General features: G+C 46.4%; 1 long non-coding RNA gene across 2 annotated transcripts; it reads right to left on the bottom strand.

Moving 5' to 3' along the window:
- Positions 1-278: 278 nt before the first annotated feature.
- LOC142563150 (uncharacterized) lies at positions 279-60,643 on the bottom strand. 2 transcript variants are annotated; one of them, XR_012824310.1, is made up of 6 exons: positions 60,494-60,643; positions 51,555-51,670; positions 47,002-47,177; positions 18,169-18,266; positions 12,496-12,597; positions 279-668 (listed from the first exon to the last, which is right to left on the bottom strand). It is a non-coding gene; the product is annotated as an uncharacterized LOC142563150 (long non-coding RNA). The 2 variants fall into 2 exon arrangements; XR_012824309.1 differs by lacking the exon at positions 60,494-60,643 and having other exon boundaries at positions 51,555-51,786.
- Between the last annotated feature and the right edge of the window lie 11,446 nt (positions 60,644-72,089).

Genomic DNA, 72,089 nt, shown 5'->3' on the forward strand with positions numbered 1-72,089 from the left:
TTATTGCGCCTATTTTCTTTTAGTATCTACCGTTGCAGCCAGCCGCCGCTGAAAGCGACTGCACGTGACATCACCCTGCTAACCATTTAACGTTAAACCGCGAAAGGCCACCGTTGACATAGATAGGTTCACCTGTAGAAATGTTGCCCACCATTTCTAACGTGTTTGTATTTGTTTATCAAACTTCTATAATTCACTGTGCTACTCCATCTGTAAGTCACTTTCTCGATTTGAGATAAAATTGAAGCGACTTTGGAAGGAAGGTTGATGTTTCGAAGAGAAAATTTTTAATTCTCTGGAAACAAATGAGCAAAATTTATTTCAAATTTACACAAGTTCACTTTCATTGCTTTCGATATTACAATTTTCGACATCTTCAGCTTCTTCAGGATTATTTCAATATGAGATACAAGCATACAATTAAGGATGTCAGTTTCGAGGACTGAAGATTACAGCACTCCCTGGTCCGTCTTCTTTCAGTGGTCATTCTTTCAATGCATTTCTTTCTTACTGACTGACGATATTCTCGTTGCCTTTATTCTTACAGTGCGAATCATACGGTTGATATCTAGTGGCAGCACACATTCGTGTGAAGTAATTAAGACAACTTCCTGTGGGCCCACTCTCAACCCTACTGTCTCTTATGTGCATTTCGCAGTGTTGAAAATCTGGTAAAATATCATCAGAGATATCTTCAATTAGTACACAGCTTGTATTGTACGCATTTGTATTATATCTGCGAATGCTCTGACAATTGGCAAAATAAATTGCACTATTATATATATTATGTACAAGCAGCATGAAACTTTCCCGCCACGAAAAACTCAAATTCAAAGAGTGAAAATGATCAGTGGGAAGCACAGGAAAGCACAAATGAATGTTTATGTAAATTTGCATGATCTGTACTCTGTTTAAGTTATTTCTCAGCTTTTTCGATTCTCAGCATTTTCGATCCCAGCAAAGAATGTTATGAACTACATGGTAAAGTCAAAAGAGCATAATGTGTGCGCGCTCTGGCCATGTTCGAGCGTAAAAATTGAATTATTATAAGCACTATTTGATGCAAAGTGGTATCCACATCTAGTGATTATGAGCTTGGTAACAGAAATTGTGACCTTGTTTTTCTTTGCTACGAGAACACCAACCCGCCGCGCTCACTCTTGTGCAATGGCCTTCTGCTGCTGAGCCCAACGTTTGGCGCCGCGGTCAAGGCTGCCGATTAAAGTCGGCGGGAACTGCAATATTGCTTCTGTACTGAGACTTAGTGCAAGTAAGTCATGTGCTAAAAAGACGTTAAAAATTAGAAATGGAGCTTGACAGGTCATGTAATGTGTAAGCCAGATAACTGGCAGACCATTAGAGTTACAAAATGGGTCCCAAGAAAGGGGAAGCGCAGTCTAGTGCGTCATAAATTTAGTTGGTGATAACAGGGGGAAGGCGCGAGATGAAAATTCAAGACGATGAGCAACACAAGAACAATGTGAAAGCGGGAGCCAGCGTAGCGTTTCGACAAGTGCACTTGCCTTTTTCAAGGTGATATAGGCTTTCCTCGGCACACCATATATAGGTAGGTATAAAGGTTATAAACATGGATAAAGTGCCTTAGAAAGGCGGGCCAACGTTTCGATAGGAGGACCTATCTTCGTCAAAGGCAGCCTCGTCATACTTGGCATGTAGTTTTAAAGGCTTAGTACAGAGCCATCATGTGCGGTTGTTGTCGGTGGCGACTGCTTGTAAAGGGACAGATTTCAATGAGAACGAGCGCTGTCGCCTGACGTCTGTGCGCGTGGTTGCCAAGACGAGGGGCTCATGAATTTATAACATCGTCAGAATGCAACTTTCTTAAACCAAGCAACAAAACTGCCGGGCGCTTCTGCGTCCCTCCAAAAAGTCATAAAATTCCATCCACTCAACTATACACTGCCATTATCTGAGGTCGCCCGATAGTATTAAACAACACCCCGACAGAGAGCATCTCCACACTCCTTAACCACTTCTTTGGTGACCTGCCAAAAGGACTTCCGGTATTTGTACAAGACACGCCCCACCTGCTGAGAATTATGGAAGACATTAATACTAAAGCCATCTACCCCACAACATAGTTCTCGCAACACTAGACATCACGGCCCAGTAGGCTAACAATCCAATCCCCCGATGGTTTATCTTCGATAAAACAAACGCTGTCTAAACACAATGCGCAACACTTTACTGAAGTCTACTTGTCTCTCCTTGAATTAGTTCTAACGCATAAATACTTCGAATTTGAGGAGAGTTACCACCTACAGATACATGGGACAAGCACGGGTACTCCTTTTGCATCAACCTACGCAAACATATTTGTTAGGATTGTAGAAACGAATTTTCTATCGCGCTGCACTGACAAGCCCCACACATACCTGCGATACATCGTCGACATATTCATATTATGGGGACATGGTCAAGACAGTCTAGACAAATATGTAGCATTACTAAGCTCTTTTAATCCCCAACCGGGCCCTCAAAAACCTAAACGACTGCTTTATAGAATGGTTGACACAGGAGATCAATAGAATATGGGAACGAGGGGTTGTCCCGGAGTCCTGGAAGACCCCCGAGTCTCTCAAACCTCAGACCCATTTCCCTCACGTCCTGCGTGGGAAAAGTGGCGGGACATGTCATACACAATCGAGTTTCCATGCACATCGAGAAACAAGGATTGTTTCCATACAACACGATCGGCTTTCATCCGGCACTGTCAACGCAAGACGTGATGAAGCTTATCAAGTGTCAAATCATTGACAACACCACAAGAGATATAAGAGGCATCTTAGGCTTAGACCTGGAAAAGGCCTTTGACAATGTATCCCATGCTCTGATTCTGAACTCCATCTCGGAGCTCCATTTGGGAAACTCCATCCACACAGATAACAAGGCTGGTTCCTCAGGGATTGCAAAGGCACGCTCAAAATCAGTGACCTCAAGTCCGATGATTGCACTTTGCGCTCCAGATGCACGTCACAAGGAGCGGTAGTCTCACCACTGGTTTTTAATATCGCCATGAAGAAACTATCACAAAGGCTCTCCAACATAAAAAAGATCAATCATACGCTCTACGATGATGACATCACAATCTGGTGCACCGAATGAAGCGAAGGAGCTGCTGAATTAGGCTTACAGGAGGCTGTAGATCAAACGGAGGTGTACCTGGAAAATACGGGGCTTAGATGCTCCCCGAGCATGTCTGATCTCAAGCGAGGTCCGAAACCTAGAGGCTGGAAACCGTTATCTGAAATAAACATCAAACTCCACACTAAAAGCGGCTGTGCTATCCCCAGTGTAGACACCATTCGGGTCCTTGGCATGTTCATCGAATCCAATGGCAGTAACAATAAGACACTCAACTAGCTCACAGTGAAGACTGAGAATATGATCAGACTCGTCAACAGTCTCGAATAAGCTTGGAGGCTTAAAGGAAGACAACCTCCTCAGGTTGTTCCACGCCTTCCTCATGAGTCATATAGTTTATGTGGCAGCCATGCACGATTGGTAAGTCCGAGAAGAATCGATTAAACACGCTAATCAGAAAAAGTATCAAAAAGCTTTAGGCATTCCGTTACGGGCGAGCACAGACCTCCTCATGCAACTAGGAGTGCACAACCCATTGGACGAGACAGTCGTGGCCCAGAAGTCAGCCCAACCGGCCCGTCTATTCTGTACCCCGGCTGGAAAGACAATCCTGGTCGTTCTCGGAATCAACACTATCTTCATGAAAGAGCGGAAATATGAAATCGCAGAAGATCAAAGGAACAACATACGACCCGCACCGTTTCCCGGTAATGCTCATCCTCAACACAACGTAGGCTGACGCAGGGCAATAGCCCTTGCCCTCCTCAAGCATACCAAAATTGATCCCTACTCGGCATGTTTTGTCGACGCAGCTCAATATGGACAGTCGTATAACTTCGCCATTGCCCTCGTTGATGACAAAGGACAGATAGTGAATGCGGCTTCCCTGAAGTGCTCAACACCAACCAGAGCGGAGCAGGTCGCAGTTGCTGTAGCCCTCCTAGACAACAGCAGATCACAAATCTTCACTGATTCGAGATGGGCAGTCAGGGCTTTCGCTGCAGGATCCATCGCTGAGGAGGCTCACAAGATTCTCAAGAACAAGATAATCTCTCCGCACACCATCAAATGGTTTCCGGCGCACCTCGAGCCCCAGCTTGACTCTTTTCCCAATCTCAATGACATCGCCCACTTCCAAGCGCGCGCACTAACCCACCACGCGGGAGCAGGGTCGAGTTCAGACTCCGAGGTTCTCGAGTTTCAGGACACTTTCACTACTTTTAGCAAAATTGCTACGTAGTATAACATGGGTAGGAGCACTTATCTTCCCCCTCACTGCTAACTGCCTAGACCTCTGGCGTCCACTTTACGCATGCTTGACACTAAGTGCCATTCAAACCGGCTCTTTTCTATACAATCACTCCAAAGGCTTTATCTTTACTTGCGCCGACTGTGGGGCCGTAAGCAATCTCACACAGATGCTCTGGCAATGCCCCTCGCTACAGGGACCCAATCGCATCACGGAAGAAGAATGAAGTTCTGCCATCCAGAGCTCAGAACTTCCGCGTCAAACTTGGGCTGTCCAGAGAGTCCACGATGCAGCGGTTAGGCTCGGCCTACCAGTCGCCACGTGGGAGCGGCCTGCAGCTCCGCCTCAAGGAAAAGCTTCTGATGACCTTTTAAATAATGTTCCTTTTCTTTCTGTCTCACTTTCATCCAACAATGAAATTCACATCAGAATCTTCAACTGAGCGCATAAACCTCTTTGGCACAACAACACACATTGACATTGGGGCACTAAATACAGTGCTGTATATAGGAAACCTTTTGACAAACAACAGTACCTAGAATATACTAGCCGCCATCCGAGACATTACAAACAAGGCATCTTTAAAGGCCAAGTCACACGACTACGTCGCATTTGCGTTGAAAACAGAGACTACATAGATAGCCTCGATCACCTTAAGGAAACCTTATCAAAGAGCAACTACCCAAACAGTTACCTTCAAAAAGCCTACACCGCTGCAACTAAACTTGATTGAGCTGAGGTTTTCAAGCCCCGCCCGAGAATCACAAGGACAACAACGCCTCTTCTTACTACTAAATTCTCAAATGGACTAGCAAACGTGAACAAAATCCTCAGTAAGTACCACCCAATTTTCACCAGCAACCAAAAACTTAAAGAGATTTTTCCCGACGCGCCCAGAGCAGCTTACAAACACAACACTAATTTTGAAGATATTCTTGTCCATGCCAAACTAAGGACAAAGACGAAGTTGGTAACTGGTCCCTGTGGCCGCCCCAGGGGCTCTACGTGCAACCATGTTCAATCTACTACTATAGTAAAAAATTAATCGTCGAATTACTCACACAAGGTAACTTCGGATTTCACCTGCACATCAAGCAACCTAATCTACTGTATAGAATGTGCCGATTTTAGCAAAGAATAGATAGGTGAGACTGGACAACAAATTGATATAAGACTCAGTGGTCACCGCTCGGATACAAAACACAATTTACCTAAAGCAGTAGCAAGTCACTTCAATGAACATGGTCATATATTCAACAAAGCAAGGCTCCATATACTACAAACAAATTTCTGTTCACCTCGCGAAAGGAAATATACGGAATCATACCTCATACAAAAGTTTAATCGGCTACAGCCGACGGGAATTAAATTGGCACGTGGCAACTTAGAAGGTTTAAAAGCGGTAACTTAAATCTCAAATTCTCATATCATCAATCAAGGCACGAAACACATTATGCCACCAGCTAACCTTAATTCCTTGACCTCACCCTTTTCTCCATTTCGAGAACTTTTTTCCTGCCTATTACTCAATTCAATATACTCTTTCAATTTTTTACGTTTATATCAAATGTACGACCACATTTTCCGAAGTACACCTGCCCCCACCCGCTTCTACGGACGTCACCCTCCTATTTTTTATTGCGGTTTCGGTCCACCCTTCCATTTTGTTTTGTCTGTTTTAATTACACATATTTTTGAAACACCCTCCCCAACACATTCCAAAGTCCCAGAGAGCAGCATACCTTTTTCGGCTCCTCAGTCAGACAAGGTATCGCCATTTCTGTATACCGCCGTAACGACACCTACGTTGAGCTACCGGGGCTGACGTCCCTCGAAAGACCATGCGGCTGCCTTCCAGTTACCCCATGCATTTCACCCCAGGTCCTTGTCGCCATCCTAACTCTTTCAAAATTACTCGACGCATTTGCTGCTACGCTACAAAAGTCACTCTTTGAACTGATGTCCTTTTGGGTCTTTTTTGTTACTCGCGCACTGACCGCCTGATCGGCTCTTCCAAAGCCGCAGAAGCATTTCGCGAACGACACCTCTGAATGATCCATAGCCTCTCGCTTCCCCAATACCCTTCCATGCCCCTCTTTTTCTTTTCTTGTTCTTCTTTTTCCGCTTGGTGCCCCCCCCCCTTTTTTTTCGTTTTTTTTTTCTCCCTTGCTTTCGTTTCTCCCCGCCTTTCCAATAATCCGCTCTTGTGCCCTCGTCTTGGGAACCACGCTCACCGACGTCAGACGACAGCGCTCATTCTCTTTGAAGTCTCTCCCTTTGCAACCAGCCGCCGCCGACAATAACTGCACGTGACGTCACTGTACTGAGCCTTTAAAACTAACACGACAAGCATGACGAGGCCGCCTTTCACGAAGATAGGTCCTCCTAATGAAACGTTGGCCAGCCTTTCTGAGGCACTTTATCCCGGTTTATAACCTTTATACCACAGTATGCTATTCCATCTGTCAGCCCCTTTCTTTATTTCCGATATATAGGTAGGGTACTTCTAAAGGGGAGAGGGGGTAAGGCGGGTGGGTGGAGCAACGAGCGAAGGTGCCTTAGCGTCGAGGGTGTAGAATTCAGAATAAAGGAGTGATGTGCACAAGGCCAGTGACACGCCGTGTCAACGGTGTGCACAGCATCCCTTTATTACCTGCTTCGCTGGTGATCATGGGATATTGCGTCTCTGACAGAAATAACAGGAGCGGCAGACACCGGTTCTCGTGAAAAAAAATTACATATGTAAAACAAATACTGAAATGGAATAAATGAATCAATATATGAAAACGAAAAAAAAAACACTAAGCAAGGAAAGTGAGTGTTGTTGCCTATAGCTTGGGATTTAGCATAGCGAATATATTCTAAAGCACCCTTTGAAACGTTTATGCCGGTTGGTTGCAATGTCATGTACTTATTGATAAGGTATGCCCATCGACTGCTAAAGATCTAGCGCGTCTCACGCACTGCTGTGGATCACAAGAAGCGTAGTGACCACTCCTGTCGAAGGGCGACGCTATCCAATTTCATGGGTCGAGGTGGAGTGTTGAGCGGAGGAAAGATGTCGAATATGAGAGATAGTCCACTCATGCGCTCCCCAAAACCTCAGCGTAATGTCCAACATGTAATGCTAGGCAGGCTCACAGAGTTAAGAAATGTATAAATTTTCGCAAAGCCAGAACTCTTGCAAGCAGCCACTGCGGTCAAAAGTGAAGATTGTGAATACGATCAGAACTTTGACACCAACCCATGGAGATGTGAATGAGACCAAACCGAAAAAAGAAAGCCTGTCGAAAGAAAAAACAAACTCTTTCACTGCGTAGCACGGGCGCTGGAAAACCAAACTTTTTGTTTTAATGCGTTTTCATTCTTAGGGTACTTGACGCACTTTCAGGAGTCCAACTACCTATGTTTGTATCCAACCGCTTTCCCTTCTATCTGGGTCATTCGATAGTGCATAGCAGAATCGCATCGATCTGGCTGTGCTGGGGTAACAGGGTTCGAAACCTACCATCGGCAAACATTGATCATTTATTATGGTAATCTGTACACACGTGCCATTCTTCAGTGAACCTCGTCCACGCCGACATGTGAGACTATATGTGGGACTGGGCTGACTGGGACCGGGTTCATGCTGACTTTGAGCACTACGTGTGGGTAACTCGGTCTGCGCTGGCCTTCAATGAATGCCTTTGACGCTAACATTGATGCAAATACGTTAATAAAATTCTTTGACGCAAACAGTGGGCTGGCCGCTTCATGGTACGCGGGAAACGCCGAACTTTATCGATGCCTTTAATATCAGCTACTTTAGACCAAGTAGACCAAGCAGGCAACTACCGCCATCTGTAGTAGACGTAACTGAGGCGCAGCGCAAAGTGCCCGTAAAATCATGATCGGGCTGCAGCCGCGGTAAAGTTTCACCAATTTTGCTGCGGCGACATTGCATTCCGGCATAGTTTGCCACCGCATCTACACCATTGCCGCCATGTCGCTTTCTCCTTCATGAGGAATGCAGCCTTAGGTTCCTGCTCACAGCGTTTCTAGAGGTTTTTTCCTAAAGGCTTTCTGTTTCTCTACATCGACGCGTCCGATGAAGCGAAGCGCAAAACATCTCGAAAATGAAGCACCGGTGTAACTTATTGCTCGACAATATAGGCCCGGAATACACCTCACGTTTGCTTGTGGGTGTGCCATCGAGACCTGTAGTACCTGTAGTGATGTCGAAAAAGTGTTTGGCGAGCATCACAACTAAGTGAACGTGCTTACGAAATCCAGCTCGTGCCGCTTAGTCATGTGATGTTTACATGCTTTGCACGCGTTGGCTGGTCCTCATCGCGCTTGCTTGCTACGGCCCCATGCACGCTTGCGCCCTGTAAACTCGGACAGAAGGCATTTATTCTACTTTCCTCTCGGTAGCGTTGCGTGCTGCACAGTCATCGCTTACGTTCGAGCATGTGTTCCAGCATCCGACTACCACGCAGCGCTTCGAAATTAAAAAAAAAATCCTCCACTCACACGCACAACGAGAAAGTACTCCGAGAAACACACCCATGACCTTGCAAATGCTCAGCGAGGGATATGCTTGGGCGCCCAGGTGCAACTGAGAGATCACTGCTCGTGTAAGTGTCTGGTACTTTCGCAACATCCGCATCCCTATCAATAACCGCCATCTGTACGCGTCGTTTGATTAGGCACTTTTACAAGGCTGATTATAAGACATTTAAATAATTACCGGCCCTGCGTCTTTACCAAGATTACTATGGTAGTAAACGATACGTATTTATAGCCAGTTAACTCACGTGCTATTTTGTTGCATTGCTGTTATCAACCGCGCCATGAGGAATACAAAGAAAAATTGCAGGCATAACGTTAGGACACAGGAATAGAACGCTGTGGACTGGAGAGCGAACGCGCATAGCCTATATTTTACTCGACAATTACTGAAAAAAAAATGGAAGTGGCAAGGCCATCTAACGGCACTGGGCAGATCGGCGGTGGACCTTTAGAGTTATAGTATGGCTGCCAAGGGAATGAAAGCGCAGTTGAGGGGGGCAAAAAGCTAGGTGGGGTGATTGAACCGGAAAATGTTCAGACCCAATTTGCTACCAGCTACTACAAGAAAGCGCTAATTGTAGGTCGCTGGGACGGGAATTCGTCCTGCTGTGGCCTTATTATAGGCTAATGATGATGACGGTAATTAGGAGCCAGTTTTTCAAACTTGTCCCGTGAGCTCCGTGCGCTACAAGTTGGATTCATACAGAGCAGCCACGTGTGATGCAATCCTCGACTCAGGCCCATCAATAAACGGGCCCAGGACCTGCCCATGCCATAAAGAAAGATTTATCCGCCTGGTCAACTAGCTTAGGCCCATGCAGTTATCTAGTTGTAACGCGATTGTCTTCATACAGTCGTCCCGCCATCGCCTGCCTAGAGGCGCCTTATTATCCCCATGGCATCGTCGTTACACTGTCGTCATTAAACAGCTTGTTCCAGCTAAATTTAGCCAGAGTTTAAAAATATGCGAGTGCCACGTAGCTGGACAGAACAAAGGCAATGTTTGCCGTTGATTGGAAATACTCAAGTTATTTCGTTTCAATATAGTTATTTAAATTATTAGTCATAATTAATTATTCAGGTTCTCAACAACTCTAATCAAATTAAAAGTGTGAATGAGAACATTGTAGAGCGAGATGAAAAAAAAACACCCAATACAGCTTTTTGTTGCTCAACACGTGCTCCCTAACAGTGTTTTTCCAAGCATGAAAGAAGCCCCCAAATGCACTCAATATTGCCGCGCGACGAAGCAAATTTGAGGCTTCGTTTACGTTCGAAGACACTCTTATGTAGCACGTATTGAGCAACAGAAAGCTGTATCGGGAGTATTTCATGTCGCTGTAGAGTCAAGTTCGCAAAGCCAGTGGCTGACCACGTCAGAAGTACACACTTCGAATGAAAGTGATTGGCAAGATGGATGGAAGACACAACACAGGCACATCAGCACTCCAATTGAGTACGGCGAATGGCAGCGGTAAAGATCAGCAGTGGTGAACAGCCACGACGGCATAAAGACCGCTGCGCCGTGACGTACTGAATCACAGAAGATACCTACAAGAGCATAAGACCAAGCTGCAATAACGGTGTCATCGTAGACGGAGATTTTTCAGCCAGGGGCGATGTCCTCGAAAATGTCCAGTGAAAGTGGAAACGGCTCAACTCAGGCACAGACACAGTTTGTGATCGCATAATGTATCCTACGCATTGTGTGAATCGACGTAAGCCAAACTTTGCATTGTGTTTGCTTTGATTAACGATAATTAGCACTGATGTTCGCGGCTAACGTGTAATTTCTTCATCGTTTAGTCCAATACGAGAGTGGCGAGTTGATGTTAGACGTTAGCTTGCGTGTACCGCTGCTGTTTGTCAGCGTAGTCCACAGAACACACAGGGAGACATGTTTGCTTGAGGCGTTGTTGCGCGTCACATTTTATAACCTCTGAGAGGGTTGCGTGTTATCATTTCCTCACATGGCACATCGCCTCCTGGAAGAAGTGCTATACTTTAATTTAATGATGGGGATGTACATAATTGAAAACTTTATTATATTTGTATGCATAAATTGTGTACGTATACATTTATGGTTTACACCACGTTTCGATGCGTAGCGAAGACGCTCCAATTCCGCGTGCCGCTTCTTCCGGGCCTGAATGTCGTCGAAACTGAGTGCACACTTTGGAACCACTTTGCGGGCGCTTGTTTACCTGCTTCTTCGGCATACGTGACCAGCACGCTGTTTAGACGCCAGGTACGAGCGCTCACTTCAGGCTACGGGCTATTGTAATGTTCGCGCTATCACAGCCCAGCACTCCCCGTTCACAGCTGAGCATCTGCATTTTTCTCGCATACGAAAGCAAGCACAGCACCGGCCATGCGCAGAAACTGTGAAACGCTGCCGCGGCGGCACCGGCCGGGATGCATTGAGGCGAGCGCCATCTCTTAGCGTTGAAATAATCCCAGCGGCGCACGAGAACAATTCCACAGCAGCAGCGCCCCTAAAGTCGGGAGAAGAGGCAAAGAAAGCTTCATTTTGTCGTCCTGGGCTTTTGGAAAACCACTCCCGCTTTCGGGCTTCCTAGCGTACTACTTCCTTCCTTATAAGTTGCCTTATTCCGCGCTCAATGAATGTTCGCCTTGATTTTCCCCTATTGCAGTGACCCCTATTGCACACTTACCTGATGCAGAATCGCCTTAGTTCCATCGACTACGACTGCTTGCCACCTCACACGTCGACTTACGTCGACATTTTCTAAAATCAAGGAAGGGCCTGAGAGACGGAATAGCACACTGTGGTATGAAGTTTGCAAACAAGGATAAGGTGCCTCAGATAAGGTGCCACCGACGAGGAACGCACGTGACGTCACTGCACTGACCCTTTAAAACTAGCATGCCGAGGATGACGAGGCCGCCTTTGACGAAGATATATGTCCTCCTATCGAAACGTTGGCCAGCCTCCCTGAGGCACCCTATCCATCTTTACAAACTTTATACCACAGTTCGACATTTTCTAGTAATCGAACGCTTTATATTGCCTGCGAAGCTATTGAACGAACTGGCTGTTGACGGCGATATACAACGATAAAAAATAGGCCCATGATACTCAAGTTTCCGTCATTTATAAACAAGGAACGTGTGCTGAAAACCTCCAGAGTGCAAGAGGGCACTAAGTTTGGAATAAGCGAACACTATTCAGCAAACATCAGGCCAGAGATGCAAGAACTGGCAAATACGCCAAAGGGCGGTGACTTTAGGCTTTGTCTCAAGAAATTATTGATGAATGGACAATCCTTCTTGTACAACAGCACCGCAGATAGCGTTGTGCCTTACTCTAGATAGCCACAATCGCGGAATATCGTACCGTCTAAAAGAGAACCTAGAAAATGTGAACTACCATTCATTGTAGTTAATTGTCGCAATGTGAAAAAGAAGAAAATGGGGTTCATTTCGTTATTAAATATGACTGAACCACATATGTTTCCGGCACTTAATCTTGGCTCGGTAATAGTGTTCAATCAGTAGTGGCTCGATCAGTAGTGTTCAATCTCATTGTAAAAACATGTATAGTGATCAATTTGTTCACAGCATACCATCAGTTAGCTCTTGTCCAACGGAAGAAAGAGCAAACACACTGCAGAGGTGAGTATATGGATCCGTGTATGTGAGCGTCATCATTTCTTGGGGGGTTGTTTCTGCCAAAAAGTAGTAAAAGAGAAACGAACAAAACCTCAAGCAGCAGGAACAAAACACATGTGCGCGCAAACGCGAACACACGTATATAATAAACTGCTGCTCATATTGTTTATTATGGGTATGATACTCTTTCTTCGTGTAAAATGGCTGATATCAGTAACGAGTGACTGCGATAGTGAATATTATGATTATGTTCAGGGCTTAGGGTACATTTTTCTGTTTACAAGTTGTTTTTACGCCTCATCCACCCTTAGCTATTCGTAACATTATACAGTAAAGTCTCAGTATTACGAACGTCGGTTTATCGAATATTTCAGAATAACAAACTTTTTAAAGATCCCCGGCAGTTTTCTTATAGATCCTATGCAAAAATGTTTCACTTAGACAAATTTGGGAACAGTCAATATTTCAGTTTAACGAACTCGCTCAGAGGACGAAAACTTATTTTTACGTTATTTTTACGATCGGCAATGTAACGTCGCTGGCGCTACAGCACCCCTGGGGCAATGTGGCGGCGCTGAAACCGAACGGCAACGAGGCATAGGCCCCGAGATCACCCGCACAAAACGAGCAAGCATGTAATATCTGAGGCCATGAACAAAGTGACATCGCCGAGCCACTTTCAAGCCCTATAACTCCAGCTGAGGTTGTCGGGTACATAGGAAAGTTGAGAGACTTTGTGTCTCAGCTGCAAGCTGTGCCAGAAGAAGTTTACAAAAACATTGACTCTTTGGACAGTTTTGTTACTTCCTGCGCTTTAAAAGTAAAAGTGCAGAAGAAGATTACAGATTTTTTTTCTAAGTGAGAAAGGCAGCATTATAACTGTTGTGAACCTTGTACTTCTTGATATGTACAAATTCCATTTCACACATTTCTAACACTCTGAATGCCATGTCTTTTGCTCCATAAATTACACTTCAAACTTTTGTCTCTGTATGCCATGCCTTATGTTAGTCTAGTGAATATTCAGTTTAGTGAACTTTCAGTTAAGTGAACTATTCCTTCGGTCCCTTGAAGTTCACTCAAGTGAGAGCTCACTGTATAGTACTATTACTGAAGGAGGATTTTGGTGCCTACACGTATTTGTGCCCTAGGATGCCAGATTCGCGTGAGTACGATTTCAACTTTTTGTTGCAACTTCAAGTGTTTTTCGCATCTTAAAGACCAACGGCAATAAAATTATGAACCACGGAAAACCCCATTTCAGATAACGTAGATATACAGTGGCCTATGTGGAACATTTTACGCTTGAAATGCAAGTGCGCGCTTCACAGAACGCTCTCAAAATATATGTGTTTCATACGAAGACAGAAAAAAAAAACGCTGCCATTACCAGTCGTCGAAAGTGGTGTGCATTGGGGACGGTATTGAACCAGCGTCTGTGCCGTCCGCTCTTTTTTCATGTATACCGTCTCCACGTATCAGGGAAGATGTCCCGCATGTCTGCTATAGCCACAGAGTTAATGTTCTTTGCTAGCTGCTTCGTGTGATGTGCCAACGTCATTGCGGGCGGGCGATGTTCTTGTAATGCAATGTATTCTCGGTGTCCAGGCAGTTTTATTTAACTAGTTGTCTGCGCTCAACGGCAGAGCCTCGATCCGGTCTGCCTCCGTTCGAAGTAGAGCGCATTCACGTGGTCGAGCTTAACGCACAGATATAGTCCGGCTTAAACCGGACGCAATCACGCATGGCGCAGCTACGCTAAACCGGCGAAAACTGAATGCTTGATATTCTAGTGTGGCTGGAGGGGGAATCGAACGTGTCCTATCATGCGCCGGAGCCACTGCAACAGGGTGCATCGCGCCCTAGCTTGGTTGACCTGCAGCAGCCTGTATACAGTTCCGGTTCACTGAAGCGACCGTGTTGCGTCTAGGCCTTCGACAAAGCAAGAAGCACTTGCTCGCCGTGCAATTGTGCGCTTTCGCTGCGGCAACAGCTGGTCGTCACACTGCTGCAGGTAACGTTTAAAGCGCAGGGCAAAATTTTTGCGATATCAGCGTCTCTGGCGAGACGTATCCGTCTTCATCGGGCCGCTGCCTGGCACGCAGAAAACGATGGACTAGTCGACCGGTCACACAACTACCTCCATCTGTAGTAAAGTATGACAAGTAGCTGAGGCTCGGCACGGCTGGTCCAGATTAGGCGTGCGTAACTCTCAGCCGGGTAGGCCGGGTAGGCCGGGCCGCATTGCCTGGCCGCCACGTCGGGTTCACCTTCGTTAAAAATGCAGCATGCGGTTCCTGTTCGTTTCTAGTGCAGTGTGAGAAAGGCTTTCGTTCGTCTACTTCGACACGAGCGATGCAGAGACGCGCGAAATGTCTTGAATATGACGCACTGACGCAAACGATGGCATGACACTTCAACCCTGAATATAACTTTGGTTTTCGTGCGCCATCGCGGCTTATAGTACTAAAATGTCATCCCGAAAAAGCGTTTGCCAAGCAGATCTTGATGATTAAGTGCCTGATATGTTGAATTGTAGCGTGTGCGGCTTCGTCAACTGCAGTTACATGCTTTGTGCACGTTGGCTGGTCGGCGTCGGAATTGTCTACTGCGCCGCGGTGCATATTTGCGTTTGGAAATCTGGGACAGGAAAGATGTGTTCGGCTTTCCTCTACTCAGTGTTGTGTACTGCACGGTCATCACTCGTGTTCGAGTACGTATTCACGCACCCGACGGCCGCGCAACGCCTCGACATTCTTGCAACAGATCAAATCATGAGCGCAACCGCGAGAACGCGCGCCGAAAAAACGCCCGTCAACTCGCACATCATGAGCGAGGACTGCGCCTGGCTGCCTAGGCGTAACTGAAAGATGAACAGTAGCGTACGGCTCTTCAACAATTGCCATAACCGCATCACTACCACTTTGCCGCCAACAGCAAGCGTCGTCTGCATAGGCCCTGTTTAATGGCTGCTGATAACAAAATTAGGCGATTGCCAGCCATGCGACTTTTCCAACATTAATTTGAGACTATACAATAGGAATTCATCCTGAATTTAGCCCAACTGAAATTTCGTTGCCGTTGCCCTTAAAGGAGATTACTAGGATCGTGGTAAAAAACATTCATATTCGTGCGACGGGCGCTATATTCCCCGCACAGTCATCAACAGTACCAGCTGCTGCATCAACATGTGGAGCACAGGTAAGTGCTAACATAATATTACGTAGACATATAGCAGCGAGCGCCAACATGTGGTATTGTGCATGTAAGTTCTTTGTGCTATGCAGTTGAGAATCTTGGTGGGGCGTAATACCCGACCGCTAGTCTAGGGTAATCATCCCTTGAACTCGCAAGAACATCTTACTTTAGTCACACTGCATAGACTACCCACCGTTCACAAAATCTGTGTATTCAAGAATGTATAACTATAAAACCGTCATATACCAACCAGTATGGGAAAGTACATGTAAACTGATGAGATGTATTTAAATGAGGGGAGGTGGAAAGCTTAACCGGGCAAAAGGCATCACATGCTGCTACTAGATTCACGTGAAACAAGAGTCAGGGTAAAGAAAAAAGAAAAAAAAGCAACACACGTGCGCCCACTCAAAAGGTCAACACTGAGAAACATCAAATGTACTAAACGCAGTTTCATAACCGCGTCAGTAAGCAAAATGTAGTGCATCACGATGGTTCAGTCAAGGCTACGTTGTTCAGATTAAGGTGGCAACTGACGTTCATTCTTCGTTATTCTTGCCCCGTCCACTTCAGAGGCAGCGATAATTCAGAATTTATATGACTCAGATAATAGGAAACGCCTTGTATTGTGCGAGTGTCGTTGTTACGTGAAACAACGCTGGTTCAATTCAGCTGTAGGCAGGTACCGGTTTCCGTATTCAAAGTGCCTACCACGCAGTGGGCTCTTGTAGTAGTGATTCATCATTGGATCATTAGTGACATGCATGCAAAATTATGCCGATGTGGCATGTGTGAGCAGGCTACCAGCAGGCGTCAGTAGATGTCAGGCTTCACCTATCTGCCCACTCCTGACAATTCTTCTCCCTCTACGCGTTGCAATTAATCTTTATGGCAACAGCTCTCTCGAATGTATTCTGTGTCTTTGCATTACACCAGGTGGGTGCACCTTCAATTGGTGCACTAGAAATAAAATTAATAAAGACAGCTTCCTCGCTTGAACCGTCGACACACGTTCTCCCTTCTGTTAGGCTGTTTACATGAATGCCGCCGAAACAGGTCAGGCTAGTCGCGTTGATATTTGCTTATCTTTTATATGTGAACGGTAGATGATCCAGCTTAGCGAACACGAGTGCAGCCGAGTCACTGTCACTGCACGCAGTAGGTTGACACGTTCCTAACCATTTCAGGTGGGTACGTCAACGCTGACGGGTGGGGTCACAGTTCGCAACCAGCAACTTTAAGCAGAGGCGTCGACCTATGTGTTCTCTCAGCGGAAGCTGTCACCATAACTACAACTCGGTGGGTCGGTGTTCGAGTAAATGCTGGCGAGTGTGAGGTTGTTCAAGCCCTACTTATAACTAAACCAGCATGAGCTTGAACTGTATATTGTGCAGGACCCTAGAGTAAAATTCAAGATCAGTGCCCCAGCGTGGAGTGTCCTTCTTCTGCGACACCCACAAGAAATAAATTGAAGGGGAATTTTGCGCCAAGAAATTTATACAGCGTTGTTCAGAATTTGTTACCTTGGAATCGCCAGGCTCTTTTTAAATAAGGTGATTAATTAAAACAAAGAAGGCGAGTTGGCCAAGCTTCACACTGCCGTAGACGTACTACAGGATAAGGATGTATTGACTTAGAGGAAATATCAGTTCGATCTCTACAGCGAGGGAACGTGCTAGAAGGTTGGTGGCCGAGCATGACACAAATGAAAATTTGAGCATAGTTTAACCTTGGAAATTCGAACCCAATGTATTTGCTGAAATATTGCCGTTGGGGATGTCATTCCAAGACAAAAAAGATCAAAGACCCAGTACTTGTTTTGAAAACTGGGTCTATTCTAAAGCGCAAACATTTTTTGATCATGCACTCGTGTGTGCCTGTATATGCTATCGCGCAGTGCTGGACGACATACATGACGAGTGTTCCAACCGATACCTCACACTACGCCAGCTCCTGAGGTTGATATGCAGTGGTAAAGTTTGCCTAGTAGATTTTTTGTTCCGCGATGTAGGAAGTCGCATGCATAAGGAACAAGAAAAATATCAGGCGAGGCGATTTAGGCCTGTCAGGAAACTTTAGGAAACTCGTGGTGAATAAAATAGACCCTTTAAATTCCATCTAATTAGGCGCGGGGTAGCACTGCAAGTCCAGGCACCTTTCTTTAGAAAGCAAGTTTCCCAGGTGGATTTTTTCGCCTGGGGTTGAAGCCTGCTCGCGTACTGTTCCCGAGGAGGCGCGCTGTCACCTCATCTAACGGACACACAATCAGACGGAATGTTAATATCATGAAACAGGGAATTCAAAACGCGGGGCTGTTGGTCAACCACCCTGCTCTTCTTTAGAGAGATACATTGCTTACACATATGCAGCCCTTCTTTCATGAAACACGGTGTTAAATTTATGTGGTTGTAAAAGAAAATATTTCTTACCTCCTGCTTGGTAAATCAACATAGCTTTCGGTGGTCGATTGTTGGTATTTTCCCTCGGGGTATTATTTAGAAATTCTCCAGTATAATTTACTCGTGTACTGTGGGCAGCAAAATTAGTATAACAATCTTGCGCAGGTAAATGAAAGTTTGAAAACTAAGTGCAATAAGCTTTCATGAAACCTTTACTGCCTTTATCATGACAAGCATGGCAGTGCATCACTGAGAAAATTAGCCACTGTTTCTTTATTACTACAAGTATTCTGACAACCTAGAGTGCTAAGCTCGAAAATATTCCGGCAGAACAATTAACATGGACATTTATGCAATTAATATTGAATCAATGTAGTGACACACAGTATTGTGCCCAGCGAAACACGTCATCTTTGAGTCTCGTTCTTCCTTGTTGAAGCGCCGCCTGCTGCTTGTATTAGTGGACATTTTCCCCAATGTATACATGAACAGCATGAACAGAATATAGTAATTTATTTCTTGGACCCCGAGCTGAATGCGATGGTGTTTAACGCTAATCCCATTACCACACGAAGTAACCTGTTTCTCTTTGAGCTCCTTAAGCTCCCCTCAAAGAGGAAGGCGATGACTCACAACGTGGAGCCCGCGTCGAGGAAGCTGAGATCTGAGGTGAAGGAGATGCTGTGGAGTGTTGTAGATAGTGTTAAGCAGGTCAACGATGGTCTGGCGCAGCTGAATACGTGTCTCACAGTGTCGCTAGGCTCGATCGATGGGAGGTTCAAGGAGCTGCAATGTAGGATAGAGATGTTCGAAAACAAATCCAGTCTGAGTACCTCTCTCCTTCTTAGGTCGGGATCTCAGTCGGCTGGTTCCTCGACAGGCAAGTCTCAGGTTCAGCAAGATGGCTCGCAGCAACTGCTTCAACATGGTGCGACAAAATGAGGCTTTTTGTGTGTGGCAATAGAACTGTCGGGGGTATGCTCGTAAAGGGGCGCCTCTACAGCAGTATATTCGCGCGTGTAAGGGTAGGTCACAGGCTATGCTACTGCAGGAGACAATGACGGAAGAAGTTTCTCTGACGGGCTACCGAACCGTCTTCGGCGGATCCAAAGCTCGGGGGACCTGCTTTCTGTTGGATAGCAAACGGGCTCAGCTGGTCCATGATCTCAAGATACCTTTCAGTTCCCTGGAATATGTCATGATTGAGATGATTCCTAACGGGGTGAACAAGAAAAGCGTGTTTATTCTGAACGTGTATAGCACCCAGAGGGACAGGGTGCAGAGATTCAAGCTGCTTCTGCAGAAGGCTTCTAAGCTTGCCGGGTGCCATCCGCTGATCGTGGCTGGGGATTTCAATGCTCCGTATCACGTGTGGGGTTACAAGCATGACACAGTTAAAGGGAGAGACCTTTGGCAGAACGTTGCGGAGTTTGACCTTACGCTGGTCACTGACCCTGCCTTTCCGACACGTATAGGGACGTCGACGTGTAGGGATACTACCCTTGACCTCTACTTTGTAAAGAACGCGGCCAAGCCTAGTTGGTGCAATCTTGCCGAAGACCTAGGTAGTGATCATTATATTAACCACGTCGTTTTGAGGATGAGGGTAGGCGCCCTAGGGCGTTAACGTTTATAGTCTGGGATAAGTTTCGTATGATCCGGGAGGAGAGAGGAGAATGGGAAAAGGAATTCGAAGGCCTGTACCCGCCGTTCCTGGAGGATTGGGTCACCCAGGTGAAGGAGGATGTAAAGGAGGCTACGAAGGAAATCACTACGGATTTGGAGGTGGATAGTGTTGATAGCAGGCTGGCCCATCTGATTGAAGCCAAGCGGTCTATGCTGGCTAGGTGGAAGGGGCAGCGGCTTAAACGGAGGCTGCGCAAAAATATTTCCGAGCTGAATATGCTGATTGAGGAGCACTGTAAGCTTTTCTCTAGGCAACAGTGGGATGACGTATGCAACTCGGTGGAAGAGCAGGTGCGCAACGGGAGGTTGTGGGGCTTGCTTAAGCATTTGCTGAACGACTCCAATACGAGAATTAGTCAGGGGCACGTCCTTGCTCGAGCTGTACACGAAGCAGTGGGGTCTGCCTCGGAGGAAGAGCTGGTTGAAAAGCTGGCCGACAAATACCTTCCTGTTGCGAACAGGGATGCTCTTCTGACGGAGCAGGCCTACACGGGAGAGGACAACTTTTCCCTAGATGAGGACTATTCTGTGGAAGAGGTACGCACGGTTTTGCATAACCTTAAGAGCAAGTCGGCTCCCGGACCGGACGGGATTCAGAACGAGCTTTTGAAGAATCTCGACGATAGGTCAATCAAGTACCTTACTGGGGAGTTTAACGCTATGTGGAGAGACGGGGTGGTTCCGGAACAGTGGAAGACAGCTCTCACGGTGCTGATTTCCAAGGCTGGCAAAGCCCCAAGCATTGATAACTTAAGGCCTATTTCGCTCACTTCGTGTGTGGGCTAGGTAGCCGAGCATGTGGTACTTAATCGGCTTACAAGGTACCTTGAGGAGAACCAGGTCTACCCCCGCACTATGATTGGTCTTCGGGCCGGGCTGTCGACTCAAGACGCAATGAAGCTCATCAAGCATCAGGTCATTAATGGAGATGGAAGGGGCGTTAAGGCCATCCTAGGGCTGGACCTGGAGAAGGCTTTTGACAACATGGGGCACTCTTATATTCTTAAGTCCACCTCGGATCTTGACCTCGGCGCGCGCTTTCATGACTATGTCAGGTCCTTCCTGTGAGGCAGGAAGGCTACCTTGAGGCTAGCCTTCTTGAGGGTAGACGTTAAATCTCGGAGACAGGGGCCCTCGTCAGGGGGCCGTCATCTCGCTCACGTTGTTCAATCTGGCAATTGTCGGATTGGCCAAGAAGCTCTTGAAGATTGAGGGGATTGAGCGCACCATGTATGCAGATGACGTGACCACATGGTGTCCTGGCGGCAGTGAGGGCTATATCAAAAGTGTTATGCAGGAGGCAGTAGATGTAACTGACAATTATTTGGACCCGACGGGGTTAAGGTGCTCCCCTTCCAAGTCGGAGCTGTTGCTGTACAGTCCCACTAGAAGGGGTCCCAAACCAAGGGGATGGATCCCCGTGTACCAGCTGAGCATTCAGCTACGTACAAGAAATGGCGAACTCCTACCTAGGGTAGATAAGATGAGGGTTCTGGGGATGATGATTGAGTCGAACGGCGCCAAAGCGCTGACGATCCAGAAGATCATTGCCAAGACAGAAATGCGGTACGCCTAGTGAAGAGGGTGGCCAACAGACAGACGAGGTTCAAGGAGGATAGTCTGATTAGACTTATGCACGCATTTGTATTGTGTCACTATACTTATGTGGCGGCCATGCACAAGTGGAGACCATCGGAGAAGGAGAAGCTTGACACGCAGATTAGGAAGATCATGAAGAAAGTGTTGGGAGTGCCAATGTGCACCAGCACCGACCGACTTCTCCAGCTTGGAATTCATACTACCTTGGATGAGATAGCTGAGGCTCAGGAGAGGACGCAGATGGTGCGTCTCTCTACGACTAGCATGGGTCGGCAGATTCTGAGAGAGTTAGGTGATCCTCAGGAGAAGATTTCGCAGCTTCATGTCGGTATTCCCTTGAAGGTCCGTAATCGGTATCACGTCAAGCCTGTTCCCAGGAACATGCATCCGGAGCGAAATGTTGGTAGAAGAAAGGCCAGGGGGGCTTGCCTGCTGAGACTCATTCGTGATGAGAATCAGAAGGTTGGCTTCGTCGATGCTTCTTTTAACGAGGAGAGGAAGGTGTTCGCCATAGTTGTCGCGGACAGCGAGGGCAGTGTCGTTAACGCTGCTACCGTTCGGACTGGTAGGCCAGATGTCGCGGAGCAAGCGGCTGTTGCGCTCGCCCTGGTTGACAGGCGCAGGCCTTCTGTATATAGCGATTCAAAGTCGGCCGTTAGGGCCTTTGAGAAGGGCTCGGTGGCTAAGGTGGCTTTTAAAATTATGCATACATGTGAGATCTTTCAACACTACTTATGTTGGTTCACTGCTTACCTTGGGATGATTGAGGGAGCCTCTCCAAATCTCAATGAGTCCGCTCATGAGGCAGCGCGAGATCTTACCCTCCGCTCTGCCTCGCGCCACAGCGTGGCGGTACTCCCCGAGAACAGAGACTCCCCTTCCACATACAATGAAATCACGAAGTATTACCTTCTAAATCGCAGGGTTTACGGTTTGCCGCATCCTAAACTAAACAGGGCTCAGGCACTTAGACTACGCTTACTACAGACTGGTACTTATCCTAGCCCAGGGAGACTGAACATGTTTTATCCGGAGACGTATACAGAGCCTTATTGCCAAGATTGTGGTGCTTTAGCCAAGCTCGAACACATGCTCTGGTCCGGCGAAAGAATTGAAGACTCGGCGATCAAGGATGCGTACAGGTGGGAGGCTGCACTTCGCAGCCCGGACCAAAATGAAGAATTCTGGGCTGTCCAGTAGGCTCACGACGTGGCTGCGAGCTTTGGCCTTTCGGTCCCGACGTGGGAGCGGCCCGCTTAGTGGTTAATTATCACTAATTGCAGGACCAAATAAAGTTTTCCATCCATTCATCCATCATAAAGCTCCTTGTAGACGGAAGCAGCCATGACCCCCGTGACTCAAGATGGCATCAAGAAACGTCAATAGAAAGCAGAACCTACCAGGTGACCATAGGCAGGTACCATAGCTGGTTGAAAATACAGTCATTCAAGACAGGCACATTCCAAGTCTTATCTATCCAGCAACCCCAATTGGTACGACGGCTAGTTTTCAACCACGTTCCCCCAGCACTGTAGCCCCATGTTCTGTCCATTAAACCATGCACTAGCGAGTGACCCAAGATGGCGGAAGAATGATTAGCCGTTGACATACATACTAACCGCCAAGTGGGTGTTTTTTCCCTACGAACGTTAATTACATTAAGATATTCTACTCAACCTACTAACTCCCGACGGCAGGTTTTATCGGAGTTGTCCAGTACGCTCTCCCCAAGCAAGCTCAGTAAGCTTCATCCGGGATGCCGTTGAGTATGTTAATCATAGCCGTTTATATCGCTGTCAACTTTTAATGAAGTTTTAAATCGAACAGTACTTTGCTCTGATCAAACATTAAAAAAGAACAATGCATTGATTCCTTTGCCAAATACATGGCTTGGTGTGGTGAACACAGATGGTGTTTGTCCAAGTGTGCTATTGGGCAGCGGTGGCGAACGTACATGGATGCGGTCTGGGCACATCCGCATTTAATAATTTTCTACAGACTTCACGTCCTATTAATAAAAGTGAGATTCAAACAGCGAAATATCCCTTTCCGTCGGAGTTTCTGCCTGACAGTGTGACTCAGGAAAAATACTTCATTTCGTCAGGACATTGTGGTTCCTTGTTACCCACAAATTTCTTGCTACGTCAACTTCGCGTGGTAAATGATCCAAGGATTTAAAAGGACAATCATTGCTTACCCCCTCCTTTCCTTAAAGCAACAGTTGTACAATATCATTGATGAAACTCAGACGTAATATTGATTAAACTGCTTTCTACAGCTCTGTGCGGCACATTCGCAGTTTATTTCCCAACTATTTCATCTCCTACTGACAAATTTGGTATTCTAGCTTATATCAAAGTTTTACAATCGCAGTCGTTTGTGCAAAGTGTGATGCAGCTGCCACCTCTAAGGCTACAATTTTTCACACATAAAGCTTCTATTCTTACCAGGTTAGTGCCTGCTCTATACTGCAGGAAAATATTTTCGTGCCAGAGGAGATAAGATTTGTAAAACGTGCAAAAATACAGCCTCCTGGGCCTAAAATACGTGCACTGGCCAGCCTTAAAAAAAGGAAATATTAGGAACAAAACACGAGCGATTCCACACCTTTGCTTTACTCACTGGTAACGTACATCTTTGTTTGAAGGCAGACAGGTGAAAAACAGGACGCGGACTAGGTCTGGATTAGATGCACTTTTTGCTTACCTAAACCTCAATGGGGAAACAGATATTAAGGCAGGAAATTGCGAACATATTCAGCTTTTCTGGACACGTAACAACTAACCCACCAGCGGCCACGGCACGAAGCTAGCGCGTTTTCAATGGTAGGAACGGGTCTTTCGTGAATAACAAAAGCTACAGGTCTATTTTTGAAAAAGGCAAGTGACAGACATGTTCTGAAAGACAATCCACGTCAGCCAAATACAGTGATGACGCTGTGGCAAGCAAGACTTTTGTTCCCGGAGCGGTTAAAGATTCAGCAATGGACGCCTATGGAAACGATGAAAATTTGTGCTCAATTTTCGGGACAAAAACGGCACTTGTGATAAGACTACGGCGTCTGCCGTAAACGTCACTGCAGCGAATGTATTCCGGAGACTCAGATTTCGATTAATGTCGATCTCGAATCTCTACACATGACTTAACACTGTTCCGGAAAGCAATTTTTGAAACACAGTTGTGCAAGTTCACGTAGTATCTACAAAAACCCGAGCGCATCACTCGCTGAAACGTTGTAAGCCGTGGCCGAGTCATTTAATCGCTCGTACCTATCGTCCCGCGTGATTCTGGCAGCGGTTCGATGCCATGCTACGTGATACCTGCCCCCCTCTTATTAACTCCACGTAGGATTCAGTTCGACAGTCCCCCACCAGATGGCCGAAAGAGAAAACTCCGATATTTGGGTTTTTCAGGAGTGCTCTGCAAATATCATATCGTCTTCTTTCACTTCCTAAACCATAATTATGGGTTGCTTATTTGTTAAGTCCTCGCCTTTATTGTCAGATTTTATTCCTTGGACAACATAATAATAAGCATGCGCATGTCTTCTTGTTACGTAAAAAAAAATACTGTCGTGCCTCGTAGCATGGACATACTGCAGGAATTCTGGGCATTGCGCTTTCACCATCCTGTGGAACTTCACGGCTATGCACATGCGTAACTGAATGGGCAAAATTTTAAGCAACTTTGTTTCTATGGAATAGCCGAGTATCTACACGCTTCAACAGTCTGCGCTAATAGGTTGTCGTTTGTAACAACATATGCATTTATGGCACTTGGTCGGAACATTGCTGGTGCGTTAAAGCAGTGTTTTAGTCGGGAAAGGGCGGTTATATCACTGGACAGGAGCAAATGGTTTTGCACCCACTCGGCAGAGGGCACATTGACTTGAATAAGCGCGAAATTTCAAATGTAAAGGGACTTATTACAGCTGGACTTTTGAATGGTGCGCATAGAGGAACCCAAGGGATCGAAATTTCCGGAGTCCTCCACTACGGCGTACCTCATACTCAGAAATTGGATTTGGCACGTAAAACCCCATAATTTAAATTAATATTTTTTTAGTTTTGAACGGCAATTGCAGAGCGAGTGTCATTCAGTCTGTTTGCACGCGCATGTTTTTGTTAGGCAACAGGGTAGGAGAGGGAGCATATATGGGTGTGCATACCTTGAGCGTGCGTGCGTGTGCACTTGTATTTGCGTGAGCGCGCATGTTGGCGCCTCGGTATTTGAATATGCGTGCATACGAGTGCGTGTATATGTGTGCGAGCATGCGCGTGTTTGTGTGAGGGTGCAGTATTGTGTGCGTGCGCGTGTGCATGCGTGGGCGCGTGTAAATGTGAAGGCGAGCGAATATGTGTGGTATCTCTCTCTCTATCAGCGTGTGTGTGTGTGTGTGTGTGTGTGTGTGTGTGTGTGTGTGTGTGTGTGTGTGTGTGTGTGTGTGTGTGTGTGTGTGTGTGTGTGTGTGTGTGTGTGTGTGTGTGTGTGTGTGTGTGTGTGTGTGTGTTTGTGTGAGCACTTCCCTGGTTACGCCTAATCTCCGGGATAAATGGGATTTAGAGTTTATTTAAACCCGTATTTCAATCGACGAGACAACAACGAATGACTACATCTATAGTACTATATTTTTCTCAAAGCAAAATCAGCGCAAGAAAAGACGACTGAGCCGTCATATCGCCGCCCCTGATGTCGTCACGATGGCACCGTCACCATCGGCACGGCTCCGCGAGCCGCTACCTAGCCGTTCACCTTCGTTATCTTCCTCCCCACGGCGGCAGCTCGCTGTCTTCAAGCCAGCGAGGCGCTGAAGCTCAACCATCATTCCGTCATGCGTCGCTTCTACGACCAAGCATGCTTTGGGTGGCACACATTGGCTGGTATATTGATATTAAATCTGTGAACTGCTTACCTTCAAATAACCAGCGTTAAGTGGAAGCTTTCGCTCGGGTGCTAATAAGTAAATACATGTAAAAGGAGAATTCGCTTTTCTAGGCAACCACAGCACCAAATTTGGCGAGCTTTGTCGCATTTGAAAGAAAGATTTAAAGTCTAGTGACCATTGGTTTTTAATTTTCGATTTAGGTCGTCAATTCTTTTCTTAAGAAGTGGAAAAATTCATAAGTTTTCAAAAACCAAACTATCGAGTTTACAACGCTGTAACCCAGCAAATCAACATGACGTAACAAATATGTCAACAGCATCTAATGGTACATCTAATGCGAGTAAAATTGATATGGTACACATTAATATAAAAAAAATTAGTAATATGTAAATACAGATTTTGCGGAACCCTTGTGCTCAACGTAATAATTTCACCTAAGATATCAAATGACACATCAAATTTATCCGCTTTCAGTGATCTATTGAATGCCCTTTACAGAATCGCCATATATTTCTTGATGCAGAGCTATTAATTTGTAAATTTAGTGCTTCTATTTTTTTCAAGCTTCAGAATTTTCGAAATTTTTTAAAAGAGAATTGAGGCCCTAAATCGAAATTTTGCTTCCAACAGTCACTAGAATTTAACTTTCTCTCTCAATGCAACAAATTTTATGAAAATCAGTCAGGAATTATCTCAGAAAAACGTTCCTGCGTTTTGCATGTATTTGAACAGGTCGCATCGGAGTTGGGCCAGAGCTAAAGCTTCCTCTTAATAAAAATCAAAAGCCGACTGTCCACCAGGAACACGCTTACGGAGCCATATTGTTGACATCACAAAAGGCGACGTGTGGTCAGGTTGACTTTACAGACTTTTTCTGCGCCAGTTACGCTTTCCGAGCCCGTTTAGTTGACAAATATTTGTTCGCATAGCTCTTACAGAAGCATGTTCAATGAAAATGTCTTCGCTTGGGTAGATAATACCGAGGATGGGCTTCAACCTACTCATTTTCTTTAGCCATTTAAGATCGCTACTTAAAAATATCATTAACGTAGCTTCGTTAATTACGCACGCAACGTCTCAAGTTATCCGTATCTAAAGGTTGCCAATACGAGCATTCGAATGATAAATTGATCTCACCAAGACTTATATTGGTTAGTATTTTTATTTGGTGCAGTTAAAAACAGCCGGCATATTGAGAGTGGAGTGGGCTTCCTATGAAGCCAGTGTGAAAGCATGGGCAGGTTGTCTTGTGCAAATCATGTTCATGAGCTTAAACGCACGTGCCCAGCCGTGTACTTCTGCTTTACAATTGATTCTTCTACATTATACAAGAAGCACCTCAGCGCTACTGTACATCACAGAAGGTGCGGGAGAACATTGTGTCCGCTACCGATTACATTGCTGCGCGTTGCTGGCATCAGGCTCGATTGATTTCCTGGTGTCATTAGGAATAAAAAGTCGGGGGACGCTTCAGCTTTGCCTTTAAGTGTGGAACGCAATAGCATTCAAAGATCCCTGAGTGCTTTTCACGCATCCCAGCAACTGCAGCTTATGTAACTGTAATGTTTACTGGGAAACGCTGGCGGCAAACGCTGGCGGCAAACGCTAGGCACGAAGGCTTGTTTTCTGGTAGAAACGCGGCATCGGGCGTGGGCCGATTCCGGAGGGAGTACACAGACGCGCCAAGAAAATTGCATCATTTTCAGGTTTTTAACGCTTTTCGCACTTTTAATATTTTAGTTTTAGAAGGAGGGAAGCAAGGAAGGAATGAATGAAGGAAGGAAGGAAGGAAGCAAGGAAGGAAGGAAGGAAGGAAGAAGAAGCAGAAGGCAGAAAGGTTAACTAGAATAGTGTCCGGTTGGCTACCCTACACCGGGGGAATCCGAAAGGGGAAAACAAAGATGACAGGGAGAGAGAGGCGGGAAGCAAAGAAGGAAATTAGCGGTTAGTTCGCTGATGCCTGTGATCTAATAGTAGCAGTAATACTTAGTAATAATAGTAGTAGTAATAGTAATTGCACTAATAGTGCCAGCAGACGTTCACACAAGCCCGTCGTCCTCAAGAAGCACAAAAGTGCCTTCCCCACTTTATAAGCCAACGAGGTGTCCCAGCAGCACAGGCACGGATAGTGGCTGATTGTCCAGCTTTTGGAGAGCGTTAGCAATTTCTTGTCTTTCTGGGGCAGATCGTGGACAGTGACGCATCAGATGGGCGATATTTTCCTCTGTGTCGCAGACCTCACATGCTGCACTGTCGATCAATCCAATTAATGTAGAGTATGCCTTTGTGAAGCCAACCCCTAAACAAAGGCGACAGAGAAGCATAGCTTCAAGTCCAGGAAGTCTGAATGGAGGTCGGAGTTGCAGTGAGGGGTTTAATCGAAGCAGTCGTGTAAGTCTTAAGTTGGGCGAGTTCCACTCGGTCAGTGAGAGATTGCGTACCAGGTATCGAAGCTGCCTCGCGGCGTCTGTCCTCGAAAGCGGAATTGGAACGCTGTGCTCTTCTTGATGTGATGTGCGAGCAGCCTTATCGGCGGAATCATTGCCACTCATTCCACAATGGTCAGGTACCCATTGAAAGACAACCTCGCGACTTTTTTGTTTGACGTGATGGCGAAATTTCACGATTTCGTATGCCAGCTGTTCATGACAACCGCGTCGGAGAGCTGTCTGCATGCACTGTAACGGCGGTCTTGAGTCAGAGAACGCAGCCAATTTTCTCAGTTTGAGAAGATTTAACACAATATGTATGCACTGTCGATCTAGCAAGGCATAGCATATACATACGCCGAAATATTTGCGAAAATGTTTGCTCACTGACAACGCCGCCGATGCCGACACGAGTTTTCTGAGATACATGGCCCCTATCGCTTTCGCGTTAAAACAGCTGCCTGGGGGGAAAGCAGAGAATATATTCTTGAGTACTATGCAACAGAAGGAGCAGCGCCGGACATGTACGTTAGAATGAAAGGTACTATTGTATTAGGATGAGTGTTTGTGGCATATATTTTAGCTGTCTAATGTTAAGACCTAAAAAAAAGTAAATATTGTGCTTTCGTGACGGTTATTGCTGACATATGCAAAGTCACGTTTAATATGAGTCCTGACACAGTGCCCCTCCCTGAACTACAGGGCTACAATGACACGCGAAGTACTGGTTTAATAACTACCCGTAATGTGAAAGTGTTTAGTTCTAGAATTTTCGTATGTATGCACCGCTGTGCAGTCCTGGGGGCCACTTTTACCACGCGCATTATATTTCAGTTAATATTTGAAGAAACAGAACATTATTATTTTCATTTATGGGTGAGCTTCCTTTCGCACCTCACCACTGTTCCAAAGTAATCGCTTAGCTCAAGACACACCGAAATCCACACTGATGTCATTAGCCTAGGCCTCAGCGCCGTCCTATTCCAGAAGAATAGGACGGCGCTGAGGCCGGGTGATATCTTATGCTAGCCGGTCGCTGTCAAAAGCGAAAGGCAATTATTCTACGACTGAAAAGGAATGCCTCGCCATCATTTGGGCGACATCAAAATTCCGCCCTTACCTATATGGCAGGCCATTCAAAGTCGTCAGCGACCATCACGCGTTGTGTTGGCTAGCTAACGTAAAGGACCCATCAAGACGGCTGGCGAGGTGAAGCCTCAGACTGTAAGAATATGACGTCACGGTAAGCTACAAGTCAGGACGAAAACACTCAGACGCCGACTGCCTATCACGCGCCCCCATCGATCGCCTGCCGGAAGACGATGACGATGACGACGCCTTACTCGGCATAATAAGCGCAGAAGACTTCACTAAACAGCAACGAGCAGACCCGGAGCTAAAAGGGCTCGTCGAGTATTTCGAAGGGAACACCGACGTAGTACCTAGGGCATTTAAGCGTGGATTGTCTTCGTTCACGCTTCAAAACAACCTACTCGTGAAGTAGAACTTCTCACCAGTCCGCGCCAACTACCTTCTTGTTCCGTCGGCGCTGCGTCCAGAAGTACTGCACGCTCTACATGGCAATCCGACAGCTGGGCGCCTCGGTTTCTCCCGGACACTATCGAGGATACAAGATAGGTATTACTGGCCACACCTAACCACCGATGTTGCCCGTTACGTCAAGACATGCCGAGACTGTCAGCGACGCAAGACACCACCCACAAGGCCAGCGGGATTACTACAGCCGATCAAACCTCCTTGCCGACCATTTCAGTAGATTGGGATGGATTTGTTGCGACCGTTTCCGGCGTCAACATTCGGAAATAAGTGGATCGTCATGGCGACGGACTATCTCACCCGCTTTGCTGAAACTAAAGCTCTACCGAAAGGCAGCGCAGCCGAAGTGGCGAAATTTCTCGTCGAGAACATTCTGCTGCGACATGGTGCCCCAGAAGTCCGCATCACTGACAGAGGAACAGCGTTTACAGCAGAGCTCACCCAAGCCATTCTGCAGTACAGCCATACAAGCCACAGGAGGACAACTGCCTATCACCCGCAGACGAATGGTCTCACGGAGCGCCTGAACAAGACCCTCGCCGATATGCTAGCAATGTAAGTCGACGTCGAGCCCAAGACGTGGGACGCGGTCCTGCCGTACGTAACCTTTGCTTACAACACGGTGGTGCAAGAAACAATACACATCACGCCGTTTAAGCTGGTTTACGGCAGGAACCCGACGACGCCGCTCGACGCCATGCTGCCACACGTCACCGACGAAGATAATCTCGACGTCGCGACCTTTCTCCAGCGCGCCGAAGAAGCCAGACAACTCACCCGCCTACGGATCAAGAACCAGCAGCGTACCGACAGCCGACACTACAACCTCCGACGACGGCGACCGTGTTTAGGTTTGGACCCCTATATGCCGACGAGGACTGAGCGAGAAGCATTTGCGTCGCTATTTCGGACCGTACAAGATCATCCGACGTATTGGCGCGCTGGACTATGAGGTCGTACCAGACGCCATTTCGCTGTCACAGCGGCGCCGCTCACGACCTGAAATTGTCCACGTTGTGCGACTCAAGCCGTACTGCCAGCGTTGATGAACTATGGGACTTCGCGTAACTGACCTTCCGACTTTTTTTATTTTCTTTGTTTTGTTACTTATGTTTAATAAGTGTCCTTTTGTGTTTCGCTCTGATATTTGTAGCAACGGGACGATGCTCTTTAAGAGGGGGTATTGACACGTGTACTTATCTTTATCGGGCGACCACGTTTCGCCGCCTAACAAATGTAATCGCACAGCGCGGGACACGCCTGCATGTATTCGAAGTTTCTGGAAAGTTATCGATGATTCTATCCGGCTGTCTGTTGTCGCCGAACTTTGTGTTATCTAATCTCATCGCGTGACGAGAATGGTGTAGAACTTTGTGGAAGGCACGCGGGTCCAAACGATTAGTCTGGAACATTCGACGACTGCTGTATAAAAGCGGACGCGCTTGACCCGCTGATCGGATTTTCGACGACCGCCGATCGTGTTTGCCACTACCATCCTTCTTAGAGTGTAGCCTGTTTTTGAGGGCACAGGTTCGCCCAATAAAACGCTCGTTTCGTTAATCACAGTTTTGCTGCCTTCTCAACCGTCACTACCACGTGACAGTATTGTGGGTCCTTGACGTACGTCCAACCTTCGAACAAAGGGTCGTTCCGAATTGTACGCTCCTGTATTTCACTCCGGTTCACAATCACGCAAAAGACGAAAGTTCTGCGTGATAGGCGTCGTTAGTCCAAACCCACGAGCTACCGTAATTCACCTCGTCCGTACCGCTCTTGTGTAGGCTTGGATAGGAAATGTATCTTTTAAATCGACGCATCAGGAATCCGAAAAAGGCTGCCTTCGACTGGCGCAGCTAGGCTTCTTTCATTTTTACTTCGTCCTGTGAGAGATGAGGCAGGCCACCGACGAAGAAAAAAAGCGCAACATGCTAAATAAAAGGGCAGATAAAGGAAGTGCGAAAGGCAAGGAGTTTAACCGCGGACGTGCCTTATTGGCTACCGTACACATGGAGAAGGGAAAAAAAATATGGTAATAGAGCGGTAAATGGGAGAGAAATGTTGTAAGCATTACGTGGCACCTCTGTGAGGTGCCAGATCCATGATTTATGCCACCTTTACTAAATTGCAGGGTTGTTCAGTTCCTCTCTCGACACACATCATGTCTCTTCTAGGAGCGAAGTGTAACCGACGGTGGGGTCTGGAGCATAACACAATGAATATATATGTATATACTTTTTAAGCAGTCCCATCTCCTCTCTACCTCTCCCACGTGACAAGCTAGTTAAACTTCACATGTTTACACTTTTTTTCCATTTTACCATCCCTCATGCTACATATTAAAATATCAACAGAGAGATAAGGAAAAAGAATGAAGAGGTAGCCAGAGTGAGCCCTGCAGTACACACAGTGCCGGCACTGTCAAGAAGCACAGTTGGTCTTTTTTTGGCCTTGTGAATCGAATAAAGTTTAGACCAAGTTTACAGGACATTTTTATCCGATAGTGGTCTGCCTTCGATCCGGGTAATAGTTGCTCATGGAGCGGAGTGTTGAATGTGGAAGTGGCAGAGAAGGTGCTCTATACTGTCTCGTCACAAATCGAAAATTGCGTGCGCACTGCTGGGCATTCCCAGAAAACTGTATATGCGACTCCCAGCTTTATGCAACATAGCAGAATTGTTTTGCGATGACAGCTTCCAGGTGAGAGAGAGGATGATTATGGAGATGAAGAGACGATATCCTTTGCAGCAATTAAGGATTAAATGAATGAGTGAATGAATTAATTAACAAAAAGCCAGAACCGAACGTCGGTGGAAGCACGTAACGGACATTGAGAAAGGACCGAGGTACAAAAATTGGCAGTGGTTTAGCTCGGCTATGCCAGGATATACGTAGCGAAAGCTAAAGCATAGCATAGTTACCCTTGGTTAATCTTGATTGCAAGCCCAAATGAGTCTGGTTGTCTAGCTATGTTGAGGCGTTTAGCCAGTCGTTCGGCGTGCTGTTCGTCTGTTTCCTCGGCGATTCGTTTCTTCTTCATGTCGTTCCGATGTCGATTTCAGGCCTCCTCATTCTTATCAGAATTGTCACCGTCCATACTGACCCCTCAACGGTGGTTGCGACGCACGCGAGCTCTCCTTTTCAGTCCTTCGACATGTTATCAGGTATGCGACGCAGCTGGCGAAGCGAGTCGAGGCGAGTCGAGGCAAGCGGAACGACGAGGAACGCGGTGTGCCGTCATAACAAACGGCGGTCGCGGAGAGGCGCCGCGCTGCGCAGTGGCGGAACACCTGTGGCTCGGTGGTACTAGTGGCGCATGCGCAGTAGTGACTAGGAAGCGAGCGAGCGAGTGAGAAATATTCGCGGCAAGGCGCGCGTTGTGAGGTCATGTGCCTCCTCGGAGCACCGCCACGGCGAAATCGCAAGTTCGCGGTCAGTAAAGCTTTCGCTTTAAAAGACGGGCAAATCAGTCATTCACCCATCCGTAGCAGTTGCTACAAAGGCAATCCATACAGGTTCCTCGAAAAAAAAGCCTCGCAGTTGAAAAAAATATATTTCCTGGTCCAGGACGATAACCCGGGACCACCGCCATTCCGGGACAGCCACTCTGCCATGTGAGCTAACCAGATGCTAGCACATGGCAGGGCGAAGTCGAATTTGTCAATAACTCGATGCAAAGGTAAAAGTTTGATGTAATAGTTCTGTGGAAACCCGTAAGGTGGAGAGAAGTCTTTGCGTCATGATCAGTTGACAGGTTTGACAGCTGACATTGACAGTTGACATTTGACATTGTCAGTCGCAGTTGACATCGACAGTTGACATTGACAGCTGACAGGTGACAGGAAAAAAAAACGTATGCACAACAGCGGAAGACCGCATGGCGGACAATGCACTTGTGCGGAGGGAATTAATGGCTTGTGGATACCCTGAGTACTTCATTGACTCAGTAGGGCGCCAGCTGGCTCGCACTGTATCCGCCCAGCCTGGACGCCCCAAAAGACGGGCTTTGATTCCGTACATTCCCGGCATAAGCTAGACTCTTGCGCGCGTCCTGCAGTCATATGACGTGCAGGCTGCGCACATGCCCTCCCGGAAACTTAGACACGAGCTCGTGCATGTGAAATACCCTTTGAAAAGGGACAAGTTCCCAGGCGTAGTATATGTCATTCCGTGTGTCGACTGTCGGTATGTCTGCGTCGGTAAAACCGGCCACTTCAAGACAAGACTTAAGCAGCACATGAATGACGTCCACAAACGACACGTTGCATCGAATGCCTTGGCCGAACACTGCGCAGCCACATCACATAAGATTAACTGGGAGAAATCTCGCGTGATTGCCAAGGAACTAAATCATTCTTCGCGTCTTTATCTTGAGTCCCTAATCATCCAAACCACGGCGCACACTCTTGAACGCAACGAAGGCAATCTGCCGCCCGTGTATGCCAGGTACCTTAGTCATGTTTTGAGACACACATAAGAAGGGCCGCCAAGGCTCCCGTGGGGCAGCCGAAAAGTAAATAACTATTTTAAACCATTTTGGTCGGTGTTCACACCTCTTCCTTTTAAGTATGCATCATCCCGACCAGACGGGCTTCCGTCATACTCTCAACTTCAGGTTTAAACTGAACACATTACGGCCTATTACCATGCAAAAATTTGTAAAACAGCGTTAATAGGGCAGTGTTCCGGCGGAGGGGTAATGGATGGTGGGTCGCGTCAGCTGCCGTATTGAGCTCTTTGTGGGAAGTCGCTGACGTCTTGGTCATTTTCGGAGATCTCATCTACAGGTAGCATTTCATCAAGGTTACGGTGACGGTTCAACCAGAAATGAGTTGGAAAGGTGTCCTTCGAGTAGTCTCTTGCACAGCGGTATTGATCGTGAACGTTGAGTACGATAGTATCCTGTCCGACGTTCGGTGCTTCATTTCAATATACTGACAACATATCAGCCAGTGTTCTGTTGAGTCGTTCTGTGAGTCCATTTGTCTGCGGATGATATGCAGTGATTTTTTTGTGAGTGGTGTGCGTCAATTTCATAATGTACTGTGTCAAATGCGCAGTAAATATTGTTCCTCCGTCCGTGGTGAGAACGTTAGGAGCGCCGTCCCGTAGTATTATGTTACAGACGAAAAAATCAGCTACTTCACTGGCGTATCCCTCAACCAGAGATCCTGTCTCGGCATATCGAGTTAGGTAGTCAGTTGCAACTACGATCCAACGCTTTCCTGATGACAATGTGGGAAAGGGGCCAAGTAAGTTCATTCCCACTTGTGCGAATGGAGTTTCCGGTGGCTGTATGGATTGTAGGAGGCCTTCTGGCTTCAGTGGTGGTGTTTTACGTTTTTCCACCAGAATTGTAACGCACAATTGCATGATGGTACTTTAATCAGTCCCGAAAGGTTTTTTACGTAGTGTTGCACAAAATTCAATAACTTTCGTCAAACTCCCATAGGAAAACACCCCATGACACAAATGTCGCTTCGTGGTTTTCAAACCAAGTTGTGTGCTGCTATCTAACGCGAAGTAAACGTTTCGTAGCTTGTGCCCTCCACTCCATCCATTGAACTCCAACAGGCGCTCTAAGCGTTCCAGCTAATCCTCTGCGTCTTCAAATGTGTCGCCGTGGAAACACTCTGGCGTCATTGGTGAGGTCGCTACGATGTGAGTTGGCTTTATTTGAGTGGTCACCTCGGTAGCGTTTCCGTTAGCAGCTGCTTTCGCTCCGGTAAAATCCTCCAAAGGGAAAAGAGAAGGGGGGGGGGGGGCGTCACCCCGTAGGCGACGACTGCTGCGTTGGTGAACAGGAGTCAGTTCGATGGGTCCCAATCGTCATGAGTACGGGCTTCTTTCTGACTCGCGAAGGGCTTAAAATCATACCGCGCACCTCCACCAGAATTGTAACGCACAATTGCGTGATGGTACTTTAATCAGTTTAGGTTCGGCGAACTTGTACCCGACAAACAGCTAAGCGAGAGTCTCACTACAATGTCCGCAGCGTTTTCGAAAGAGTTCCGCACCCCTTCTTCTTCACTCGTGTCCCGCGGTGATGACATGTGACTCCGATCGCACGTGTCTTGTGAGCCCCTGTTGCGCGCCTCACTGTCGACATCTTTCGCAGGTAGCAATAAGGAATTAGACGGGCGCAGGAGACGGCTGGCTCACGTAAATTAATATCATTTTGTGCCACTCTGTACAAGTAGGAGAAGGACAAAAGTCAGATTGCTTGGCGAGGACCGTTCCCCTATAAAGAGTCGTAGCATTTCACAGACCGCAGCAAATACACTTCTCAACGTGGGCAACGTAAATCGCAATCGGTAAAACATTATGAAAACACACATTCAATGACATCATCAAACATCTAACGGCACTAACATTAAATACATATGCTACTTTATGTTGTGCGGCACCTACTCCATAACTTTCTCTTTGCAAGCCATAAAACGTGCACTCTCATAGATATGGTTTTCAATGTGTTGGTATTGCTAGGGATATGCATACGTTAAAATTCCGTCATTTCCGCTCCATAATGTTTTTATCTGTGGTATTCTTCGATAAACATGCCTCATGTCCAAATTGGTTTGTACATGCAATTTTGGGTTCCAGATAATGTTACTTTATTATTATCGGCGTGATATGACTTTAATGCATACCAGCATACTATTACTTTATATTCATTATACATAGGGTACTGAAATCGGTGACAATGCTCACTGTATATGGCATGTTGCCAATGGGACTTATCGCCCTGTTTTGAAGGATAACGAGTGAACGGATCTCTGTATTGTTTCTATGAACGCAGGCTAAGAAACAGTGATCCGAATGAGAATAAATGATCCTAATTTACATTGTTATTGAGGCATAGTGGAAGGAAGCACCTAAATGTTTGAATTATTCCGAAAAATCTAGATATATGAGCGGATATCTTTAACATGTTCTCTCCATGAAAGTTGTTCACGACAAGTGACGCTACAGAATTTCCCCGATACTACGTGTCGACTTACGTTACCCACAATGTGGCATTGAGATCGTTGCTGACGTTCTCAGTTTTAGGCATCAAGAACATATATTTTTGCTTTTTAACACTTAGTCGTCCCCCATTCGCATTGAGCCACATTTACAATTCATTTAACCATTCGTTAAAACGCTTGGTTATAAGATTGATACAGTGCCTGCTAAAAAACACGGCCGTCATTGGCGCATAATACGATTTTGCGCGTATTAGGTTCATAATTATAGCATTCATGCACAAGAGAGAGAAAAAAATAGAAGAAAGGAAGGGAGGTCCACCAGAGGCGAATTTCCACTTTGCTACCCTACACTGGGTGGGAAATATGGGGGTTGTAAAGATCACAAAGAACGGGAAGAAAAAAAGAACAGCAAGAAAAAAAAAGAAAAGAAAGAAGGAAACAAACAGGTGCTCCACTCACTGGTGTCATGCCTAGATGATCGCGATCAATACGTCTAAATAGATCAGTGCGGCTCAGATTTAACATACATGAGCAAGGCGTTCCTCCAGGCAGTATTCCAGGCCCCTATCTTTACATATTGTATAAGAATGACCCAGTAAATATCTATAGAGATGCGAAATAAATAATGTATGCTGACAATGCTAACAAATTTTTTTACGTCAGCTGAACGTGATGGCCCTCAAAATAAAGCCAATGCTGTCTGTCCCAAAAGCTCTCCAAGAATGGGCAGCAGCAAACGTTCTTAGAGTCAATACGAACAGCACAAACACCGCGATTTTCGGTCCGAAATTTAATCAAAAAGCTCTAGCCTCATCGCCCTTCATTATGCATGCGAAACAATTGTCATAGAACGCAGTGTGAGAGTGCTAAGAGTTACCTTCACAAAAATATGTATTGGGATGCGCACATTGTATTGGTTTTCAGTAGGTTATCCTGTGTTGTTGGCATGATGGCGCGTCACGGAGCTATATTACCTTTCAAAAAAAAAAAAAACTTTCTTGTTTCCAATACCATCTTTTTTCCTTCATTATATAATTGTTTATTCCTATTCGGTACGACTACGTGTACAAGTTTTGGAAGAATGCATGTACTGCTAAAAACGTTTGTCAGTACATTTTTATGTAACATCTAATTCCTACGCTTCAGATTTATATTTGAAAGCAAATATAATCCATGTGTTCAATCTTTATAATTGTAATTTAACTGCACCATTCAAACGGGAGGTAAAAAAATTGAAAAGTTTTTCATGAGATATCATGATATCATGAGAAATAGATAGATAGTAATCTAAAGAAAGGAACGGCGCTTGATTCTGAAACCCGTGTGGGAGCACGGCGAAGCGTCGTCAGGGGAGAGGGAATGGGGGCCGCGACGCGCCTGGCACCGGTCCCCGCACAGCCCCAATGCGCGCGAGGGGCGCCACCTGTCGGGGCAGCGCCGTACATTGACAGGAGGGGGTCTTCTGTGTTTGCCGCAAGATGGCTCTGCGTGTGCGGGAAGCGCAGAAGAAATGTAGCGGAAACGTACTTCGCTACTCGTGTAACTGCGAATTCTGTAAGTTACATGCTCATAATTACCGATATACACCGCAGTATATCTTTCTACGGCACGTTTCTAAGGCAACACCGCATTCACTAGAAGCGCTTTTGTACCGCTTTCAAGCATCGAACTCGTGGCTGGAATAGCGCCAATATCGTTTAATATAAATCGTTTAATGAAGCTTACGAAATTAACGAATTGCCTCCGTCTTATGCAAGATCACACACTGTCTTAATCTCCAAAACTGACGAAGCAGAGAAGTTACGACAAGTAACAGCGTACCGGCCAATCGCACTCACAAATGTGGATTACAAAATTTATATGAAAGTTTTAGCGCGAAGATTACAGTCAGTAATCCAGGAAATCGTTGGACCGCATCAAACGTGCGGGATTATGGGACGATCTATTACGACTAATATTCACACAGCAAGATGCGTGCTGGAGTGCTGCGATATTACAAATAGCCGCGTGGCCATCTTGCAACTAGACCTTGAAAAAGCTTTCGACTGTGTCGCACATGAAATTTTGCATTGCATACTGGACCATGTCAACGTTGGTTCTGTTATTCGCGAGGGTGTCGCCCTGGCGTATCGGAACTGCACGACGAGATTGATCGTTAACCAGAGTCTGGGGGCACCCATAAGCGTGCAGCGGTCGGTACACCAGGGTTGTCCACTCAGCCCTCTTTTGTTTTGCATCTACATAGAGGCGATGTGCTTAAACATCGTGAAAAAACAGACAACTCCTGGCTTTCCGTTGCAAGCAGCGGAAGTCAAGCTGTTGGCATATGCGGATGATGTGGCGGTTTTTTCAACAAGTAGGGAAGGTGTAACTGAGGCTATTAAATGTGTAGAGAACTTCTGCCAAGTCACAGGCAGCAGAGTGAACTTAGCAAAATCACTAGGGCTCTGGCACGGAGAATGGCAATCGACGCCCGACCGCTTTGCAAACGTGTCCTGGGTTACGACCCCAACAAAGTACTTGGGAGTACCTCTAGGATGCTACCGTGATAGCGCGACATACTGGACAGCGCAGACGCATGATACACGTGGAAAGGTGGAAAGCAACGAACTTATCGATTTTTGCTAGAGCTACCGTGTGCAATCTGTTCTTTATTAGTAGGCTGTGGTATGTAATGCAGGTGTTACATTGTGCAAGGCTCAATGTACAGAAGCTGCATGGAATTTTCGCCATTTTCGTGTGGGATGCGCAATGGGAAAGGTGCAGCAGAACAAATTTCTTCAGAGGAGTCAAGAATGGTGGATTGGGCTTGGCACACCTTTTTTTGCGGCACATTGTTAACAGGTTTCTTTTCCTTCGCGACGTCAGCGATCCTTTTTTGCGCACCGCATGCCAAGTAACGCTTGGGCGCGCGTTGCCAGACTTTGTTGTTTCAACCGAAGCACTCACGGGAGGCATTTTTGGATATTTTAGAGAAGTTGTCGCAAGTGTACGATTCCTTGCAACGAGGTTTTCAAACGAATATTTATCTACTGTCAAAAAGAAAACATTGTACAAGGATTTGTGTGACGTTGTTCTGCCGGAGCCAATGTACAGAGCCTTGTACAGTGGAGGCCCTGGTAGGGACGTGTTAAAGAGAATAAATAAAATGCAAGTTGCGCCAGGGGTTAAAACCTTTTTTTTAAGGTACACACTGGAACGTTGCCAGTAAAAATGTTTTTACAGGAAAAGGCTTATTTCTTCCATGAGGATCTCACTGCCTTATCTGCAGACAACCAGAAACAATAGATCACGTCTTTCTTCATTGTTGGGGAGGGGTATTCTTTTGGGACGTACTACAAAGAACGTTAAAGAAACAATTTCCTCTCGACCCTCATGGAATACGGTATCTACCCATTACTAACGAGGATGGTTTTCCGTTTGATTTAATAATGTTAATTGGACTCCACAGTATTCGGCGCTCTCGAATGGCAGGATACTACTGCGATCCCGACGCACGACCTACGCGAATTTATTTCCGTGAAACTGTCCATCGGTTTGCTGAGATTTTGAAGGCCGGTGGCGATACCCCCGAGTGGCTGTCAAGGATGGAGTCATTGATGGCTCTAAATGAATTTTAATGTGGCGAAGCCAGCCCCCTACCAGTCTGTTTATGTCAATACGACGTGTTCATTGTATCTTTTATGTTTTGTTTTGTGTATTGCTATTGCTGTTCTTTCGTTGTCAAAGTCAGGCAATAAAGAAAAAAACACTCGTGGCTGAGTGGTAGCGTCTCCGTCTCACACTCCGGAGACCCTGGTTCGATGCCCACCAAGCCCATCTTGGAAGTTGCTTTTTATTTATGAAGCGCCTGCCGTCAGTTATCGCTCACGGCCAACGCCGCGGACGCCGACGCCGACGACACCGGCTTTTCTGCGACACGGGATCCTTAACGCTATCGCGTTAAAAAACCATCCATGCACCCCTCGTCGCACAAAAGGGTAGAAAGTGGTCCCTGCGCGGGCAGAATATTCTATGCAAGAAATGTCATACACACTTCCACCCCTTTTAAAGTTACTTCATAAATCAGATATTGAGTTACAAACTTCTGTAGGAAAACGATGCGAACATTTCACCAATCCTTGCTCGCACTTTATATTAAGAATATTATCTCACCTCTCTTCAATTAGGTTCTGTAACTGTTTCATGGTAAAGCGCATTAATTGTGAATCTTGTGTATTCTCGACATGTCTGCGATCGCTGCCGGCATTGCAGAGGTGGCTGCGCGCTTGAGTCAAGTTGCTTGTTTCTCGAGCGACTTTTATACACAGTCTCCGCTATCGTCTATGTAAATAAGTTATTGTTATTATAAATATTGTTATTGTTATTATTATAAGACCTTCAGCTATGTAGGATGTAGGGAAGGCGAAGACATTGTCAGCCATGAATCAGGTGGATGTTCCTATCGTGTCAACAATGAACGAGACCTCGAAAATATGCCTCTTATAAAATACTTGCGTTTTGCCGCCAATACTTGTCTTGCACTTTACATAACTCTGTTTCAATGTGTTCTTGCTAACGATTGCTCAACAATGCCTGGCCATTCATGTTATCGCACGGCCATAAAAAATCCTCAGAGACAGTATCTTTGTTTTCTTCATTTGGCGTTTACTTTGATGCTAAAATTTTCCTTGAAACAAAGTAGAATAATAGTGATGCGTATGATCTTTCTTTGTATAAATCTTCTGCTTAAATGCAAGTAGTATTTTCGGCGGATCGGTACTTTTGCAGATAATTTCCCCGTGCAATGTGACACGCTCACAGATTTTTGCGTTACATGCTAGAATTCTAGCAAAGTTGTTATTAGCGACTGCGCCCTTTAACTTCCCGTGGTTTATCGACTTAATAAAAGCAGTATTGCAGCTGCTCTAGAATTTTGTGACTAATACTTAGATTTCTATGGGAAAATTGCTTTAAGGTTTTCTTAGATGGGGATTCTAGGCAATGACAAACGCAGTGATTCTGTTGTGAATAGCTAGGATGTTGTTCCCAGAGCGGTTAAGGATTCAACATTGGAAGCCTATAGAAACGGTGATAGCTCGTTCTCAATAATCACGATAGAACGGTCTCTGTGATAAAGGTACGGCCACTTAAGTAATAGATGGCACATTGTATGTAGTGCGAAGACTAAGCTTTGAATTGATGCCTCCTATCTCGACTGTGTATATATGACGTGCCACTGTTCCCAAAAGCGATTTTTCGAGCACACTTGTGCAAATTCACGGTTCACCTTGACAATCCAAAGCGTATAAGCGCTGAATCGTCGGAAGCTGGGGTCACGTTGTCTAATGAGAGGCAACTATCGCCCCACGTCATGCCGGCAGCATAACACATATCTTAAGGGCAACATAGGTCTTACTTCCGCAGTCACCCACCAGTAGGCAGAAACAGAAACGTCAATCTTTGAAATGCAAATCTATTGAACAAGTAAATAGACAACCAAGTCATCAAAAGGAGGGTGAAGTAGAGAGAGGCAATCGGATGCATAGAATAAACAAGACCATGTAGATTAACGAAAATGAGAAAAAGGAACTCTCAGGGTGAAATGTGCACGATAACGGCGAAGTGAAGTGCTTTGCAATTTGAGGTTCGTGCTGGTTACCTAAGGACGAAGGCATACCGTAGTAAATATTCGCAACAAGAAGAGACATGTATGCCTATGCCGCAGCAAAACTCGAGAGATCTATCACTCTGCACATCCTTGTGGAATGCGAAGGGATTCACGCAGTAAGACCCGTAGGTAGCGTACACGTTTCAGAAACGCTTCGCTTTAAAGTGGATGGAAACGTTAACCGGTCAGGAGTCGAGATAAGCAAGAGTGGTTTAGAGCATTGGCGGAAGAAAAGGACGGTACAAATTAATAAGACCGAATTCATTACAGGCATACGTAGCAGTAGAAGGCAGACATACAGGTTCTGAGATAGAGAAAACTATTAAAGAGATGTGAACAAAAATGCTAGCATGAAAAGCATGCATAGCATACCTGAGTACCGCAAGCAGGCTGGGTGGCAATATAAACTGCCCCGTTTCAAGGGAGACGCCAATAACTCATCAGCTTTGCTTTTTGGTTTTGCTTTTTCATTGCCGCTTTTTCAGGGGTGCTACCCAAACATTATATAGAGCAGTTTTTTAGCTGCACGAAATTTATATGTGTAGGCTGTCCTGTTAAGTTCATAAGGTATGACGAATTTTGTAGTAGCATGACACCGCTCTGCCGCATCCACCGACGATTATGTCTCTCGCAAGGAAATTTCTTGCTCAGGCGCGTTTATTGTCGGTGCAGTGAGGTCATCTAGCCCGTTAAGTATGTCTTCAATAAAACACACATAAGCTTATACGGAGCAAACTCTACGCAAATTTACACGTAGTATTAACTTGCATTCAAACCCATACCGAGATACTATTTCTAATGTACCCCATTAGATTAGCTCGGATCCGAGCGTCATCGGAGCGAAACTTGGCATTCACAAAATGGTAGAAGGCTATAAAGCAACACGTACAAAATTGTTAGTAGGTAGCGCCCTCTGACGCGCAGAATGCCCGACAGCGCAGTGCGGCGGTTCTCGATAAAAAGCGGCTCTGTAATAATAGGCGACGTTTCGGAGTTTTTGCTTACACGCTTATATGACGGCACTTAGTAGCAATAAATCCGAATCAATTGTTTATTAACACTCATTATCACCTAATTGCGAATGTGTTCAATGTAGTCCACATTTATATTTCCGCTTTTGAAACCATGCGACTCATCGGTGTAAGTCGTGTCAATTTGCTACCTATTGTATTACACCAGTGTATTGACGCTCCGTCACACCAATGTTTACGCACCGCGACGTCGTTTCAGCGACAAATCCATCCACTGAGTTGAGTTCTGGGCACACGAAGCTGTGCAAGTTGGTGCGGTTTCCTGCACATCCTCGTTAAACGGCGTGAAAGTGGACGTCGCAGAAAGAATTGCATTGTTTGCTCCGTGTTTTCGCATCTTTAAATAAAAGCACACAGCTAGACTCAGTTTTATCAGGCGTGAAAAAGAAATTATAGCTGATCGAAATATTGTGGTTGCTGGCGTACTTAGTACTGTAGGTGGTAGAGCAGCCACCTAAGTTTTGTGAAACAAGGAGTAAGTGCGGGAAGGCCTTCTGATTAGAGCATCCTGTAGCTTTTTTTTTACCACAAATTTACACAGGAGGCAAATACTTGTATGTAGTATAAACAAGAGTAATAAAACGTGTTATACTTAAAATAGCATATTCACTTTTAGTATCAAGTAAAAGTGACTGCCTTTCTGATGGACTGCATTGGGCCGCCTCAGCGATCACCGTGGCGCAAAAAAGAGGGGCTTCCATCTCCACTGAGTTACGCATATCCGATGGTGAGCACTGTGCGTATGCTATGCTACAGCTACTACGGGATACAAGATAACATTATCTTCTGAGGGTTTCTCATTGCATAGGATCCACGAACGAGCTGTATTCATATTATGTCTCTTTTTAAACTTCCCGTTTATGCTGCGCAGTATTGTTCAAATCCCGTGAAAGAGGACGCCAAGAGGACAAAGTAAAAAAATGAGTGTATCATTAGAATGAATTCATGAAGCTATTATAATAATTGACCCTTTAGCTAGCTGTTCTGAAGTCGTGAAGCATTCTAGACACCCATCGCTACTTACGACCACTTTTTATTTCCATTCTATGAGTAATAAAGCATTTAACCTTGTCAATCAAGAAAAAAAAGGTTCTCCAGCATACCTTACAGATTATAACCTTATTTGGAAATGACCGATGTCTAAAGAATTGTTGGTAGAGTAAGAGTAATGATACGACAAATTCTGGGACATTTTACGTACGAAATGCACCAAGCATATAATTTGGCGCCCTGCACTTGCAAATTAGCTAAGGGGTGAGACAAAGTTACTAGGGAAAAGCATATTTGCAAATATTAAAATTTATGGAAATAAGGGCCTATGAAACGAAATAGAAGCCTTTTCGCCATTTGTGAGGTCACTAACTGTCCCTGTTCCGTGATCGACACATGTCTCGTGTGCACCTTTTACAGTTAAATGACAAGAAATAAAGGGACATAACGTCGTCTGCTAGGAATAGCTGCAAAAGCTCCTTCACCGTTTAAGGAATAAAGAATACATTGAAAGAAAATGGGCTTCAATCCACGCACTGATGGCGGTTGGCCAATAAATTTGTGTTATCACCTGATCCGGCCGACCAATCTGACGTATCCATGACGTAGCACGACGCCGTGGTGTATATGGACGATGCTGTTCCGGTGAACGCTCGTCGGGCTCGCGACGATCTTCAAGAGTCCTAACTCTGCGCGGCCTTCCCATAGTGGTAGCAGAATAAAAAATGAAATAAGTTGCTAGGCGGCTACTTCTTTTACACAGGGAGCGATAGTTACATCACTCGATTCTTCGTATGCTGCAGCAACTGCAACTTATGCAGCCGTAATCTCTACCGGTAAACGCTTGCGGCGAGTGCTCTGCGCGAAGGCGAGTTAATCGTTCGTTTTGTTTTTTGCTTCCACCGCATGGCCGGCACTGCGACTGCCGCGGTGATAATGCTGTTGATGATTTATTCGCATCCCCAATAAGACGAGGCAGGGACAAATAGCCACCTACCTTGCTTTATTTACCCAGGTACGCTATACATGTTTTTGTGTACACCTGTTTACCCTTTTTTCTCCCTCAACACTTCTCCATCTACCTCCTACCTAGGCCTTTAACTATCAATCCCTTGCAATGTCTATCAATCTCTTGCTTGCTGTTTTCTCCTATACTCTAAACAGATCTTGCTTATCCAGACAGCCGACTGGTTGACGCTTCTGACCACTTTAAGGTCAAGCTCCTCTGGAAGGTGAAGGTTACCTACGGGTCACACTGGATGAATCCCTTCGCATTCCGTTAGAATGTGCTGAGTAGTCTCCGGATTTCTGTTGCAACCTACAAATGCCTTACCTAATTCCGAGTATTTCCCCGGTTATGGTTTTTTTCCTTACGCAACCTGCTAGAGCGTCAAATAGCAAGGCGCTTCTTTTTAGTTATCGAACCAATTTTGCCTTGTTAATTACTTCTTGATATTCATGTAAATATGACGAAACAGATTCTGTGCGCATCCGATTGCCTCCACAGGTTCGCCGAGCCGAACGCCGTCAGGTGGTGCTGCAAGAAACCCAGTTGTGCGCGGGGACCGTTGCGATTGGTTTAGTTTTAGCAAACGGACACGTCAGATTCATTGTGGGGTAGAGGTATGCAAAAGCAGTAGAATGTGCAAAACGCAGAATCACTGGTTCAGGTAACACACGCCAGAATATTCATCATTCATATGTTAAAACCCATTTTACGACATAAAATAAAATGACATAAATAAATGAGAAGCGAGGGCCCATCAGAAATGAACTTTGTACAATCAGAAACGAACATTTACCATGTGGTTATTCAAAACACGAACACCCTGATGACATAAATATGCAAAATGCATAGCACTAATTAGTTGATGAACACTGTAGAACGATTCATATCTTTATGAATACGATGATCTGAATATTCGCTTGTAGACCGGCAAATATGTTGCTCTAGTGGCTTTGTATTTTGAAAGCATATGACAAAACATATTTGTCTGTAAAGTTACTTATCCTACGAGTTCTTGTTCTGAGGCACGATTAGGCTATAAGGATAAAAAATGGCAGTACTCACTAGCTTGCAGCGATTATCGCAACTTGTGTAAAGTTGTATTCCTGCGCTGTCAAGCCAGTCATTTTATTTCGTATGCATCTGGTGGTGATGTTGTATTTAATGTTATTTTTCGATAGCGCAAATTCATTGCTGTATGTTTGAAAGTAAACCCACACATCTTCGCTAGTGTTCACTACCTGTCGTTCAGAAAGAACAAAAAAGCACCAAATCAGGCAACGCTAGATACATACATTTGCCTAATAGCACCAGTCTAGCTTACAGAAAAGTTCTGCATTTCTTCAGGAACTGTAGCAGTACTACTCCAGCAGCACGCTCCTTCTAGGCGCTAAACTTGAAACGGCCGCTCAAGGCACGTTTTTTTTTTTTTTTTTTTGGTGTTGCCGTGAGCGTACCGGTGGGGCGCTGTCATAGTACTAACGCTACATTGGCGCCCCGAGTACAGATGGCTAAATGATGACCAGAAAGCTGTCACACGTGCAATGTTCAGCATGCAACAGCTATATACAACTGCTACACATGTTGTGGCTACTGGTGGGATAAGACGGAACCGCAATGTAAAGTTTGTACTTATCGACGCTAAGCGGCACGCATGTCACATCGCGTGTCAGATGGCCGAATACGACGCTAATGATGATGGTGATGATGATTTAATGGCATTCCCTTTGAAACGTGACGGTGACAAACATTCGCCTAGCCTGCTTGTATAATCAGGTACGTCATAGATGTGTTTTGCTGCATCAATATTTATACATGTCCACAATCTACTTCTTTGTCAAGACTTTTTTAACTTGTGTCGCTACCTATGCAACTGTTACATGACCTGCCACCTGGTGTAATAATTCGCAACTGAAATGCAAGAGGCGTATGTAAAAACGCTACGCGGCGCGCTCCTCACATCATAAGGCAAGTGGAACAATACAATGCCAACGATGACGTATATGATGATGATTTATTGGCATCCCCTTCGAAGCGTGGCGGTTACGTAGTCACATTTCTAGCTTCATTTAATCATATGAACAAAATATGTTTTTTTCTAGCCTTCTTGTATACATTATCGCTCCGGACGCCTTAGTATGCCTGCCCGGACTGAGGGTCGGCTAGCAGCTTAGATCACATGCTCGGACGGTGCCCCTCGTTATGGGGGCCCAAGGGAGTCACCGAAGAGGCGTGGAGCTTTGTCACCAAGTGTTCCGAGCTGCTCCCACAACTCCGGTCTGTGCAGAGATCCCACAATGCGGCGCCGAGGCGAGGCCTCCCGTCCCCACGTCAGTGCGGCCCGCGGTGCTGCTCCAAGGGCGGCGCTTCTCAGCACCTCAGCAAAGTCTGTCTGTCTGTCCGTCTGTCTGTCTGTCTGTCTGTCTGTCTGTCTGTCTGTCTGTCCGTCTGTCTGTCTGTCCGTCTGTCCGTCTGTCTGTCCGTCTGTCTGTCCGTCTGTCTGTCCGTCTGTCTGTCCGTCTGTCTGTCCGTCTGTCCGTCTGTCCGTCTGTCCGTCTGTCTGTCTGTCTGTCTGTCCGTCCGTCTGTCCGTCTGTCCGTCTGTCCGTCTGTCTGTCTGTCCGTCTGTCTGTCTGTCCGTCTGTCCGTCTGTCTGTCCGTCTGTCTGTCCGTCTGTCTGTCCGTCTGTCTGTCCGTCTGTCTGTCCGTCTGTCCGTCTGTCCGTCTGTCCGTCTGTCTGTCTGTCTGTCTGTCCGTCCGTCTGTCCGTCTGTCCGTCTGTCCGTCTGTCTGTCTGTCTGTCTGTCTGTCTGTCTGTCTGTCTGTCTGTCTGTCCGTCCGTCCGTCCGTCCGTCCGTCCGTCCGTCCGTCCGTCCGTCCGTCTGTCTGTCTGTCTGTCTGTCTGTCTGTCTGTCTGTCCGCCCGTCCGTCCGTCCGTCTGTCTTGTATATATCTCCCTCGACTTTTTTTTTCTTCCTCAAACCTTCTTTAACTGTCTTGTACCGCTATTTGTGCACGTGCTACAGGGCCTCCTACAGGGTACAATAATGCACAAGTTCAATGCAAGATGTGCACGAATTGACGCTAAGCAGCGCGCATGCCACGTCTCCTGTTTATAGCGCACTTTCTTGATGTTTGCAAGCAAGCACTGGCATGGCTCAGTGGTAGACAAACTGACTCCCACGCAGCGGACCCGGGTTCGATCCCAACAGGAACGGGTACTTCTTCTTCCCGGTGATAGCTGCTGCGCGCACCGGCGGCGGCGCCGAACACCGTCACCAAACGGAACGGCTATTGGAATTTCGTAGTATTCGCTCCCTTTCTTCACGCTTGAAAAAAAACATTTTATGTACAAATGTTGAGCAGTACCATGTTGGCTATTCCAGAAAGCTGCGTGAAAACTTGTCTCGCTCGGGTGTTAGTACTCAGGCATCGACGCTACTTTGGGAAATCGCTGCACTGCCTAAATGAGCAGTTAACAACGAATGTTCCTGTATATATTTTGCACTGAACCCACAAATTATATGTGCTCTCAGGTGTGTAGAAAGTGAGAGGCTGCTGGAAAAACTAGCCGTGGCAACGCTACATCGTCACTGGTCGCCGCTGTCTCCTTATTAATTTATCAATATATCAATACCAGATAGATATCCTAAAGGAAACTCAGCGCTGCAGCACCTTTCGGAATAGTTTTAGATTGTAACAACATTTTTTTCCTCTTCGACAGGGCGCTAGTAGACGTTGCGGAGTAAAAGCACATCCACAGAATCAACGTACAAATGTAAACAGTAGCGTAGACACGGATTTTTTCTGCTGGTATGGTGATATGTACGAGTACCATCTTCGAAATGGCGCAGTGGAAAGATAGTCCATTCGGCAGAGTTAGGTAGTAAGTTCGAATCCGGGCCTAGAAGGCTTTTGTTTATTATTTTCTTCTATTTATTTCACGGCGTACTCGCCTATGAGGTCATCCAATAGCCGTTTCGTTTGGCGGTGTTGTCTTAGGCTAGTGTCCTTCGCAGCAATCACCAGGAATCGGGCAAAAATATACCTAATTCAGGCCGGAATGAAACCTGGGCGCTCTAGTTCGTAGTCAGCTACTCTACCACTGCGCCATGCCAGCGCTTGCTAGATGCTGCTGGCATGCTCGATGCTGCTGGCATTGCTAGATGATGCAATGAGTTCTTTTTTTTTTTGCCTTAGAGTAATAGTAGCAATGATAATTGAGAATAACGCCTGTAATAGGAGTAACGGGAACTTTTACAGCACGCCGCCGCCTACAGCAGGGTTGCAGCAAAGTTGAAATCATTTTCTAGGCTGGTTCATCTAAATGCAAGAGTCTAGAGACGTCACTCGCCACGTCGCATGCTACCGCGCCCTCGGCAATATTCCTTTTTGGAAAGCGTATGCGGGGAGCGCCACGTACTACGAATTGTTCTCCCTAGCGCATTATCATCAATTATGCTGTTAGGATGACAATTTTGTGCCTGTTCTTTATTGAAACGTAACTTAAGCTGTATGCCGCATGCGTTATTCCAAAGAAATTACGCATGCACTGGTTACTTCCCTTTGCCAACTGCTTAAAGCCTCTTCCTAACGGGGGCACGAGGCACTGCTCCTGACCGCGCACTGCCGCCCTGATCGGCCCACATTTTCCCTGACCAACGCGGACACAAAAGATGCCAACAAACTAGAGGCTAACAGCTTCGCTTTGATAGCACAACGTAATTATTTGGCTCATCATCATTCCCTGATTCTTTCTGTTTAACTTAAGGCCTAGATTCCTTGCTGTGTCGCCCTACATGTTAGCAAGTGCCTGTAAATGTCTTGCATTGCCCGCGAGCACACTATGTTGCAGGCATACATCAGTGCGGGGACCGACTGTTGCAGCATTTGTCTATTACTTCAAGTAGGATATATCAAACTCTTATTGACTGTTCTCTAGTCGCAATTGTACGGCCTTAACTAAAAGCTTTAACAACGGCGGAGACAGAGGACATGCTCGTCTCAGTCATTGGTTAATTCCTGCCGCTTCCCACTGGACTCGCACAGCCATCTGAAGGCGCCTCCACGTAGCCATCGAGATTTTTGGATTGCACTAAAATCAGGAAAAGATTGAACGCTTATTTTTTTTATTTACCAGCGGCGCGTACTCAGTCAAATGCATCCTTTGATTTGAGTTTCCGTCATATAGGTTCATTGACAAGCTGTAAATGCGCAGTGCCACGTGGCCAGTGACTCAAGCTGGCCTCAAGCAGGTTCATTAACGAGGTGAACGTGACATGTGCCCAATGTCGGTCCAACGGCTAGCTTGAAATCCGGCTCCGTCAACTGAGCAGCTCGATGCTCTACCCAATAGGCACGCACTACTCGTGGACATAAATTGGCGCGAAATAAAGTTAGCCGAGGGCGAACTGGGTGAAGTGCAAAGTGGGTGAAGTTCCTAAGTGATGTTCATCGTGGTTAAATACAGGCCCTAATAAGCAACGACGCAATGGGTTCGCATGAATGCAATATTCTGAGAAGCGTCTGAACAGAGTCACTCACCATTTAGCTCTCAATCGTTCAATTTAACGTAAAACTTAGAATAATGAATGCTACTTACAAACTCACACATACTCACATCTATAAGGTTGAGGGTTCCATCGTCGTCCAAATGAACAGACGGATCATTTTGTCCATTTGCTACGTGTCGGTTGTAGAGAAAAAGCAGGATGATCAGACGGCCCTGCATTTTCACTAGATGTGTAATAGCAGCGATATTTTAGGATCTCGTAAGCAGTGTGTGTGTATATATCGCTAACACATTACCAATAAGGCATCAAGGCAAATCTGTTCCATGTACTGTGATCGTTGTCGCGGCGCATTCAATTTTATAGAACAGAATTACAGAAATCACGTGCGCGTAGTATGATTTTCGCACGGTAACCTTTAGTAGAAAGATAGATAGATCCTCAGGACAAAATTACTATAACGAAGAAAAAGAATACGATAACGGACTGCGATTCTTCGACACTAATTTATGCGGACTAGAATCACGAGATTCTATCATGGATGCTTTCGAGTCAAGGCTTTGTTACCTACGGAGAAACGCACCTGCGTTTGTGCATTCCAGAAATGAAAGGTCATGCTATATTCAATATGCCAATGACTCGTACAAGTCGCAGAAATTTATTCCAGCTTCCAGCGAAAGCACATTATTCGTTCCTCTGGAAGTATTCGCCTATTTTGCCACGCTTGCGGGAATACCAATTTTGTTTTCGAAGTTCTAATAGTTGTGTGATTTGCTTAGAACCTTAACATAAGAGCCACATGTTGAGAAATGTGAGAAATATTTGTCCCTTTGTTGCAAAAAATAAATCAGATTGATCCGTTGGGTAATATTTGTCGAGTAATATTTCTTTCAAAGTGCCGTTATTCAGAAATTTCCACGCTGGATCCGCATGTTCACGCGAGGGCGCGTCACGTGGGTGACGAGAGCGTCAGCACCCTGCGCAGACGCAAGAACCGAGTACTGCCTAATGCCCTTAATAAGATAAACGTAGCGCCATCTCCTCTCTCCCCCTCTCGCGCGGGCGTAGGCTACCCCTACTTGGCACGCTCTCCCAAGATGCTCTCTGCGTTCTCCGCTCTCCGCTCGCCTTGCTTCAACGCTAAGTCAGCGGCGAGCACATAAAAGCCCGAAGCTGTACCAGCAGTCGGCACACTTTGTCGCCGTCGCAGATCGCTTGCAAGCTACGCGCCGCGCGGCGGTGCCGTCTGCCAAGTACCGTATGGTCGCGGCTCCTAACGGATCAACGCTGAGGCGCTAAAGAGCGATGACGACTTATAATGATCGGAACGTCATCAGCGAACCTGTTTGCCTACGTACCATCACCGCTCCTTAACGTACGGCGATGCACTCAAAAGGTGCTCTTCGCATACATTCGGGCCAAACAATGACAACGCCGTGTAATGTACGACTGAGTCGACAAAAACCACGAGCGCTTGAAGACGACCTGATTGAAGTCAAGCAAGAAAGTTGCAAATAAACGCAGCGCGAACATGCAGCACTTGAGGCGAGAACCTACCCTGCCGCATGCAACAAGGGTCAGCGTATGAGATTAGTGATGAGCGACGAATCACTCGCTTTCCTCACCGAGCGGAGACCATTGGGTTGGGTAGAAATCAACCTGGCTGATTCTTTGAAGCCAGACCTTCCTCTGTGCCGCGTCTCACTTGGCAGATGAAATGTGGAGTGGTCGCTTGCCTTCCCTTTCGCTCGTGCTACTCCCGAAGGTACAGCAACAGGGCATCACGAACACACAACTACGATACAAAAGAACAAAGGCGGCGCGAAAGGTGGTGCCTGCGTACGCCACTCGCAATGTTTGGCACAACGATGGCGGCGGAAGCAAAAATAAATAAAAGAAAGCGCGTGAGGTCGTTCGGCCCATGGGAAGGCCGAGCGTCGAGGCAAGGCGTAGGGCAGGCAGGCGGTGGCAATCTTCAAGAGATGGCCCTACTTTTGTTTTTCAACGAAATCCTTTAGAATTGCTAGGTCTCAACGCCAACCACGCGGCAACACGCGACGTGGCATACGCGCCTGACGCCGAAGGTGCCCAGACGCGGTGAGGCATGTGCGAACGCGTTCCGACGCATGCCTCAGGTTGGCCCTTAAGATATTGCCATGATTGCCGCTGGCTCAACAAGATCTCGAGAAAGGACGTCTACCAGCTTCCTCGAATGAGTGGAGGCATGGATCGTCTCTGCAATGAAAATGGTTCTCCTCACCGTCCTAAGAGCGGCTGTTGACAGGGTTAAGTTCTCGAAAAGGTTCTGGACACCGGATTGGCTGTATCATTTCAAATTGGCGCCAGTTGGACTCTGTGCTGCCCTCGCAACTATATCAAAAGTAATGGACACCGTGTTGGCTGGCCTACAGTGACAGACTTGGTGTATCTACACAACGTCATAGCCTTCGCTGCTACTTCCGAAGAAAGCCTTAGCAGGCTATAAGTGGTAGTTCGTACTACCATGGCTTCCTAACTCATTCTGAAGCCAGAAAAATGCCACTTCGCCTATAAATAGCCAAGTTTCCTCGGACACGCTCCCAGCTCTGCAGGCCTTTTTACAAGATCCAGAGAAGACAACTGTTGTCCAAGCCCTCCCGCAGGCCCGGGAAAGAAAAGTGTCTGATGACTTGCGGACCATTGCGGGTACTACGAGAACTTCCTCAAAGAGTTCTCGGGAATCAGCCGGCCGTTCACGAACCTAACAGAAGAAAACGCCTCGTTTGTGTGGCAGCACTCGAAGAGCAAACATTTTAGAGATCTTCGGCACCATCTACAATACCCTCCCATCTTGGTGCATTTTGACAGCAATGCGGAAACAGAAATCTATACCGGTTCTAGCAGCATCGTCCTCGGCACCTTTCTTATTAAGAGGCAGAAGTGACAAAAGCACGTTCTCTACTATGCCATTCACTCTTTGTCGAAGGCATAGTGCAACTGTTCTACCAGTAAAATGATGTGTCTGAGAGGCGTATAGGGGGACGCTGCAATGCTACCCAGATATGTATCACAAATGTATTACCGTCTTTACCGTACAATATGTTTCATCATCATCATCATCATCATCATCATCAGCCTAGTTACGCCCACTGCAGGGCAAAGGCCTCTCCCATACTTTTCCAACTACCCCGGTCATATACTGATTGTGGCCATGTTGTCCCTGCAAACGCCTTAATGTCATCCGCCCACTTAACTTTCTGCCGCCCCCTGCTACGCATCCCTTCCCTTGGAATCCAGTCCGTAACCCTTAGTGACCATCGGTTATCTTCCCTCCTCATTACATGTCCGGCCCATGCCCATTTCTTTTTCTTGATTTCAACTAAGATGTCGTTTACCCGCGTTTGTTGCCTCACCCAATCTGCTCTTTTCTTATCCCTTAGCGTCACACCCATCATTCTTCTTTCCATAGCTCGTTGCGTCGTCCTCAATTTCAGCAGAACCCTTTTCGTAAGCCTCCAGGTTTCTGCCCCATATGTGAGTACTGGTAACACACAGCTGTTATACACTTTCCTTTTGAGGGATAGTAGCAACTTGCTGTTCATGATTTGAGAATGCCTGCCAAACGCACCCCAGCCCATTCTTATTCTTCTGGTTATTTCAGTCTCACGATCCGGATCCGTGGTCACTACCTGCCCTAAGCAGATGTATTCCCTTACCACTTCCAGTGCTTTGCTACCTATCGTAAACTGCTGTTCTCTTCCGAGCCTGTTAAACAATACTTTAGTTTTCTGCAGATTAATTTTCAGACCCACCCTTCTGCTTTGCCTCTCCAGGTCAGTGAGCACGCATTGCAATTGGTCTCCTGAGTTACTAAGCAAGGCAATATCATCAGCGAATCGCAAGTTGCTAAGGTATTCTCCATCAACTTTTATCCCCAATTCTTCCCACTCCGGGCCTCTGAATACCTCCTGTAAACATGCTGTGAATAGCATTGGAGATATCGTATCTCCCTGTCTGACGCCTTTCTTTATAGGGATTTTGTTGCTTTCTTTGTGGAGGACTACGGTGGCTGTGGAGCCGCTATAGATATCTTCCAGTATCTTTCATATGGCTCCTCTACACCCTGATTCCGTAATGCCTCCATGACTGCTGAGGTTTCGACTGAATCAAACGCTTTCTCGTAATCAATGAAAGCTATATATAAGGGTTGGTTATATTCTGCACATTTCTCTATCACTTGATTGATAGTGTGAATATGGTCTATTGTTGAGTAGCCTTTACGGAATCCTGCCTGGTCCTTTGGTTGAGAGAAGTCTAAGGTGTTCCTGATTCTATTTGCGATTACCTTAGTAAATACTTTGTAGGCAACGGACAGTAAGCTAATCGGTCTATAATTTTTCAAGTCTTTGGCGTCCCCTTTCTTATGGATTAGGATTATGTTAGCGTTCTTCCAAGATTCCGGTACGCTCGAGGTCATGAGGCATTGCGTATACAGGGTGGCCAGTTTCTATAGAACAATCTGTCCACCATCCTTCAACAAATCTGCTGTTACCTGATCCTCCCCAGCTGCCTTCCCCCTTTGCATAGCTCCTAAGGCTTTCTTAACTTCTTCTGGCGTTACCTGTGGGATTTCGAATTCCTCTAGGCTATTCTCTCTTCCACTATCGTAGTGGGTGCCACTGGTACTGTATAAATCTCTATAGAACTCCTCAGCCACTTGAACTATCTCATCCATATTAGTAACGATATTGCCGGCTTTGTCTCTTAGCGCACACATCTGATTCTTGCCTATTCCTAGTTTATGCCTATGCAGTTTAAAGCTGCAGGATTTCGACATGTCTAAAGTTTACAAGAATCGAATAAAACTTTCTGACGCTGATTGTCTGTTCGGCGCCCCCTTTCGAGCGACCACCACCGTGTAAAGACGACGACTCGAGGTTCCTGGCTAGGGTCACCGCCTCAGATTTTGCAATGCAACAGTGGGTTAAACCTGCACTGAGTGACCCTATTGGATATCTTTAAAGACGAAGTGACGGCGCGATGGGGATAAACGAGGAGGAGAGCATGACAAAACCATGAGGAAGAAAATGTAGTGCCGTGCAAAATCGGATCGGAAGCGACGAGCGGTACGAAAGAGCGCCAGAGCAGCGGTCCGTCGTCTGTTTACCGGTTGTACGCGGCGATTCCGTCGAATGGTACCATGTGTTGGAAGATCGGTTTAGCTGAGGCAAATAATACAGGTTTTGACGTGTTGAGAACGGAGAGTCGACTGGCTTTCTTACCGGATAGGCACAGCCAGCCGAGGTAGAGCAGGGTGCAATGACACGCACGTGGATGCCTAGCGAGGTAAGTGGATTTCCCAGAAACGGGGACGACGTATACTGACGGACTTTCGCCACAAGACCCCTTCCCCCCTCAGAATGCGGGAGGCTTAAGGGAAGCTGAAGAGTCTGTCGAATTCAATAAGACGCTTATATACCGATGCGGGAACCTTATAAACCATGAAGGTAAAATTTTGGGGGGGATCATGCCGGCATGATCATGCCGATCATGCCGGCGTTCTGTGCAGCCTAAGCTTGCACGAACACCAGCGGCAGCGACGATTTTCGACGAGTAGCATGCGGATGGCGTGCTGATGACGGTTCTATACTACACGTTCTAAAACAGCCGATATACTTTTCCCGCGTTTAAACCGTCTGTGTAGATTGCCGACAGCTTTCGGGCAGCGCACAAATGCTGAAGATCGCATCACCGCTTACGTTCTACGAGGAGGCATGCAGGAACATAACACTACAGTTGTTTGCCCGGAAACGTACTCACTGGAACGCTGAATGCAGCTTTGCAAAAATCATACTCGCCAAAGAGAGAGAGAGAGAGAGAAACTTTATTTTGGTTCCTTCAAGGATTTAGCGTCTCGAGGTCTCGGTCGTCTTGGGCGCCGGCGACTTGGAGCCTCTTCCAGCAAGGGTGGGCCCCTATTCCAGGGCTCCACTGAGCCTAGCTACCTGACTAGCGTGCTGCACTAAGGCCCTTTGGGCCGTGAGCTCGCAGCTGGTAAGCCGACTCTCCCATTGCTCCGCACTCGGGTTATTGTGTTGGTGGAATGATTTATTGTGTTTACATTCCCATGTGACATGGTATAGTGTGGGTGTGGCCCCGCACCATGGGCAGGTGTCTCTGTATTGTGTTGGGTACATTTTGTTCAGGATGTATAAATTTGGGAAGGAGTTTGTCTGCAATCTGCGCCAACTCGTTGCTTCCTCCTGCGTTAGAGCTTTGTAGGGTGGGGGATATTTCGCTCTCGTCCCTCTGTATAAGTTTAAGATTTCTGTGTATCCTCCCTCACAAGCGTGTGGGTGATACTCCGGGGCGCGCGACTGCTCTGCTCGGCACGTGGTCTCTCGAGCTAGGCTGTCTGCCCTTTCGTTACCCTGTATGCCTGCGTGGGCCGGAATCCAAATTAACTTGTGCGTAACGTTCCTCTCGGCGAAGTTGGCTCCGCCAAGAATTCTGAGGGCGGCTTTGCTAATCCTGCCCCTCGTGTAATTTCTGCACGCTTCCTTTGAGTCTGTTAAGATGCTAACACTTCGCCTTCGTTCGCGTGGAAAGCAGTGCTTGCGCCAGCATTTTTTGCTTCTTGGAGAGGCCGGCTCTTCGCAATCGGCTCGTACATGTAGTATGTACAAGTATGTACGTACGTGTAGTATGTACAAGTATAAACCCCTTACAAGTGATCTTGCACGCGACAGCGACAGCGCTACAAGCGAGGCGATGGCTGTCGCGTTCACTCGTCGTCTGCAAGCCGAACTCCACGCGAGCGACGGCTTTGAGCGACCACTTCCCGGTATGAGGGCAGCAATATACGCCGAAACTAGCGTGACGCATGCTTTATCAATTTAGGTTATGTATTGTACTGAAGAAGAAGCGTAAAATATTTCTGAAGGTCTTGCTCTAGGTTCTTATTCTTGCACGTGTAAAATTGAATAGTTTGCTCGTTCCGTGCGACAAACAGTAGTATTTGAGTTATGTACATCGAGTTTCGGCTTCGCACAATTGGCTCGTCGCTCATAGCATTTCCGGGCGACGAGCGACGAGTTCTAGATTTCTAGAAACGAGCGATCGAGCGACAACACCGAGCGATTTGTTCAAGCGACGGCCTGTTTTGTCGCTCGAAGCCGTCGCCCGTCACCGTCGTGCGCAAAATCGCTCTCGTAGAGTTTGGACTTAACGTCGAACTTCTCAGAGAAACGCAAGCTCTCGAAAATTTCCATGACCGTCTCAGCAAAACACCACCAAACTACTTTGCACCGTGCTTCGTGTGTAGCGGCAGCAGTCGGTCCGCACGAACACCATTATTGACGTCACGAGGCGCCCGACCAATCACAGGCGGAAACGAGGCGCGCGAGGCGCGTGTCTGCTGCTGCAACTTTCGTCGAAATAAAATATGTTTGCGCTTTCTTTCGCTCAATTTCGATGCGATATTCGAATTCAGAGGGTTGAAAACCACGTCGTACTGCTCTTCACTCATTTTTTCTGGAAAAGCTTTCAGCTTCCCTTTGTGTGAATAGCGGAAGAGTACACTTTAATATTCAAGATAGGCTGCTTTCACGCGGTCGCACACAATGTCTCTTTGCCGTGTACGTTAAACCTCAAGGTTTTCTCTGAACGCGAAACCACACAAAAGGGGTTTTCATAGGATAGAGTCAATGGTGGCTTGATAGAGTCGCGTCGCAGAGAGACCTGCGTTGTTGTGTCCATTGTCGGGAAGCTAAACACAGGCTGCCCACGGGCGATACGTGGGGATGTAGGTCGAAGCTCTTCGAGCCAGGAATGTAGCTTAAGTGTTGCGCGGCCCCTGGTGTAGTATATTGTTGGGTGGCAAAAAGCTTGCCTGGAACACGGATTGCTGATCCAAAGAGCATTTCGGCTGCGCTGACTCCGAAGTACTAAGCGAAGCTTTCCCACCCAGTGCTGTCGGTCGAGAGCAGCGCTCAATGACGCCTTCAATTGTCAATGGAGATGCTTCACCATGCAGTCGCTCTGCGGGTGCTAAATCGCGGTGTTATCAAAGCGCGTGCCCAGCAGTCTCGCCAGGGCAGGAAGAAGTGAGCTATGGCATGGTGAGCCTCAGTCCGTAGTCATCCGAAAAGAACAACCGTATCGCGACAACACGTAACACAAAATGCTTTCGCCACTGTTTCGGTCGTGATGTCTTGTAGAGGCCTCGCCTCAGGCAACCTTGAGTACCGATCGACACACGTAACGAGGTACCTGAATCTTGGCAGCATGGAACAGGCCCCACCAAGACTATAGGCCCCTGATCGAAACGAATCTCTGGTGGTCAAAACGGCTGTACTGCTGAACGCGTGTGCCGGGTCAGTTTCACGGCTTGACAGGCTTGACAGCTTTTTGCCCAGCTTCGAACAGCCTTGATGATCCATGGCCAGACGAAGTGGTCTGCGATAAGACTATGTGTGTCTCTGATGCCGTGATGGCTTAGCCCGTGCAATGAAACGAATATTGGCCGCCGAAACTGAAGGGGCACGAACGGCTGTGTCACATGTGACCAAGGTTGTTATGTAGGAGAGCAGAGTGTGGGTGTTGGCCAGATGGTAATTCATCGTTTTCGGAAGTTGCCGCAAGCAAAACACGAGACTTGAAGGAAGGAACAACACGAAGCGGTACTGACAAGTGATGATTTAATGACACGAGCACCAAGATCAGAGACTTGAGTGCACCAGGAAAGCAACGTAAGGACCCATAAAAACACAGAGATATCTTAAACAGGTGTGCGATACATATACTAAGAAAACTCTGACAGTCTACTCAGGCACCGAACACGTAGGTATCGCATGGAAAGAAACAAAAGTTATTTCTGTGAAACCGCAATTGACGGCGAGCTAACACAATCACCATCGTTAAAGCGTAGCATGGCTACTGCCCCTATGATCTCCCTTCCCAGCTGGCCATTTTTTTCTGCCGACAATCTCCGAATTTCACAAAGAAGGAGAGCAGCCCAAGCAACTGCATCAATGAAAAGCCAAGTGCGACCCTCCAGCTTTATTCTTACCTCTGTTCTGCATCAGGCGTCCGTAATGGTCACAAGTGTGAAAACTTTCAGAAACTTTCCTCTGGGAAATGAACTTGTTTTGGTACCAGATGTGCGGTAATGAAGCACCCGTAGCGGTAGATGACGCAGACGGCCACTTTATATGCAATTATTCATGAGCGAGACATTTCTACGTGGATATAAATTCGCAAAAGAATGAAAGTGCGACGCGGCACGTAAGGTTTTTCACCTCCGTGAGCTTTACGTCAATCCTAAAGTTCAGCGGCAATTTTTTGCAGAAGGTCAGCAGCATCTAATGCAGCTGCGTTCGGTTCGACTTTAAGGAAAAAGACGAATTGTATAGTTCTAGAGTATTATTACATTGAATAGACGATATATTCCATATCCAGTTGTGTTCTGCACGTTTGTTTCCATCTTATTTGGTACAGTAATGTTTAAAGAATACCACACCAGTGTATACGGTATTCAGCCTGCACGTCAGCATTTATACTAGATATATGTCGTGAGAATCGACGTGATAATGGTTCCATAGGTGTTCCACGATGGCTGGACTCCGGCCAACACATCAAAATATAGAAAATCGGATATATTTTCTCCTTTGCACACACACACACACACACACACTATATATATATATATATATATATATATATATATATATATATTTTGTCACGTGGTAGTGAAGGTTAGGAAGGCAGCAATTTATTCGGTGAACTTGTGCCCTCAAAAACAGGCTGCACTCAAAAACAACGGTAGCGGCGAACACGCTCGGCGATCATCGAAAATCTCATCAGCGGGTCAGGCGCGTCGGCTTTTATACAGCAGTCGTCGAATGTTCCAGACTAATCGTTGGCACCCGCGTGCCTTCCACAAAGCTCTACACCATTCGCGTCACGCGATGAAATCAGATAACACAAGGTTCGGCGACAACAGGCAGCGGATAGAAGCATGGATAACTTTCCAGAAACTTCGGATACATGCAGGCGCGTCCCGCGCTTTGCGATAACATTTGTTAGGCGGCGAAACCTGGTCGCCCGATAAAAATAAGTACACGTGTAAATACCCCCCCCTTAAAAAAAAAGCATCGTCCCGATGCTGCAAACAAATAAAAAGTAATAAAGAAAAGCACTCGTAGCAAAGAAAACAAAATAAGGAAGTTCGTCAGCGTCCATAAAAGGGTTTAAGGCGTACCACGTGGACCGCTTCAGATCGCGCGCGGCGCCGCTGTGAATGCGAAATGCCGTCTGGAACGACCTCATAGTCTAGCGCGCGAATACGTCGGATGACCATGTAGGGTCCGAAATAGCGACGCGAAAGCTTCTCGCTCAGTCCTCGTCGGCGTATAGGGGTCCAAACCCAGACACGGTCACAGGGCTAGTACTCGACGAAGCGCCGTCGGAGGTTATAGTGCCGGCTGTCGGTAGGCTGCTGGTTCTTGATCCGTAGGCGGGCGAGGTGTCGGGCTTCTTCGGCGCGCTGCAGAAAGGTCGCGACGTCAAGATCCTCTTCGTCGGTGACGAGGGGCAGCATGGCGTCGAGCGTCATCGTCGGGTTCCTGCCGTAAACCAGCTTAAACGGCGTAATCTGTGTTGTTTCTTGCACCGCCGTGTTGTAAGCAAAGGTTACGTACGGCAGGACCGCGTCCCACGTCTTGTACTCGACGTCGACGTACATTGCTAGCATATCGGCGAGGGTATTGTTCAGGCGCTCCGTGAGACCATTCGCGTGCGGGTGGTAGGCAGCTGTCCTCCTGTGGCTTGTATCGCTGTACTGCAATATGACTTGGGTGAGCTCTGCTGTAAACGCTGTTCCTCTGTCGGTGATGAGGAATTATGGGGCGCCATGTCGCAGCAGAATGTTCTCGACTAAAAATTTCGCCACTTCAGCTGTGCTGCCTTTCGGTAGAGCTTTTGTTTCAGTGAAGCGGGTGAGATAGTCCGTCGCCACGACGATCCAATTATTTCCGGAAGTTGAGGTCGGAAATGGTCCCCACAAGTCCATCCCGATCTGCTGAAAAGGTCGGTAAGGAGGCTTGATCGGCTGTAGTAATTCCGCTGGCCTTGTGGGTGGTGTCTTGCGTCGCTGACAGTCTCGGCATGTCTTGACGTAACGGGCAACATCGGCGGTTAGGTGTGGCCAGTAATACCTATCTTGTATCCTCGACAGCGTCCGGGAGAAACCAAAGTGCCCAGCGGTCGGATCGCCATGTAGAGCGTGCAGTACTTCTGGACGCAGCGCCGACGGAACAAGAAGGTAGTTGGCGCGGACTGGTGAGAAGTTCTTCTTCACGAGTAGGTTGTTTTGAAGCGTGAACGAAGACAATCCACGCTTAAATGCCCTAGGTACTACGTCGGTGTTCCCTTCGAAATACTCGACGAGGCCTTTTAGCTCCGGGTCTGCTCGTTGCTGTTTAGTGAAGTCATCTGCGCTTATTATGCCGAGTAAGGCGTCGTCATCCTCGTCGTCTTCCCGCGGGCCATCGATGGGGGCGCGTGATAGGCAGTCGGCGTCTGAGTGTTTTCGTCCGGACTTGTAGATTAGCGTGAAGTCATATTCTTTAAGTTAGTTAAAGTTAGCTAGCCAACACAACGCGTGATGGTCGCTGACCACTTTGAATGGCCTGCCATATAGGTAAGGGCGGAATTTTGCTGCAACCCAAATGATGACGAGACATTCCTTTTCAGTCGTAGAATAATTGCCTTTCGCTTTTGACAGCGACCGGCTAGCATAAGATATCACCCGTTCATGCCAGTCTTTCTTCTAGACTAGGACGGCACTGAGGCCTAGGCTAATGACATCAGTGTGGATTTCGGTAACGGCGTCTTCGTCGAAATGTGCAAGTACTGGCGGTGACTGCATTTCTTGAAATGCGTCGGCGTGCGGCGTTTGCCATTTGAACTCGACATCAGATTTGGTTAGATGCGTTTGCGGCTCAGCGATGCGCGAAACGTCCTTGACAAAGCGCCTGTAGTATGCACACATGCCAAGGAATCTACGCACTGCCATCTTGTCGATGGGCTGCGGGAACTTTGCGGTGGCAGCTGTCTTCTGCGGGTCGGGGCGTAGTCCGGATTTGCTGATGACGTGGACTAGGAACAGAAGCTCGTCGTAAGCGAAGCGGCACTTTTCTGGCTTCAGAGTGAGCACTGATGATTTGATGGCCTCTAGTACTGTCGCAAGCCGCCTAACGTGATCGTTGAAATTTCTGGCGAAGACGACGACGTCATCCAAGTAAACAAGACAGGTCTCGATAAGTACACGTGTCAATATATATACAGGGTTTCCCAGCTAACTTGGACAAAGATTTTGAAAAAAACCTATGCGTTGTTCACAACAGAAATCACGAGGATCTTGTTAGCGTTTCTCTAAACTTTCAGCGCCATTTCTTTGCTCGTCTTTATTTTAGTAATGAGCCGAGATAAATTAATTAACTTTTTAAATGTAGTTGTAAACGTTCAGGTGTCAACAGGAAAGTTGTAAAACTTCCCAAATATTGCACAACACGTACTTCGAAAGAGATAATCTTAGCGTGGCCGTTTTTATTCGGGAAAAACGAAAGCGCGCGGAGTTTAAAAAATTCCACGTCACAGCGCGCTGTGTGTGCCCGAATGCGCCGCGATCATAGCGCTCTCAAGAGTGTTCTGTAAAAACGTCGCCAGCGCAGTGCCTTGCTTTCCCTTACGAGAAGGGGCTTTAACCTTTGCTCGGCTCTGATATTATCGGCAGCGGCTGACGAACCGCATTCTCGGAGCACCGTCCCCAGCCCCTGCCGACAACGTCAGAGCCGAGCAAAGGTTGATGCCCTTTCTTGCAAATGAAGGCAAGGCGCGGCTCTGGCCATGTTATTACAAATCGCAAAGAGCGCTGGTCCAAGTTGACTACAGAGAGCTTCATTGAAGAGCGTCAAATACCCCGTGTCACACATGCAGTGACAAACGTTGGCGTGAAAATAGGTTCATTGAAGAATGGCACAATCGTTGCGACACGTATCGAGTGGTGCAAGTTATTGTGGAATGAGTTCGATGAAGAGCGACACATACCCGCTTAGCCAAGGTTGTTAAAAAGTTGCTTTCGAGCCCTGTTCACTTAACATAGTATACTTATGCGGTATCCTATAGACAGTGGGCTACCCAGTGAACAATGTTGGCGATAGAACAATTACTTAGACGGCAGCCAGATAGTTTCCTTCAAATGCGTGAATTGCCAAATACTCCTCATCGTTTTGTAATCTCTCGTGCGTGATACCATTGACCTCCTGAGCTGTCGTGACGCATCGCAGCCACCCACATGTTATTTCTATGTGTACCCACGTGTATATATGTCCACATATACCAACGTGCTCTCAGTCATTCGATCCGACCAAGGCTGCTCTACCGGGTGCTGAGTTAGTGAAATAGTTGTTATCAAACTTGTGAAAATAATTTTCGCGAACATTTCTTTGGATTCCGCGAACGCTTATCTTCCGACTGTGCAGGGGTTTCTACGTAGGCTTCCAGCAATATTAAAAATGTCCATAATGAAATAAAAGAACGGTTCGTTCCGTGACATACCGTCAGCGCTTCCAACCATGTTCAGCGCTTCCAACCATGTTCAGCGCTTCCGACCATGGTCAGCGCTTCCGACCATGACGAGTGATGCGTAGTAATTAGTTGCTAAGTGCCGAAAATATATTAATTAGCTTTTGCAGTCATTCAGCGGGCTCACCATCATTGGGGAATTGAAAGAATAGTTCCGTGCAAGCCACATCAACTTTTAAATCTACAAAAATGCGACTAGCCACAGAACTGTAGCAGGACGAAGAAGAACCAAAACTGCGAGGCTGCAGCGAGCCCAAAGCCGCGCTCCTCAATATATATATATATATATATATATATATATATATATATATATATATATATATATATATATATATATATATATAATGACACATGTATGTACGTGTTTATCTTTCTAGGGTGACCGCTTTCACCGGCTAACGAAGCTTAGGAGTTAGTCCTCAGCGCATGACGCGCCTGCATGCATCGAACGTTTCTTGAATGCTGTCGATGATTCTATTCGTTGCCTATTGTCACCGAACCTTGTGGATTCTCAGTGTATGAATGACGCGAATCGTCTAGTTCTTTCTGGACGACACTCAGGCATGAATTTTTCTGGAATTTCGAGAATCGCCGACTGTGTGCGCCGCTATCATCTCAAAGACAGAATTTGAACAGTTCAACAAGAATTTGAACAATTTCAACTCGGCGAAAACTGCCAACAGGAAATGCGCCATGGGAGTTCGTGACGCTTTCCCTGACCCGCCAACCCCCCCCCCCCCCGCCCCCCGTTTTTGTAAACAATTTCGTAACTTTTTGGGGTACTTTTGAGGCACGCTCGCGCGCCTGCCGTTGTGACGGGGTTAGCGAAATGCAGCTTCGCCCTCAGACGCAGCCTTTTTCTTATGTACTGAATCTCACTGCGACAAGTTCGTGACGCTTTACCTGACTCCAAAATGACTGTAATTTCGTTAGAGTTTGAGATAATATTGAGGCACCCTCGCCGCGCCTCTCGTAACGCAGCGAAAAGCAGCTCGGCCGTGGAGACGAAGTTGGTTTCGCGTGCCCACAATGTCACAGGGACAAGTTTGTGGTGTTTTCTCCGTCCACGAACAAATTCTAATTCAATTCGTTATTTTTTTAGATACTTTTGATCCACGCTCGCCACACCTGGCGTTGTGACGCAGTCAGCAAAAAGGAGCGCTGCCGTGTGGCGCAGTTTTTATCGCATGTACTGAATCCTTTTCGGTCAAGTCATTCACGCTTTCTCTGATCCACAAAATGATTGTAATTTCGTTAGATTTTGGGATAATTTCGAGGCGCACTCGCCGTGCCGGTCGCGACGCAGCGAGAACCAGCTCGGCCGTGGTGACATAGTTAGTTTGGTGAGTACTGAATCTTAGTGCGACAAGTTCGCGACGCTTTTTATGGCCACGCAACAACATATACCTTCTTTCGGTACACACGCTTGTCAAAAATGCGACGAGCAATTGCCAAGAGTGATAACAGGGGGGTGTGTTGCTTGCGACGGCAGAACGCGCAAAAGATAACGCCAAGGAGGTCAAACGCCAGGAACTTGTCGCAAATTCTCTCTTCTGAACGACTGAAGACATGCTTTGCACCCACGCATTTGTTTTGAGTGCGAGTAGAAGGAATTCTGCGAGCGTCTAGCATGGTCTGGTTTAGAGCCTGCGTTGTGGCCACCTCTGTGTACTATAAGCCTACCATCGCGTCTGTTGAAGCCAGGTCCTTTCGAAAATGCGCAGTCGCCCGTGCATTTGGGCTCTTAAAGCGCAGCAAATAAGGCCCGAGAATGGGGGGAATACTGGAAAATCGGATGTTTTCGTGATATGTACGGTATTGTTTAGCATGAATCAGGTATTTTCCACGCCATGTATGCTTAAGCGAATTGCTTTTGTTTCTAATGCCGCCCATTCACTACGTTCGCAAGTTTCCCGTGTACACGCGGTATTCCTATACGGTATTATTACCAAAATGACACATGCTTGTAATTTACTTTTTTCAGTTGACATCGTCCGTTGGAGCTTCGCACGGGGACTAGTGCTGCTTACCAGCTGCGCCACCACGTTGGTTACATCGTTCGTCTTTCCTAGCTTGTGGACACGACTGAATTTGCTCGTGCTGACGTGTTGGTTATTCAGAAAGTGTTTACCCGCTTTGCTTTCCTAAAAACTTTCATTTTTCACTGTTTGTACACGCGCAAGTTCGTGAAGTGCGTATTCTCATTTTGGTTTTACCTCGCTTGCTTCTTCCCTTTTTACTGAAAAAAAATATGCATAAATTGAACTCTCTGTGCTTGCAGTCACACACACACAAACACACACAAATATATATATATATATATATATATATATATATTCCTCGTCCGCGTGCATTACCTAAAACATTAGCTGCGTCCTTTTGCGCAGAGCAGAGCCGCCAGATAGCGGAGGTCTTCTGACATTATTTTGCTGCTCGTTTGTGTAACACAACCCTCATTTAACAGCCAGTTCGGGGTCTCTAAAAAACAAAAGGAAATTACTGAAATAAATGTTCCACGCAAAACAGGGTTTCTGACAGCCAGACAGCGGTCAAAGCACAGAAAGAGAGCCTCGCATAGCGCGCAGATGCAACTCTCGCAGCGTTCCTCTTCAATAGGCTCCATTTGAACCGGTAAGTTGATTTCTTTTAAGGGGGTAACATTCGCCTAAATGTTTTCATGGATGTTAACTCATGAGGATATGAAAAGCTCGTACCGTGAAGGAGCCCAATACTATAAAAAGAACTTGTCGCTGGAATTGCCGAACCCACGCAGTTTCATGCAATCGTTATGAACAACTCGACTACGTAATTTTCTATCTAGACAACAATGCGCATTGGCACGAAAAATATCTTCTCTGTTAATTCTTTTATCCTAGTATATTCTATCTTCGTTTGCATTTTTAGGCATGCCATGGCTGTGACACTTTTAAGGAAAAGTATCACTGAAGCGTGCCCCTTCTTTCCGCCCCAATAAATACGGCTCAGAATAACGCCCGAAGAATTACCGCTTCTTGTGAAGAATTCCCGTGTTTTTCTATCTATTAACGAGCACTACAATTTCGTACTGAAAAATGATTGGCAATGTTTTCAAATATATCGGTCAGCGATACTAGGGTTCTAATAGACTGTATTTTCAAAGTGCACTGGCAATTTTATGAAGTTAGGTATGCAGAAAATATCTGAGATTGGATAAAACATGCAATCTCAAATTGGCTGCAAGAGATAGCGTAGTAGATGACTTCGGATAAAGCTTGACCACCAAGAGCTGCTTTAAATGAAGTTAACGCGTTTCACTAACGCGTTTCACAAAGTTAGGGCATTTCAAGTTAAGCCGCCATCCGCATCGAGCTTGCAAAGACAAACTGCATGAGTCTTGTCGAAGTTTTTAAACTTTAAGGACATTACGTTTTTAACTGAGTGCCACCTTTAGAGTGGTAAAAATATAATTCTTGTTTAATGTGGTATGTTTGAAGGGTTGTCGCATGAACCTGCTTGACGATGATACGAACCACCTGCAAGTCGGTATCAGCTTGCAAAGGGGAACTCAGATGAAACGTTGTCCAGCGGATAGGCTTTTTTATTATCATAACGATATCGTTATTGAAATTCCTTACCATGAGGTAAAAGCCGATTAATAAGCGTTGAAATTTTCTTTGTTATTAAGACCTGTTAAGATAAGGTTGCTGTCTTTTGCAGCCTCCTAAATTAAAAAGTAAGTTATGAAAAAAAATTGCGGTAAATGTGTAAACGGAAACGCCCAAGAAAAGGCCAATTCCGTTTCCTCGCAGTATTCGTTCGATGAAGATGGAGCATGTCTATACTCTCACGTTGTAGCAATGTGAACAACAAAACATTTCCAAAACAGGAGGTCACGAATATAACTCATTAGAAGGTGAGCTTGCGCTGGAAAACACTGGCTGCTCGCGGAAACGATGGCTGCTCGCATAGTCGTGCTTCCTCTGAATCTGATCTACAGATCAAGGCATCGGTTCATCAGATTGGAATGCCCGTACATTGCGGCGCCATCTCGGGTCCTCAGATGTGATGGAGAATGTACGCCTGTATTCGCACCACGCGCGCAATCTGATGAGATAACGCCTTTTCGCTATAGAATCGGTGACAACGTATGGATATTACAAACACATGCAGGCGCGTCTTGAGCTAACCAATAACTTTGAAACAGTGGTTAGACGTAATAAAAAGCTCCCCCCTCCCCCCAAAAATATAGAATACAGTTGCTTACAATATTAGCTGAGACATAGTGCCCGTTGTGTAAAGAGCCCCGAAGACTGCACAGAGGCGCCGACATGCAGAAAATTCAAAAGCTGAACACTTTCCAATTACCGGTATTTATCAAACTAGCATATTGTGGTTCATTTTAGCCCTGTAGTCGAGGGGCCAGTTCCACCACGCATACTGTCTCGGAGCTCATATTTAAAGTTACCATTATGGTCACCAAATCACAGTATTTTTTCTTTAGATCTTCACATTAGACAGCCAAAATTCATGCAGCGAAACCCTTATTCTAATACTTCAGTACTTTTAGTACCAACATACACCTCTGGGCTTACCCATATGTTATAAAGTACTGAGAATGTATTCAATACTTTCCCCCAGGCAGATGTTTTTATTCCTGATGATGTCAGGAAACCGAGCCTGATGCCATCAACGCTCAGAAATCTGATAGGGAGCGCGCACAATATTCTCGCACACCTTGTGTGATGTACCGTAGCGCTGAGGTGCTTCTTACATAATGTAGGAGAATCGGTTGTAAAGGTAGAAGTGCACGGTTGGGCACATGTGCTTAAGCTCATGAAGTTGATCTGTGCAAAGAAAACGTGTCCAAGCTTTCACTCTTACTTTATAAGAAGCATACAACACCACCACTATGCCAGCTGCTTTTAACTGCACGAAACAAAACTATTAAAACAATACAATCATTGGTGACATCATTTTATCTTTCGAGTGTTCATACTGGTAACCTCTACATGTGGAGTAAGCTGAGAAGTTGTTTGCGTAATTATTAATTTTCAATAATGGTTCTTACGTGGCTAAAGAAAATTGGCAGTTTGGAGCCCGTCCTCGAGATTATGCAGCGAAGCGAAAAAATTTCGACTGAACATGCTTCTGTAACAGCCATGCGAACAAAATTTTTCCAAGTAAACGCTCTTGGAAGGCGTAACTGAGGCAGAAAAAGAACATCTGTAAAGTCACAGAAAGAACAACACTTCTCGACGGGACACAATAGAGGAACCACACACAAACTGCGCTAACAACTTGAAGTGCTGTTCTTTCTGTGATAATAGAGCAACTAGCCCGTCAATCATTCCTCGCAAACCTGTAAAGTCAACCTAATCGCACCTAGCCTTTTGTGATGCTGTCTTCAATAGTATGACCCCGTGACCATGTTCCTTGTAGCCAGTCCGTTTTCGATTTTTGTTCACGCTGTTTTTCCGAAGGCAAAGAGTTTAAATATTTAGTGGAAATAGAGCAGTGACCGTCTGCCGCCGAAAGCTTGCTTGGTCGCAGAAGCTATGTATGACGCAATGATCGTGCAGATTTAGCGCGTCGCTGGCATCCAGATTATGCGCTGCCGCCGAGGGAAGGAAAATAACGAAAGTGAACAGCTTGGCAGATGCTCACGGAGCCGTGCCGATGGTGACGGTGCCATCGTGACGAAATCTGAGGCGGCGATATTGACGGCTGAGTCGGTTGTTTTATTTTTATTATTTTAATTTTGCAGCGAAGCATTTAAGAGGAAGCTTTAACTCGGGCCCAACTCTGACGTGGACTATTCAAACAGATTGAAAATGCCGAAACGCTTTCCTGAGATAACCTCAAGACCGATTTTAATGAAGTTGGTTGGATGTGTGAGAGAGAAAGGTAAATTCTAGTGACTGTTGAAGCGGAATTTCTATTTATCACCTGAATTTTGTTAAAAGAATTTTCAAAAACTCTAATGTACGAAAAACGTATAAGCGCGAAGTTTACAAAATAATAGCTCCGTATCAAGAACAGATATCGCGGTTATGTAAGCGGCAGCCTTAAGATCAGTCAAAGCGGACAAATTCGATATTGACACGTAACTCGTTTATCTTTTACGGGTGAGCGCTTTTAACGTCTAGGAAATGTTATCCCTCAGCGCAGGACGTGTCTACATGTATCGGAAGTTTCTATAAGGTTATCGATGCTTCTACCTGCTGTATGTTGTCGCCGAACCTTGTATAATCTGATTGCATGTATGCGCAACCCGAATGGTGTAGAACTTTGTGGAAGGCACGCGTGTCCTAGCGGTTACTTTGGAACATTCGACGACTGATGTACAAAAGCCGACGCGCTTGAAACACTGATCAGATTTTGACGATCGCCGACTGTGTTCGCCGTTGTTGCCCTTCTTTAGTGTAGCCTGTTTTTGTGCGCACAGGTACGTTGTCCCGATAAAACTTAGTTTCGTCTTTCACAGTATTGCTACTGTGTATTTAATACGTCACTCCACGTGACATCTGGTGGAGGTGATTTTCGTTCATGTACCGGACGCCCCCGACAAGCCGTGATCAAAGTAGTCCCGGATCATCGAGCAAGTCATCGCCTTCAACAGCTGCCCCCGGAGCACGGACTTCTTGACAAGACCAAGATTGTGGCCAAGGCAACCACAATGGCAGCCCCAGTGTCACCTATCGTATTCCAACAGCCCAGAAAGACCCTACCTTCCTTGGAGCTACGTCGACCCGCCGTGGTTGCTCAGTGGCTATGGTGTTGGGCTGCTGAGCACGAGGTCGCGGGATCGAATCCCGGCCACGGCGGCCGCATTTCGATGGGGGCGAAATGCAAAAACACCCGTGTGCTTAGATTTAGGTGCACGTTAAAGAACCCCAGGTGGTCAAAATTTCCGGAGTCCTCCACTACGGCTTGCCTCATAATCAGAAAGTGGTTTTGGCACGTAAAACCCCAAATATTATATTATTATTGGAGCTACGTCGGGGGATCCAGAAACCTGGCTCGAAACCTTCGAAAGGACT

This window comes from Dermacentor variabilis, chromosome 11 (genome assembly GCF_050947875.1).
Source record: "Dermacentor variabilis isolate Ectoservices chromosome 11, ASM5094787v1, whole genome shotgun sequence".
Lineage (NCBI taxonomy): Eukaryota > Metazoa > Arthropoda > Arachnida > Ixodida > Ixodidae > Dermacentor > Dermacentor variabilis.